The sequence below is a fragment of the Phragmites australis genome, chromosome 13, assembly GCF_958298935.1.
Source record: "Phragmites australis chromosome 13, lpPhrAust1.1, whole genome shotgun sequence".
NCBI classification, from domain to species: domain Eukaryota; kingdom Viridiplantae; phylum Streptophyta; class Magnoliopsida; order Poales; family Poaceae; genus Phragmites; species Phragmites australis.
Window position 1 is genome coordinate 12005235 of NC_084933.1, and position 60948 is coordinate 12066182.

General features: G+C 46.3%; 3 protein-coding genes across 8 annotated transcripts; all 3 read left to right on the plus strand.

Annotated features, from left to right (window-relative positions):
* The first annotated feature begins 32286 nt into the window (after positions 1 to 32286).
* Positions 32287 to 46439, plus strand: LOC133887932 (importin beta-like SAD2). The gene is made up of 22 exons (XM_062327955.1): positions 32287 to 32667; positions 34105 to 34240; positions 34317 to 34404; positions 35160 to 35312; positions 35700 to 35862; positions 35950 to 36134; positions 36211 to 36384; positions 36903 to 37048; positions 37154 to 37277; positions 37358 to 37538; positions 38981 to 39140; positions 39227 to 39268; positions 39344 to 39462; positions 39538 to 39736; positions 39980 to 40111; positions 41596 to 41699; positions 41788 to 41967; positions 43877 to 44016; positions 44108 to 44247; positions 44485 to 44642; positions 45604 to 45727; positions 45819 to 46439. The coding sequence occupies exons 1-22, from the start codon at positions 32578 to 32580 to the stop codon at positions 45968 to 45970; spliced, it is 3090 nt and encodes a 1029-aa protein (XP_062183939.1). The 5' UTR covers positions 32287 to 32577; the 3' UTR covers positions 45971 to 46439.
* Positions 46440 to 49264: 2825 nt separating this feature from the next.
* On the plus strand, positions 49265 to 56573 carry LOC133888909 (uncharacterized). 6 transcript variants are annotated; one of them, XM_062329300.1, is made up of 11 exons: positions 49265 to 49713; positions 50459 to 50969; positions 51068 to 51293; positions 51381 to 51450; positions 51953 to 52302; positions 52672 to 53239; positions 53740 to 53822; positions 53920 to 54079; positions 55236 to 55404; positions 55486 to 55587; positions 55993 to 56573. In XM_062329300.1, exons 3-7 carry the CDS (start codon positions 51234 to 51236, stop codon positions 53757 to 53759), a joined length of 1068 nt encoding a protein of 355 aa, XP_062185284.1. In that variant the 5' UTR covers positions 49265 to 49713; positions 50459 to 50969; positions 51068 to 51233; the 3' UTR covers positions 53760 to 53822; positions 53920 to 54079; positions 55236 to 55404; positions 55486 to 55587; positions 55993 to 56573. The 6 variants fall into 6 exon arrangements, with proteins under 6 accessions (XP_062185284.1, XP_062185286.1, XP_062185282.1 ...); XM_062329302.1 differs by having other exon boundaries at positions 51381 to 51870; positions 53740 to 54079; XM_062329298.1 differs by having other exon boundaries at positions 53740 to 54079.
* LOC133889414 (probable aldo-keto reductase 2) lies at positions 54834 to 56332 on the plus strand. The gene is made up of 5 exons (XM_062329944.1): positions 54834 to 54845; positions 55236 to 55375; positions 55486 to 55587; positions 56004 to 56049; positions 56123 to 56332. The coding sequence occupies exons 1-5, from the start codon at positions 54834 to 54836 to the stop codon at positions 56330 to 56332; spliced, it is 510 nt and encodes a 169-aa protein (XP_062185928.1).
* Positions 56574 to 60948: the final 4375 nt, after the last annotated feature.

The window sequence follows — 60948 nt, forward strand, 5'->3', positions numbered from 1 at the left end:
TCCTCGACCGATTCGACTCACATGTTAAATCTATACTACATAAACATACATATAAACTATACAAAGGGTTCTAGACTCAGCTTGCTATAGAGAAAATGACTCTATTAGGCCATGATTTTAATTTTGGTGATTAATGACAACATAGTCATTAAGACTAACATGTTTGCCAAGAATATATGTTAGTAGGTCCCATGGATGCAATAAATCAAGAAGCCACCACAGTCGGTACAAAGTTTGATTGAATTGGAAAAGTCACAAGAAGATTTGTCCCACTGGAAGGTCTGGTGCAGAGGAGTTTACACTCACTGGAGCATTGTGTTCAGAGGCTGATAGCCTCACTGGATAGTCTGGTGAATAGGACATAAGACCACCGGAGTGTTTCTGACAAGGGAGGAGAAGGCTGAGGACCTCATCGGATATTCTGGTGATCCGCACTAGGTAACACCAGAGTATTTCTTGCAGAGAAAAATGCAAGTGTAGAAGACTAAAGATCAACCAACTGGATGGTCCGGTGCTTAGTTTGTGCACATCGGATTATAGTACCGGAGCATTTCTTGTAGAGGCGACTGCAAGTGTTGAAAAATGAAGAACAACCCAGCGGAAGGTCCGGTGTTTTGAAGATGAATGCACTGGAGCATTTTACACAGAGACTACAAAATCTCGTATGACTCAACATAATTCACCGGAAGGTCTGGTGATAGATTTAAAGGTACACTCGAGTGTCTGTTGTTCACATAGGCATTACGTGGAGTTCCAACGTCTAGTTTCTAATGTTGTACTCACCGGATGATCCAGTGTTAGTACTACTGTTCTCACCGGATTATCCGATGTTAACAGCTTTTCTGAGCCATTGGGAAAATGGCTAGTTGGCGGGTCTGAGACTATATATACCCCTCCACTCAGTCATTTGAAGGTATGGCATGTTGCTAGAGTCTAGAGGAAGCTCATACACACTTAAGAAGACATACAAGCCAGCAAAGTGCTTAAAGTGATCATCCAAGGTGATAACACACAAGAATAGAGAGTGTTTAGTGCTTATAGGCCTAGATTGAGTTGTAGCTAGACGCTGCAACTTGAAGAAGGGATAAAAGCGTGATCCTAGCTTATACCGAGAGGTACGCGGCACCTTGGAGTCTTGGTGACTCGGTGGCATCTTGGGCCTTGGGGCTCAAGCTTGTTGACACTTCGAATTGGTGTGGAGCGGCGGCAAGACATGTGTATGGGGACGTAGAGACCTTTGCCTTAGTGACTCAAGCTCCGAAATGATCATGACGGCAAGTGACCGGAAAAGAGCCTGCTGGTGAGACATTGCCTTGGTGGCTTAAGAGTTATGACCGGGTGCTGATCAAGATTATATCCTTGGTGGAGCTCCAACTTGGACCAGGGGTGGTATTCATGTCATCGATACTACAGGATAAAAATCCCTTATGTCGAGTTTGACTCTCTACCTTATTTGCGTTTCTGCATTTACATACTGGGAATTTACCTTGCTAGAATCGGTTACAATCCTCTTGAGTGGTAGAGTAGACACACTAGATAAACCTAGAGCACGTTTAGATAGAAATTGAGATAGGTTTATCTTGTGAAGTTTTGGGAGCCATTTTTGTTTAGGTTTCTAAATGTCCTTATTCAACCCCCCCCTCTTAGGACGTCACCGTTCCTCACACTTGCACCCTGAACCGTAACGAATTTTGAGCACAAATTGTCGGGGTTTTCACTGGGCTACTCGAACTATCCGAGTTCTACCCGGACTAACCGGGTTGTATAGAGAGGTTGCTTCAAAGGGGAATACTCGGTCGATTAGATTTGCGAACCTATCCAAACCAAAGGGAAACATGTTTGAGATAGTTCATAGAGTTTAGAACTCACTCACCAACCTAGCAACATGATTCCTAGCACAAATCTCATCCGAATCCTCTCTTTTTGCTCCAAAGCTCAAGAACTCGAGAACTTCACAAACTTAGCTCCAAACTCAAAATTGAGCCACTAATTCACGCATTCTTGCCGAGAAAAGCCTAAGGGACTTACCCATGGTGCTTGTGGAGATTGGTGACAACTGGGCGATGAAGGAAATGAAGAAATCGTCCGGGAAGAGGAGTCCAGCCGCGGTTCCTCGTACTTCAAGCAAAACACCAAGATGTCTAGAATAGCTCGAATCTTCCGGGAAAACACAAATGAATTGGATGGATGGGAAGCTTATGAGCTAGTGATCACGTGAATACCACATGCGTACCTCGATTCGACTTCTAGAGAGAGGAATTGAGAGAGAAAGAGAGAAGGCTTGAGAGGGAGGGGGCTGCTCTTCTCCTTGGCTGGTTGGAAACGGAAGGGGAGAGAGCACGGTGGGAGTGAGGGAGTGGGTGGCTGCATGTGGGGGAGAGGGAAATGGAGTGGTTGGCCACTCAAATGGGTCCCACATGGTAGAGAAAGAAGCCCGTTTCAACTGCGAATTCATTTCTTTCTCTCCTGAATTTTTTTCTCGTATCTAATTGATTTAAAACCAAGTGCTCTAATGCTCCACAATTAAATTTCCTCAAAATTAAACCTAATGCTTATGAAGCATGATTCGACTTAATTATGTAATTATGGCTTTGGGACATGACATTCGGCGGTGACCGGAGGTGGAGTCGACGAGTCGACTGGAGGTGAAGTCGACGTCAGAGTGGAGGGGCAACAAGGCTCGATAGAGACGGTGTGGTACGGAGCCACGTGAAGGTGGCTAGAGGCAGAGTCGATGGGTCCACCGAAGGTGAAGTCGATGTCTAAACTGAGTGGCATCGAGGCTCGATAGAGACGGTGTGGTCCAGAGCCCCGCGGCTCCATCGGAGATGGAGTTGAGGGGAAGTGTGGCACCATGATCCCCTCGGTAGTTACCACGAGTGGCAACAACGAGGCTCAACGAAGACGGTGTGGTTCGGAGGCCCATGGCTCCACCAGAGGCAGAGTCGAGGGGCAGTGTAGCGGCACGATGTGGTGCCACGACCCCCTCGGTGGTTGTCGCATGAGGCTGCGGTGAGGTTCGACGGAGATGGTGTGGTCCAAAGCCTTGTGGCTTCACTGGAGGCAGAATCGAGGGGCAGTGTGGTGCCGCGACCCCCTTGACGGTTGCCACAAGCGGCGATAATGAGGCTCCATGGAGATAGTGTGGTCTGGAGCCGCACGGGGGTGGCCAGAGGCAGAGTCGACATCGGAGCAGAGAGGCGGCGAGGCTTGACGAAGACGGTGTGGTTCGGAGCCCCGTGGAGGTGGCCGGAGGCAGAGTTGACGGGTCCACTGGAGGTGAAGTTGATGTTAGCGCCGAGGGGCGCCGAGCCTTGATGGAGATAGTGTGGTGTGGAGCCCTGGGGCAGTGGCCGGAGGTGGAGTTTATGGCTCCACCAAAGGTGGAGTCGATATTGGAGCCGAGGGGAGGTGAGGCTCAATGGAGACGGTGTGATCTGAGGCCTCGCAGAGGTGCCCGAAGGCAGAGTTGATGGGTCCACCGAAGGTGAAGTCGATGTCGGAGCTGAGGGGCAGTGAGGCTCGATGAAGACAGTGTGGTTCGGAGCCCCATGGAGGTGGCTAGAGGCAGAGTCGATGAGTCCACCAGAGGTGAAGTCGATGTTAGAGCCGAGAGGCAACGAGGCTCGATGATACGATGTGGTTCAAAGCCCCGTGGCTCCACTGGAGGTAGATTCGATGGGTGGCGTGGCATCGCGGCCCCCTCGATGGCTACCGTGAGCAGCGACGACAGAGACTGTGTGGTCCAAAGCCCCACGGTAGTGAGGTGGTCAGAGCAGGCTCTCTGACAACAAGTCTTTCGAAGTTTGAACCATTACAGCAGAGATTGCATGTGTTGTTGAGATATTCTCCTTTTTTCTGGTGCAAGTACACAACAACGCATGGTACTGGCAACACGTCTAACAGGGTAATGTGCCTATTCTCCTGGGGTCTTGTGCCAACTGCCCTTGCATGCGCTGAAAGGAATTCAAACATTAAATGCGACAAGACATGTGTGCAAAAAAACTAGGGCAATGAGCGGAACTCGAAAACATCACGGGCTAACCGGAGTGTCACCATGTGCCCAAGAGTGGTAATCCAGAAAAGTCACTGAACTGGCAAAGCTATATAAATAGAGGTTTACCTTGCTAGCCATCTATTGTTGAGCAAGAGAGAGAAATCATCCCTCATTGATCATGGCATCTTCTCCCACTCCAGGCGACTCTGACACCGGTGCTGATTCCGTTGGCTGTAGAGCCACTAGGGACAAACGATCCAAGGGGGTCGCATCCAGGGCTAGAGCTGGTTCCAAAGCTGGAGCCAATTCCACCGTCGGGCTCCCACCATCGCCGAAAGGGCTGTCGCCAGCCGCCTTATCCCCTTCTCTAGCCCGATCGAGCTCCCCGATCGAAGTCATTGATGCTTCCTCCGATGACGAGGGGGAAATCGATAGGACCTCCTCAAGAAGGAGATCGAGGAGGAGGAGGCCGAGGCGGCGAAAAGGAATGCCATGGAGTCCCCTAGCTCCTCTTCGTCCGATGGCTATGGCAGCTTGATGCCGGCTTCTACCTCGGCCCTCGTGGTGGAATACACCTGAAGCATAGGCACCGCCATTAGGGACTTTTAGCGTTATTTTTCTTTGCGCTTTCTTCTTCCAAATTGCTCAAAAAAGGTAGGAACTCAGAGAGGCGACCTATGCATGTAACCATCTTTTGGATGTAATAAAAACCATTGGCTTGATGATTTTTATGAATCCTTGGCCATCTCCTTTAGATCATTTTTTATATGCTCACAATGCTTTTTCCTTAATTGAAACATTGGCGAGTCTCCGGGTAGGACTTCCATCCAACCGAGGTCCTGGTAGCCCCTAGGTCACAAGACTGGGGTATCGAGTCTTCTCTGAGTAGCTCTGTGGGCCACCTGAGAAGTACTCTCTTCCGAGTATGACTTCCTGGTTTACTGGGAAAAATATTATCCAAAATCCTTAGGATGGGGAAGGTTGGCTCTCCGAAGGCAAAGTCGATGTCGAAACTGAGGGGTGGCACGAGGACGGTGAGGGCCTAGAGCCAATCACACTCCCATGTGCCATTCAAGTTCATCGAGATCTCAACCCTTCCACTGGTCCTTTTTGGTTCTTGTAACTGTTTTGAAGCTAACACGCTTTTATAAGAATTAAATGTGGCGAGCTATGACTAGCTGGCTTAGCATGCAACCTCATTCAACGTTGCACAGTGCCTGCCACCATGGGCTCCCTAACCCCACAATCCCCCTCACATCCTTCGGGTCGCGATCAAGCGGTGGGTGTGTCCTACATCCTACGTGCAGTGCGTCTTGCACAGAGCATCATCCCCTGACCCCCTCACATCTTTCGGTTGTGAGCGAGCAGAGAGTGCATCCCGCGCCCTATATGTTGGTGTGGTCTCTTGCCAAGGATTGGAGCCTTTATGCCGTACATTACGCGATCAAAATCTTGACACTTCGAAGTACCTAACAGGGCCGCATGATGGGCTTATCGATGCCAACACTATGGGCTCCATCGAGGCGCAGGGACGCCGAGGCAGTGCGCCACGCAACCGAGGCTAATAGCCTACGAGGTGTGGTGCAAGTGCCACTGTGATGGGATTACTCACACCATCGTCGTAGGTTTTTACCGAGGCATGGGACCATTGAGGCAGGGCATCATGCGACTGAGGCTTATAGCCTGCGAGGTGCAGAGCAAGTGCCACTGTAATGGGATTACCCACACCATCGTCATAGGATTTTGCCATGGTACGGGCATCGAGGCAGGGCGTCATGCGACTGTGGCTTATAGCCTACGAGGTGTGGAGCAAGTGCCACTATGATGGGATTACCCACGCCATCATCGTGGGTTTTTGCTGAGGCATGGGGCCGTCAAGGTAGGGTGTCACGCGATCGAGGCTTATAGCCCATGAGGTGTGGAGCAAGTGCCACAAGGATGGGATGACTCATGCTATCATCATGGGTTTTTGCCGAGGCATGGGGCCATCGAGATAGGGCGTCACACGACTGAGGCTTATAGCTTATGAGGTGTGGAGCAAGTGCCACTGTGATGGGATAACTCACGCCATCGTCGTGGGTTTTTGCTGAGGCACGGGGCCTCGAGGCAACGCATCGTGCGACCGAGGCCCATAGCCTATGAGGTTAGGATCTAGTGCCACTTTGATGAGTTTATACCATTGTCGTGGGCTTTTCCCCAAGCCCAGAGCCATTGAGGTAGAGCATTGGGTGAGTAGCGCACCTCACAGTTAGTGGGAGGAAGTTAGCTTCATGTGAGCCAGGAGGTCGGGGGTTCGACTCCCCCTATCCGAAGAATATTTTTGCACGGCCAAAAGGCACTCGGGGTGCTGTGAGCTCTCGACTGGGCTTCGAGGCGGCCTGAGGGAGGCACCAGAGCATGGCAAGACTTCGGCTAGGCTTCAAGGCAGCCCGACGTGAGCCAGCCCAAGGGAGGCACTGGAGCGTGGCAAGCCTTCGGCTGGGCTTCAAGGTGGCCTTGTGCGAGTCGGCCAGAGGTGCGGAGGGCCCTCTGTCCCTGTAGCAGAGGTGGGTTGGAGCCTACCTCCGGCGTGAGGAGGCAGTCCAAGGCGTGGAGGTGGAGGGCCCTCCACCCTATAGCGAAGCATGCTGGTCCAGCTTGGTCCATGCTGATGGACCGGAGATTAGAGCCTGGAGGCAAAGCACACGGTCGAGGTCACTCCCGAAGTGATGTGTGCACCCAAACGAGTAATTGCCTGCATGTTTAGTGCAGAAAAGCGGCAAACTAGAATAGAATAATCTATAGGACCTTGTAAGTTGAATGACCTCTGTACGCATGCCAGCAGGGGTTGCTCTACCAGTGCATGCTAGGACACATCTAGTCGACAGAGGTGCAGTGAGCGGACTCTGCTGAGTAGCGCCATGCCATAATACATGTAGCAGGCTTTTTGACCTACAGCCTGTATCACTCTACTCTAGTAGCAATGTCTCATCATATGTGTGCCTCACGACTAATAAGGGGCAGCTAACACCCTTGTAGTATTGAATATAATGTGTCGCGGGCACAACTCAACTGCTAGACACATCACAAAGAGCATCGCTACAGGCTAGCGCTCGCGTAGGCAACCAGATAGATTGGATTATAGAAAAATAAAGAATAATTACTCACATGTTGTGAGGAACCGTCAAAATTGTATTCCAATTAATCATCAGGAGGATCATTTGCTTAGTCACAACCTCAATGATTAACTAGAATACCATCCCAGTAGTCCCGACATGTGTTTTGTGCCTAAGATCAAAACACGTGCCTTTCTAACATATAACATCACAACAAAGCTTAAGAAAGAGTGAGTAATTAACCTTATATTACAAGTTCTTAAGCATTCAACTATTACAATAATTTACACAAAAGATTAGATCAACTACGGAGAGGAAACAAAACTATAAACAACAAAAGAAGAGTGGAGCCACATGCCCTTAGGCTCCACCCCAAAAGCTTCGCCACTTGAGAGTAGTTGTCTACTCAGACCTGCCACCAACATCGGCGGGCAGAACCAAAAAAAGTAGCCTGAGTATGGAGGTGCTCGCAAGACTTAATCCATATAGGGCATGATGCGCATTTGCCCGATCTTCCGAAGGTAATATGATAAGTCGATTGGTGGAGTTTCGACGTCGATGATCCAAAGGCTATGACCATGATAGATCGAGAACCCTCGCAACCACTACACTACTACTCCTTGGTCATCAACAGTGTCAATACGCGGTTGACCTTGCTAAGATGGCTTTTCCCGTAAGTGAATTGGGAACACAAGCAAGAACAAGTAGATGCAATCTGAATATTACTAATTACCAATGAAGTGCTCGAGTTGGGGTTCCACAAACCGGACAAGCGGTGAAACTGTATAAAACAGAATAATCTAAGTAAAACCCGATCCTAAACTATGACAGCTACTGTTGTATATATAGGGGGGACGTGAGGAGGTCGACCTAGGATTGTGCAACTATGGAAAGAGGTGTGCACAACCTGGACTCCGACCCCGACACGATTACAAGACTCAACTAGGTCCAAAACGGTGGCGCAACACCTTATTTCTTCGACTCTGACTATACTATAAGGAATATTTAGTCGAGCTCATATCCATTGGAAAGGGCTCATCGTAAGCTTTCCAAAATATCCAAGATTGCCTGAGAGAGTTATGCTTGTTTTACTGACGTGTTGTCCTGCGACTCGACCACGACCACGACTAGAGCTCAGCCTCGAGTCTGAGTAGACTTGGCCTTCGAGGGGTGACGTCCGGGTAAAGTTGTGGTGCTTCTTCCACGTTCCTAAGCAATAAAATATCACAAGAATTTAGCAGAAATCCATCCAATGAAGCATGAACAACGAAAAACAAGTTCACCTGGTGGTCTAATTGTCGTGCGCGTGCTCTTATAATTGGACCTTGTATGATTTGAGAATTATTGACGGTATTGATAATATCCGATGGAGCCATGGGCTCATCATCCTCCCCCTCTTGAATTGGAGTCGTCCTCGACTTAAGCTCTTCTTCTTCTTCTAAGTAGGGCTTCAGATCTAAAATGTTAAATATGGGAGTATCCCAAAATCTACAGGTAGGTCCAATTTGTATTCATTGTCATTTATTTTCTCAATTATCTTAAATGGTCCATCAGCTCTAGATATCAATTTTGACATTCTTAGTTCTAGAAACCTATCCTTCCTCAAATGCAATCAAACTAATCACCTAGTTCAAATTTTATTTCCTTCCTAACTTTACTTCCAGCAATCCTATACTTTTCAGTCATGCTCTCTGTATTCTTTTTAGTGGTTTCATTCAACTTATGAATAAATTCAGCACGTTTCTTAGCATCTAAATTAATTCTTTCAAAAGTATGCCAATGTAGTAAATAAATAGGAGCATGTGGATTCAATCCATACACTACCTGAAACAGACTTACCTTGGTGGTGGAGTGTATCGATCTATTGTAAGTAAATTCAATATGTGGTAAACACTCTTCCTACATCCTCAAATTCGTCTTTAGAACTGCCCGTAACATGGTCAATAATATACAGTTGACACCCTATGTTTGACCATCGGTTTGGGGATGACACATAGTAGAAAACAGCAGTTTCATCCCCAATTTATTCCAAAGTGATATCCAAAAGTGACTCAGAAAATTTGTATCATGATCCAAGATGATAGTATTAGACACTCCATGTAGTCGAACGATTTCCCTAAAAAATAAATCAGATATGTTTGTAATATCATCGCTCTTATAGCAAGGTATAAAATGTGCTATTTTAGAAAAACGATCTGCAATTACAAATATGCTATTCCTCCCCCTCTTTATCCTAGGCAATCCTAAAATAAAATCCATGAAAATATCCTCCCAAGATGCATTAGGAACTGGAAGAGGCATGTAAAGACCATGTGGATTTAAGCGAGACTTAGCTTTATTACAAGTGGTGTAACATGACACGTAGAGCTCGACGTCATGTCTCATCTTTGACCAAAAGAAATGAGCAGCTAACACATCTTTAGTCTTCTTTGCTCCAAAATGTTCCATCAATCCTCCTCCATGTGCCTCCTGCAGCAACAAAAGACGAACGGAGCTAGCTGGAATGCATAGCTTGTTAGCACGATAGAGCAATCCGTATTCAGCACATCTTTATTTCATGTTTTTTCCTTCTTTACAATGTTCAAGCACTTCTTTGAAGTCTAAATTAGCAACATGTAAGTACTTAATGGTCTCTAAACTAAAAATTTTATGATCAAGTTGAGATAACATGGTATAACGCCTAGAAAGCGCATCAGCAATCACATTGTTCTTTCCTTTCTTATATTTTATGACATATGAAAAAGACTCAATAAATTCTACCCATTTGGTATGTCATTTATTTAGTTTAGCTTCACTTCTAATATGTTTCAGCGATTCATGATCAAATTCTTTGGGCCATAGATAATGTTACCAAGTTGAAGCACTCGAACTAAAGCATACAATTCCTTATCATAGGTAGAATAATTCATACTTGGCCCACTTAATTTCTCACTAAAATAAGCAACAGGGTTACCTTCTTGAATTAGCACACCTCCAATTCCAATCACACTAGCATCACATTCTAGTTTAAAGGTCTTACCAAAATCAGGGAGTTGGAGCAATGCGGCATGGGTGAGCTTTTCTTTCAACAACTTGAATGCTTGTTCTTGTATAGGTCCTCATTTGAAAACTACTCATTTCTTTGTCAACTCATTTAATGGAGCAACAATAGTGCTGAAATCCCGCACAAATCGCCGATAGAAACCCGCAAGACCATGAAAGTTTCTCACTTGTGTAATAGTCTCAAGAGTTGGCTAGCTCTTTCTGGCTTCGATTTTTATTTCATCCACCTCTATTCTCTATATAGTAACAACATAGCCAAGAAAAGAGACTCGATCTGTGCAAAAGGTGTACTTTTCAAGGTAACCAAACAAACGTGCATCTCTCAAAACATTAAACACATCATGTAAGTGATCAAAGTGTAGTTCATATGACTTATTGTAAATCAAGATATCATCAAAGTAAACCACCACAAATCTTCCAATGAAAGTACATAAAACTTCGTTCATCAATCGCATGAAAGTAATATGTACATTAGTTAACCCAAAAGGAATCACTAACCACTCATACAAATCAAACTTAGTTTTAAATGCAGTCTTCCATTCATCTCCAAGTTTCATTCTAATCTGGTGGTATCCACTTCACAAGTCAATTTTAGTGAAAATTATAGAACCACTTAACTCATCAAGCATATTATCTAACCTAAAAATAGGGTGACGAATATCTTATAATAATATTATTGATAGCTCTACAATAAACACGCATACGCCAACTACCGTCTTTCTTAGGAACCAAAAGAATAGGAACAGTACAAGGGCTAAGACTTTATCGTGCATAGCCATAGTCTAAAAGGTCTTGGACTTGTCACTGAATTTCCTTAGTTTCTTCCGGGTTGGTCCTATATGCATCATCGTTTGGCAAAGTTGCTTCCGGAATCAAATCAATTTGATGTTCAATCCCTCGAATATTTGCTAATCCTAGGGGTACCTCAGCCAGAAATACATCCACAAACTCTTGCAAAATGTTGGCAACAACAGGAGACAAAGAGCCAGATATATTCTCGAGTGAAACTAAAGTATCTTTGCATACCAAAGTATAGCATGACAACTCATTATCACAAATTTTAGTAAGGTCAGATTTAGTAGCAAGCATAACACACCATTTTAGTCTAATTCCATCTGAACTTACCAAGTTGTTGCAGCTTCCTCCATCAATAATGATTCGAACATGATAGTCCTTAACTATGAGGAACATCTGAAACAAATTGTGATGTTGTAACTGTTCCTCTTGCTCCGTTTGAGTGCTTAACACTCGCTGCACAATGAGGGTCCAATAATCCTCCGTGGCAGTGGCATCGAACACTTCCTCATGGTCGATATCCATCTCAAGATCATCCTCATCACCTGCATGGTTAGCTGTAAGAGAATATTCATAATCAACATCACTAGCACTTACATATCCACAGTCTTCTGTTATAATGTACGCTCGCTGACTTGGGCAATCCTTCATAACATGGTCCATTCCCTTGCATCGGTGTCATACAATCCCGGTCGATCGGCCTGTAGAAGCAACCGAAGATGAGCTCTTGGCTGGACCCTACACACTTTCGGATTTGCTTACCTCAGGACCGTGTGACGATGTTGAAGGTACTGCAGAACGCGCCCTACTCGAGAAGGGGGCAACAAACCATGTAGCTAAACATGAGGCTATTTTGACTTGACCCGGTGTTGATTTTGAAGTGGTCGTGCTTCCAAAATTGCTCCTTGACCTCTGTTGTCATTCCTACAATTCTTTTTCTGCCAGACATATAAGTTAGAACAATCTATGAACACTATTATATTCTATGTAATCAACTATGTCCCGAATTTCACGTCTTAACCCTCCATAAAAGCGTGTCATTACAGCCTTTTCATCCTCAATAATATCACAACACAACATACTAATTTGTAGCTCCTGATAATATTTTTCTACGGATCTATCACCTTGGTTTAAGAATTGCAATTTCTTACGTAAATCACGTTTAAAAGAGGGTGGAACAAATCTGTTATGCGTAGCAACCTTTAAAGCATTCAATGTGGTAGGCGCTAATCCATCGATGCATACTTTATTCCACCAAATAATTGCAAATTCTTTAAATTCACTAGTGGCTTGCCTAACCCTATGCACTTCAGGAACTAAATGAGTATTAAACTTTTGTTCATGCGTCATATCCCAATCTAAATATTTTTCAGCATCATAAGCACCCGCAAAAGATGGTATGATAAACTTAACCTTAGCAAATGGATCATCATTAACACGTAGGTTATCTTGCTGAAAATTATTATCTCTGATACCTTGACGGTTGAAGTTTAATCGGTCCCGTTATCGCATATCAAAGGCGTCTTGTTCTTGCCTCAAAATTTTATCATCTGCGACGGACTCCTCTTGCTCATGGTCTACGCCACGAGGATCCACACGCTCATGGTTTGGTGGCTGATTAACCACTCGATCAAAGCATGTATTGAGCATGACAATACTATCATTAAGTCATTATAATGTAGTGTTTGTCTCCGCAAGCTTCTTATCGAAGTCGTCAGTAATAGCTTGTCGATGATCATTCAACACCATTGTGAGTTCTTGCCTCAAAACACACTCCTGTGCATCCGATGCTTCTCCTGCCATGGTTAGTCAAAGATAGAAAACAACGAAAGATAAATTATCCCTATCGACTACTAGGTGGTGGAGGTGGAGTCACTCACTCTCAAGCATCTTACCACGCTCTTGCAAGTATTCTTACCAATCACCACAGTTGGCACAACTGGTGGCTTGTTCGTGATACCTTATCGGGTGCAAGTGAGGTAGTTGCAAGGGGAGAAACCATTCTGATTGAGAGAATATGTAGCTTGGACAGACAATATTTAGTAGGAATGAATAGCAATAATTGAAATCATATTAGCAAAACTGAGTAAAAGTTTACATTACTGGTCAGAATTGTTGGCCCGACCACGTTCCTAGAACTAGCTCAAGCAAGCCGAAAACTATAACAGACACATGCACAATGGAACAAATTTTGCAATGCAAACTTATTCTCTCTCTTTTTTAATTCTCTCTCTCTCTGTGCACTCTTTGCTTCTTTTTTTGCACTCTTTGCTTCTTACTTGCTTTTTTTTTTGAATGTGACACAAACTCAAAAACTCTTCTATTGTCTTTTCTAAGACCAGTGAGGTACGTGAGTCATAAACTTTTTTCGAAAAGCAGGGGTATAAAGGTAATAAAAAGATTCTCTCTCTCTCTCTCTCTGAACTTTGCTACCTCTGTTTGGGCTATCGAGTGATACTCAAACTTTGTCGAACAATGCTCGATATGATGAGTTCGTAGGATGTCTGAGAGCAAACATAAACAGATAGACTCTGACTAGGTTGTGGAGGCAAAAACGAGTGGGTAGTTGAATCCAACTAGGTAGTCAAACCCGAAAGGATAGTTGGATTTGAGAAGGTGGGTGATTTCGACTAGGTGGTTGGAGTGACTGGTTGGGACCCTGAGTGGGTGGTTGTCGGAGGATGAACTCCTGTCGCATGGATCCCGAGAGACCCCTTTTTAGAGATTCGGCCGGGGGGATGATCCTGAACGAGCTTGTCGGGGAAATAAATAGGAACGGAAATAAATGCAGTGGCTGGTGGTGGGAGATGATCGACCTAGTGCAAGAAAGATGGGTGCACCGGGGTTTAGACAGGTTCGGGCCGCACGGAGGCGTAACACCCTACTCCTGTGTGAGTGTTATATCTCTTCTTGAAGGGAATTCTTCAAGGATGTATCTGGTTACAGGGGTGAGCTGCCTACAGAGAGCTTGAGGCTCTCTGTTCTAGCTTGGCTTGAGCTTGTTTGTGATGTTCTTCGCCTTTTGATCTGGGCTTCCTTGCCTTGTTCACCTTGTTTTCCCGTCTGTCTCCTCTGAGCTTCCTGAGTTCTCCATCCTTTCCTTTTATAGGCGCGCCGACCTCGACTTATCCAGAATGGGAAAGAGGGGGCGCAAATACCAAGGCGCCACGGAGAAAGGCGTCATCATTCCATCTTGGCGAAGTGACAGGGGCGGTGGGAAAATGCGGTGTGCATCCGACCACCCGCCACTGCGGAGGTCCTCCGGCGCCATTAAGAGGGCCCACCGGGCAGCCGCAGAGGTGTCCGGTGCGCCCACCCTGTCTTGTCCTTCTGCCGGGGCAGGGTGGCAGGCGGAGTGCTTCGATTCTGGCAATGTTATCCCGAGGCACCCGGGTGAAACCGGACGGGACTCGTGCATTTAATGGACGCACGCCCCCCTACCAGAGCATGGCAGGGTCTGTCACTAGAGCGTGGGCAGCTGAGATTGTCAGGACGTCAGAATGTCAGGCCGCGCGTGCCTATTAAATGCGGCATTGGGCCTTTGACTGGTTGACACCCCGACGACGGGACCCTTCGGGTCGTCGGACGATCTTGCGTGAACCTTCGGGGAATCGAGTCCTCGGGGGCTGCCACGTGCAGCCCCGAGCACTCTCTCCCGAGCACTGGGGAAAACCTTCGGGGAACCGAGTCCTCGGGGGCTGCCACGTGCAGCCCCGAGCACTCTCTCCCGAGCACTGGGGGAAAACTTCGGGGAACCGAGTCCTCGGGGGCGGCCACGTGCAGCCCCGAGCACTCTCTCCCGAGCACTGGGGGAAACCTTCGAGGAACCGAGTCCTCGGGGGCTGCCACGTGCAGCCCCGAGCACTCTCTCCCGAGCACTTCCTTCCCGGTACTTGGACTCCGCGGATCATCGGGGAACTGGGGTGCTCGGGAACCAGAGGCGGCGGCCCCAAGCACCTTCTCCCGGGACTTAGCTTCTTCTTATCTCGCAGGGCGGACCTCGCGGGATGGTGACGCGTGGCGGATGGCCGGTCCGGTCTCGGGACTCAGGGACCCCTGGTTCCTGATACACCGACAGTAGCCCCCGGGCCCATTGGTAGGCGACAGGACGGAGACGGCGGATGGACCCTTCGTCACAGCCGAGGCCGAGGCTAGTGCAGACGCCATGTGGCAGGCTTTCGAGAGGTGGTTTTTACGGACCCAGACCTCAAGTACCTCCCAACGGAAAAATGAATGGATGCGTGCCCACACAACTTCCGAAGGGTATGATGACCGTATGGACGGCACGCGCGGTCGCCGCGCGGATCGAGGAAAATACGCCTGGCAACCGCTGACATCGCGCGATCGGCGGGAGATTCGCCTGGCGGTTGCGCCGAACGAGGCGACGCTTCGCCGAGCGAACCGTTTCGGCGGCAGTTTTTGAACTTTCGAGATATAAAAGGGGGATATGATCGGTCTGTCCCCCTCTTTACGCTTTCTTGCTCTTGCGCTCTTGCCTTCTGTGTGCTCCGAAGCCCTTAGAAAATTCTCAGGCGACCGGAGCACTCTTCCTTCCCTCTCTTTCCACCGCCAAAACACCTTTCATTCTTGTCGAGATGACGAGGGTTGGAGGAGGACGCCGGGACAAGGCTTCGGACAGCATTTTGCCGGAGTCTCGTCTGAGGAACGAGGAGGCGGCGGACAAGATCAGGAAACTGCTGGTGCCGGAGGGGCAAGAAGGTGCCGTGGTGGTGACACCGGCGAGCCTGACACCGGCGACGACCGTCCCGGGGTGGATCGTCCTCTTCACCTCCTTTGTGGCGGCGGGGTTGGTGCCGCCGTTCTCCACCTTCTTCCTGCAAGTGCTGGAGACATACGGCATTCAACTGGTGCACATAAGCCCCAACTCCGTGGTGGTGTTGGCGGTCTTCGCGCATCTCTGCAAAATGTTCGTGGGGGTGGCGCCGTCGGCGTCGCTGCTTCGCCATTTCTTCGTCCTTCGGCCGGTGGGGAAGAAGAGGGGGCACTCCACGGCGGACGTCGCGGGGTGCTGCAACCTTCGGCTCCGGGACGGCCTGGGGGATCATTACATTCCCCAGGTGCTGCGCAGCAAGTGGGAGGAGTGGCGACGGGACTGGTTCTTCATCGACGTCGACCCCCACGAGCGCCTCGAGCTGCCAGAGGCGGCGGCGGAACCTCGGCGATCGACGTGGGAGGCACCGCTGCCGGAAGACGCGAGGCTGAAGCCGGTGTTGGAGCGCATCCTGGAGCTGCGCGAGTCCTGGCTGACCTCCGTCATGGTGGTCGTGGACTTCCTGCGCCGTCGACTGGCGCCTCTGCGAGAGCGGGCCCGGCCGAGCTGGTTCTATACTGGGCCGGAGGACATCACCAGGACCCAGATTGGCGCGAGCTGGGATCTGGGGCCGTCGGAACTGCGGGGGATGACAAGGGTGATCACCGAAACGGAGGACATGGGCCGGACGGAGCTCCCGTGGCCGGAGATGGCGCTCTGCGCCAACCCCAACCGGGTGGCCATTATGGCGGGGCTGCCGGAGTTCGATGCCCAGGGGCCCGTGGACCAGCCAAGAAGCCGGAGTCCCGAGGCCTCCGAACTCCCCGGGCTGGAGGAGCTACTTGGCGAGGAGGTCGCTGGCAGCTCGGCACGGGCTGGCAAAGGGGTCGCCGCAGGCAGCAACCGCCGTGCCAGGGAGGAGGTCGCCGCTGAAATCGTCGAGGAGGTGGCGCCGGGAGACCGGGGAAAGCGTCCCCGGGCCCTGATCCTAGTGCCGAACTCTCCGCCGTCGCCAACGGCAGTGGTGGCATTCCCAGTGCTGGAGCCGCGGCTGGTGCGGATGGGGCCTGCGCCCGCGCCCGCGACCCGCATGGTGGAACCCGAGACCCGCGCGGCGGCACCCGAGGCCCGCACGGTGGCACCCGAGGCCCCAGCAGAAGAGGCGGCGGGAGGAGTCCAGACCGACGGCACCGGACCCGGACATCAGGCTCCCAGCGGCCAAATGGCAGTATCGGTGAGTCTCCTTTCTTGCTTTTCCCTGGGCATTTCTGTCCCGAACTAAGCTTTGACATTTTTCATCTGTCTCCCGTAGGCCGGCCGCAGGCGCCACTGCGACGGAGAAGGTGCGGGCGCTGCGGCCAGAGCTGAGCCCGCTGGCTGCGCCGACGGAGGCGGGCACAGGAACGGCGGAGGCGCCAATTGTCGTGGCGGCCACTGGGAGAGAGGCGGAGGCGGCGGCCGAGAGGAGGACGGAGCAAACGTCCGGATCCTTGGCGCCGGCGGAACCTACCCCGGGCGCGGAGAGCCTGGGGCGGATGTCGGTGGAGGTGGATGTTTTGCCGGGGCCGGCGGACAGGGCGGCCGATGCGGGAACGCGGCCGCCGTCCGAGTCTTCGGCACCGACGGAGCCTACCCCGGGCAGGCAGAGCCCGGGGCGGATGGCGGTGCAGGGCCCTGCAGAGAGCTCGGACCCCCTGGAGGCACTCTGCGGAGAGGCCTGGGCCCCACCGACGCCCGGCCAGCCCGCTGACCCCTTCCTGGCCGCCATTGAAGGCGTCCAGGTAGCGGTTGGGCGGCTGGGCGCAGCGGTGAATGCCAAGGAGGGGGAGCTCGAGGCTGAGCGTGCCCGCCTGGTAATGGAGAAGGCGCAGCTGGCGGGCGCCCAGGAGGAGGCCCGTGCGGCGGCCGCGCGGGAGCAGAAGCTCCTAGAGGACATCCGCGCGGAAGCCGCGCGGGAACAAGAAATTTTGAAGACCGCGCGGGCAGAAGCCGCGCGGGAACGAGAAGACGCCGCCCGCCTGGCTGAGGCGTCGAAGCAGCAAGCTGCCGAGGCCCTTGCCAGGATGGGGCAGGCGCAGGAGAGGGAGGTAGCAGTCGCAGCTCGGGAGCAGGCGGTGGAGGAGCGGCAAGCCTAGCTGACCCACCGGGAGGGCGCGGCCGAGAAGACGCGCGCCGACCTCCAGTGCTGGGAAGACGACCTACGGAAAATCAGAGAAGAGATCTGCCGCTGGGAGGAGGACGTCTCCCTTCGAGAGGTGGATAATGAGTTGTCGGCGTCGGATCTCGGCGCTCGGGAGGATTCGGTGGCCCAACAGGAGGATGTGCTGGCCCGGCGGGAGGGCGAGCTGAGTCGCCGAGAAGACGAACTGAGTCGTCAAGAGGGCGAGGCTGCTGCGGCAGCAGCAGCCATTGCTACCAGGGCGGAGGAGAACGCGAAGCACGAGGCGGAACTAACCACCCGTGAACGCACCTTATCCGAGATGATGGCCAAGACGAAGCAGGCTGCCGGCTCCACAGCAGTCGGCGGTTCTTCCGGTCCGGTCGGGGACCATGGACTTGAGGCGCAGCTGCGGGCCGCCAAGGAGAAGCTCGAGACCGCCTTTGTCTCGCGGGTCAACCTAGAGCATATGCTGGAAGACATACTCCGGCGGATGCGGCGGGCCGTAGAGAAGGGTGGTCTCGGACGGCTCGTTGAAGACAAGAAGGGCGACGGCCCCGCACGACAAGTGTTGGGGCTGCAGCAGGTCTGCGAGGGCCTCGAGGCCCTGCCTTGGGCAGTCCAGGAACTTGCCGCCCGGGAGGGACGTGGCTTGGCACATGCAGTGGCCGAGCACGTCCTGGCCTGCTACCGAAGCAGGGACCCGAACTTTCCGCTGGAGCCGTCGCTGGAGGGAGTGGTCGAGGCTGAGGGAGAGGCCGCCCGGGTAGCGATCCGGAGTACCGCCGCTGTGGTGGCGGCCGGCTTCAGGCGAGAGGTGCCGCCGCCGCCAACCCCCGGGGACAACTCAGAGGATTCAGCCGACGCCTCCGCCGCCGACTAGGTTTTTTGTAGCTTTTTTCTTTCTTTTGTCGTCTTGATGAATGTAAATATAGGAGTGAACCCTTAGGAAATGCCTTGTATATGTCTTGTGAACATAATGACAGCTTTTCCTTGGGCTCGCAACTCCAATTTCTCTGAGTGCTTGATGTTTCTTCTGATGTTTTGCCTAGAAGTCCCGGGGAGTACTCAGTCGGGCCGTTCCCGACCTTCCCGTCCCCGAGAACGAAGTTGTCCTGATCGCTGTTGCCGGCGTGGTCGGCCTTCGAGCTCTCGCGAGTCCGCATTGCCTAAGTTAAGAAACAAAGACACAGACTTCCTTGCCCGGGAGATAGATCGATCCCGCTCGGAACACGCCGTGCCTAGTGAACACTTTTTCACTTTGCGACCACTCAGTTAGTAGAAGGGAGACGCGTGCGGGCGAGAATGTGACCAAGAGTCCTCGTGGTCCGGTGGTGCCCGGGCTTAAAACGGGCCGGACCGAGCACTGACAGCCCGCCCCCGAGGTCTGAGCTCCGGACTACTCGAGCAGCTCGAGCGATAGGATCACCCAGGGCACCCGAGGACTCGGTAGTGCTCGGGGTCCTTAAAAGTGGACCGAACACCACGACCACCACGAAGGGCTTCGGTTAGACATTACCGCACGCGCGGTACTCCTTTCTACAAACCGCTCTGTCGTTTTCGGAAAAAGTAGACACGCGGCAGGGTTTTTGCGTGCGAGGAGACCACCTCGCCGAACAGATTAAAGCGCGAGAGCCCCCGAGAATGACTCGGGAACATAAATTTACTGAAAGCAGACTTGTCTGAATATAACCACTCACCGGACAGCTGTCGGCCTTCCGGCCAACCGATCCAGGAGGGGTGTGCTTCCGAGCTCGGGTGCCCGGGGACTTGATTCTTTCAACGGAGTGCCCGAGTGCCCAGAGGCATACGAGGCTCCTAGGGTCGGGTGATCTCGACCACCCATGCCTAAATGGTATGATCACCCGAGGACCCTTGGGGCCGACCAGAGACCGGGGCAGTGAAGCCCTCGCGGCCGAACTGCTCGTGATTGCCAGCCTGTGACTTAAGAGAGAATATAGAATTTCTTTTGTCTGGTGCGCTCTGTTAGTGCGGTACTTGCTATAGACTGCTCTCGTTTTCGACCCGAGACCTCTTGAATACCCGAACCGGCGGACAAGAGCGGACAGAGGCATAACCCAGAGGTCCTATGGTTCGGTGGCGCCCGGGTATGACAGACCAGACCGAGCACCGATAGCCCGCTCCGGGGGCCCGAGCTCCGGACTACTCGAGCAGCTCGAGCGATGGGATTACCCAGAGCACCCCAAAACTTGGTAGTGCCCGGGAGCCTGTCACGACACCGAACACCACAGCCTACCATGCCGGACGTAAGTCAGCGGCGACTGCTCGCATGCATACCGATTGGGATTCTTTTATCAGCGGGGAAAAAGAGAGAGCGAACTTTTTCTCGCACAACCGAGCACCTCATCAGACAGATTAAACACACGGAATCCAGAAAAAATATTTTGACATAGCGATTGTTTATTGAAATACCGAATGTAGAACATTTACAAGGTGGGGCGACAGTGACTTACCCAAGGGGCAGAGCCCTCGGACTGCTTGGGCGAGGAGAAGCCCCCGGCCTTGCTGACCTGAGCCGCGAGCACGACCATCTACGGGTAGAAGCGTCGGAGATGCTCGATGTTCCACGGATTCGGGAGTGGCTGTCCTTCCTCCGTCGCCAACCTGAAAGAACCTGCCCGCGGGACCGCGATCACGGTGAAGGGACCTTCCCACACAGGGGACAACTTATTCATTCCTTCGCGCGACTGGACGCATCGGAGAACTAGGTCCCCCACCTCGAGAGACCGGGCCCGGACATGGCGCAGATGATAACGCCGCAGACTATGCTGGTACCGAGCCGCCCGGACAGCGGCACGCCGCCGATGCTCTTCCAGGTAGTCCACGTCGTCACGCCTTTGCTGTTCCTGCTCACCCTCAGAATACGCATGCACTCGAGGGGAGCCCAGAGTGAGCTCGGAGGGGAGGACTGCCTCGGCGCCATAGACGAGGAAGAACGGAGTCTCCCCGGTGGCGCGGCTTGGCGTAGTCCGATTAGCCCACAGCACGGCTGGCAGCTCGTCTACCCATCCCTTCCCGTGCCTAGCGAGCACGTTATAGGTCCGGGTTTTGAGGCCCTTCAGTATCTCCACGTTGGCGCGCTCGACCTGCCCGTTACTCCGAGGATGAGCGACGGAAGCGAAGCAAAGCTTGATGCCGAGATCTTTGCAATAGTCCCCGAACAGGGCACTTGTGAACTGGGTGCCGTTGTCGGTGATGATCCGGTTCGGAACGCCAAAGCGGCTGGTGATGCCGCGGATAAACTGGAGCGCCGTGTTTTTCGTCACCTTGATGACTGGGACCACCTCCGGCCACTTGGTAAACTTGTCGATGGCGACATATAGGTATGCATAGCCCCCGATTGCTCGGGGGAACGGACCCAGAATGTCCAAACCCCAGACCGCGAAAGGCCATGACAGGGGAATGGTATGAAGAACCTGAGCTGGCTGGTGAATCTGCTTTGCATGGAACTGGCACGCCCTGCAGCGCCGAACCAGCTCGAAAGCATCCTGGAGAGCTGTAGGCCAGTAGAAACCTTGCCGGAAGGCCTTCCCGACCAGCGTGCGGAACGATGAATAGCCACCGCACTCGCCCTCGTGGACCTCAGCGAGAAGATCGCCGCCTTCTGCCCGGGAGATGCATTTCAGGAGTACACCTCCTGCGCTACGCCGGTAGAAATCCCCATCTACTATGGCATAGCGTCTGGACTGCCGAGCAACTCTTTCGGCAAACGCCTCATCCCCGGGTAGGAACTTTTCTTTCAAGTACCCTTGGATGTCAGACATCCACGAGGCATCTTGAGAACATTCGGCGAGCGCAGCGCACTCACCGGGCGGCGGCGCCCTGACGGGGCTTCCCACTGAGGGCACCGCCGGGGTCCCCTGAATTAAGCTCGAGGTTTCCCCTTCATCCTGTTCGGCAGGCAGGACGGAAGGCCGTGCGAGTCTTTCTTCAAAGACTCCGGCAGGGACGTGCGCACGTGAGGAGGCCAGGCGGGAGAGCTCGTCGGCCAAAGCGTTGTCGCGGCGAGGGATATGTCACAACTCGAGGCCATCAAAGCGTCTCTCGAGCTACCTGACCGCAGCCACGTACGCCGCCATTTGAGGATCCGTGCACTGGTACTCCTTAGACACCTGGTTGACGACCAGTTGGGAGTCCCCTTTGACCAGGAGGCGACGAATCCCGAGCCCCACCGCGGCCCGGAGGCCGGCGATGAGACCTTCATACTCCAGCATGTTGTTGGATGAGCGGAACTACAACTGCACGACGTACCGGAGCTCTTCACCTGTTGGGGAGGTGAGAACCACTCCGGCCCCTGCGCCTTTCAGCGAGAGGGAGCCGTCGAAGTGCATGACCCAGTACCCGGGCGCGTCGTGCCCGGGATAGGCAGAGATCTCTTCTGGGATGATGCAGGGGACGAGCGTCCATTCTGCCAAGAAGTCGGAGAGCGCCTGGCTTTTGATTGCCTGGCGACTGACGAAGTGTAGGTCGAACTCCGCCAGCTCTACCGCCCATTTGACAACGCGCCCGGTGCCTTCCCGGTTCCGGAGAATGGGCCCCAGTGGACCACCGAGACCTTGTGCGCCTGGAAGTAGTGGCGCAGCTTCCGGGAAGCGACGAGCATGGCATAGAGTAGCTTCTGCGCCTGGGGTTATCTTGTCTTGGCTTCCCGGAGGACTTCGCTGACGAAGTACACCGGTCGCTGCACCCGGCGAGCCCGGACGGCGGCTCCACCCGGGGGGCTGCCGCAGCCCCCAAGCTTGGCGGCACGGTCGGGGCTGGCCGGGCACTCGGGCTCGACTCCCTGGTTGGGAGGAGTCGCGAGGATAGGTGAGTGGTCGGGGGCCTCTGGGAGCTGGGACCCAGCATCCGGCCCTGAACACTCGTCGCGCTCCACCACTAGCACTACGCTCACGACCTGAGGTGTGGCCGAAACGTAGAGCAGTAGGGGCTCACCTTGAGAGGGAGCCACTAGCACGGGTGGCGAAGTGAGGTACTTCTTTAGATCGCGGAAGGCCTGCTCGGCCTCCGGCGTCCAGTCGAAACGACCGGATTTCTTCAGAAGCTTGAAGAGGGGGAGCCCTCGCTCCCCGAGCTTGGAGATAAAGCGCCCGAGGGCTGCCATGCAGCCGGCGAGACGCTGGACCTCCTTGAGTCGAACCGGGGGTCGCATCTGCTCGATGGCCCGGATCTTCTCTGGATTGACCTCGATTCCTCGGCCAGAAACCAAGAACCCAAGGAGCTTGCCCGTCGGTACCCCGAAGACACACTTCTCCGGGTTGAGCTTGAGGCGGGTAGAGCGGAGACTGTTGAAAGTCTCGGCAAGGTCCTCGAGCAGGGTGGCGCGGTCTCGGGTTTTGACCACGAGGTCGTCGATGTAAGCTTCGACGTTGCGGCCAACCTGCGAGTCAAGAGTAATACGAATAGCGCGCTGGAAGGAGGATCCAGCGTTACGCAGGCCGAAAGGCATTGACATGTAGCAATAAGTCCCCACCGGAGTGGTAAAAGCAGTTTTTTCCTCGTCCCCTATGGCCATGCGAATCTGGTGATACCCAGAGTTTGCATCTAAAAAGCATAAAAGATCGCATCCCGCAGTTGAATCTATAATTTGATCAATGCGAGGTAAGGGAAAGGGATCTTTAGGGTAAGCCTTATTTAGGTCGGTGTAGTCCACGCACATGCGGAGCTTGCCGTTGGCCTTCGGGACGATGACTGGGTTTGCTAGCCAGTCGGGGTGGAGGACTTCTCGGATAAATCCGGCGTCGAGGAGCTTGCTGACCTGCTCGCGGATAAACTCCTGGCGCTCTGGCGCCTGCCGCCGGACCTTCTGCTTCACCGGGCGGGCGTCCGGACGCACCGCCAAGTGATGCTCGATCACCTCCCTAGGGATCCCGGGCATGTCGGACGGTTGCCAGGCAAACACGTCTGCGTTAGCCCGGAGGAAGGCGACGAGCGCGCTTTCCTATTTGCTGCCCAGGTCACCGCCGATCCGGATGACCTGGGTAGCATCTTCGCCCACCACGACCTCCTTCGTTGGAACAGAGGCGTCGGCAGCGAGTCGGGGTTTGGATGAAGAGGGTCCCGAGCCCCCTGTAGAGCCATCGACCTCGGCCTGCGTTGAGACCAGAGCCATGTATGACTGCTCAGCGCAGGAGACGGCGTCGCCGGAGTCAGCGATCACGGAGATGGGGCCCTTGGGGCCCGGCAACTTAACCGTGAGGTATGCGTAGTGCACGGCCATCATAAACTTAGCGAGCGCCGGACGCCCGAGGATGGCGTTGTAGGGGAGAGGGAGTTCCACGACGTCGAAGAGGAGGCACTCCGTGCGGAAGTTGTCCCGGCTCCCGAACGTCACAGGCAACTCAACCTGCCCGAGGGGCAGGGAGTGCCCAGGGGTCACTCCACAGAAGGGGAGCGACGGCTTTAGGCATCGGGAGGACACCTGCAGCTTCTCAAAAGCCTCCTTGGAAAGGAGGTTGAGGCCGGCACCACCGTCGATCTGCACCCTGCCAACCTTAACATTGCAGATAGTGGGAGACACTACCAGAGGTAGCCGCCCCACGGCTGCAGTACTGGCGGGGTGGTCAGCTATGCTGAACGTGATCGGAGCATCCGACCACCTCAGGGGCCTCGCGGCCTCCTCACTCGGGGTTGCTGAGCACACCTCGCGTCGCATGACCTTGATGCCACGGCGCGAGGAAGGCGTGTACGCGCCTCCGTCGATGAAGGCGACGGTGTGCTCGGGCTCCTGGAAGCCGAGCTCGGCGTTGTCAGGGGTGACCTCAGCATCGCCTCCTCCGCGGGACTCGTCGCGCTCCCTCTGGCGCTGCTCCACGAGTCCTTTGACCGTACGACACTCCGTGAGGTCGTGCCATCTGGTCTGGTGTATGGGACACCATTTACCTGGCTCGGGCCCCGCGGGAGTGGGGGCCCTTGCTGGAGCAGGAGCTCGGCCGGGGGCCGGGGCTCTTGCGGGAGCCGGTGCCCTAGCTGGTGCCGGGGTCCTTGTGGGCACGGAGGCCCGAGGAGGAGCCCTAGCAGGGGTCCTTGCCGGGCGTCGGTCGACGCCTGGCCGGCGCTCTTGCCGGCGGTCGGGCGCTTGCGGCGCCATATGGGTGGAGCCTTGGGTCGGCTCGATGGGAGCGGCCTCGCGCTTCCTTCTTCTCTTCTTTTTTCGCTTGTCGGAGCGGGAAGAACTTGGCTGGTCGGAGGCGGGGCGAGGAGCATGCCACGCCCTGGCCTCCGCAGCCTTAGCGCACTTATCGGCCAATGCGAAGAGCTCCGCAGTGGTCTCGATCTCGTGCGTACCTAGCTTTTCGAGCATCCGCTCGTCACGGACGCCCTGCCGGAAAGCGACAATAACAGCATGGAGGGCCACTCGCGGAATAGTGTTGCGGACCTGGCTGAAGCGCTGTATAAAGCGCCGTAGCGTCTCCCCTTCCTGCTGTTGGATGGCGTGGGCAGCTGAGATTGTCAGGATGTCAGGATGTCGGGCCGCGCGTGCCTATTAAATGCGGCATTGGGCCTTTGACTGGTTGACACCCCGACGACGGGACCCTTCGGGTCGTCGGACGATCTTGCGCGAACCTTCGGGGAACCGAGTCCTCGGGGGCTGCCACGTGCAGCCCCGAGCACTCTCTCCCGAGCACTGGGGGAAACCTTCGGGGAACCGAGTCCTCGGGGGCTGCCACGTGCAGCCCCGAGCACTCTCTCCCGAGCACTGGGGGAAAACTTCGGGGAACCGAGTCCTCGGGGGCTGCCACGTGCAGCCCCGAGCACTCTCTCCCGAGCACTGGGGGAAACCTTCGGGGAACCGAGTCCTCGGGGGCTGCCACGTGCAGCCCCGAGCACTCTCTCCCGAGCACTTCCTTCCCGGTACTTGGACTCCGCGGATCATCGGGGAACTGGGGTGCTCGGGAACCAGAGGCGGCGGCCCCGAGCACCTTCTCCCGAGACTTAGCTTCTTCTTATCTCGCAGGGCGGACCTCGCGGGATGGTGACGCGTGGCGGATGGCCGGTCCAGTCTCGGGACTCAGGGACCCCTGGTTCCTGATACACCGACAGTGGTCGAAGTGGCCCATCGGACCCAGAGTGGGTGGTCAAAATAACTTATTGGGACCCCGAGTGGGTGGTCGGAACGACTAGTGGTCGAACCCGAGTAGATGGTAGACTCGACTAGTGGTCGAACTCGAGTAGATGGTTTAAGCAACTAGTGGTCGAACACGACTTGATGGTCGACTCGACTAGTGGTCGAACTCGAGTAGATACACAATCTCGGCTATAGCAAACAAGGCCAGACCGAGATACACGATAACTAAACAACAAGACTCGACACTAGAAAGTAGAACATGATAACTCGACCAGCAACAAAAGGATACTCTCTCTTTCTCTCTCTCTGAACTTTGGCTACCTCCGTTTCGGCTATGGTGGTTCGATCCGAGAAGGTGAGCGATTTCGACTAGGTGGTCAGAGTGACTGGTCGGGACCTCGAGTGGGTGGTCGGAGCGTTTGGTCGGATCCCGAGTGGGTGGTCGGATTGACTGGTCAGGACCCCGAGTGGGTGGTCGGAGTGACTGGTCGGACCCCAAGTAGGTGGTCGAAGTGACTGGTCGGGACCCTGAGTGGGTGGTCGGAGTGCCTAGTCGAACCCCGAGTGGGTGGTCAGAACGACTAGTGATCAAACCCGAGTAGATGGTTGAAGCAACTAGTGGTCGAACCCGTGTAGATGGTCGACTCTACTAGTGGTCGAACTCGAGTAGATGGTTGAAGTGACTAGTTGTCGAACACGACTTGTTGGTCGACTCGACTAGTGGTCGACCTTGAGTAGATGGTTAAAGCGACTAGTGGTTGAACACGACTTGATGGTCGACTCGACTAGTGGTCGAGCTCAAGTAGATGGTTAAGTGACTAGTGGTCGAACTTGAGTAGATGGTTGAAATGACTAGTGGTCGAACACGACTTGATGGTCGAACTCGATTAGATGGTTAAAACGACTAGTGGTCGAACACGACTTGATGGTTGACTCGACTAGTGGTCGAGCTCGAGTAGATGGTTAAGCGACTAGCGGTCGAACACGAATTAATGATTGACTTGACTAGATACACAATCTCGACTATAGCAAACAAGGGCAGGCCGAGATACACGATGACTAAACATCAAGACTCGACACTAGAAACTATATCACGATAACTCGACCAGCAACAAATACACCGACGATGGACTCAAACTCAACAACGCGAATACTGAAAACAAAATTGCGAAGGCACAAAGTGGTTTGGACAGCAAAAAAACTAAGGTATAAATATTTTTGGTGGGGTAATTTTCTGGACTCTAGGTAATGGAAAACGATGAAACAAAGGGGATAACTGAGATTACCTAATGGGCAACCAAGGCTCTGATACCACTTGATGCGTGTTTGACCAATCTTTCGAAGGTAATATGATAAGTCGATTGGTGGAGTTTCGATGTTGATGATCCAAAGGCTCTTACCAAGACAGATCGAGAACCATCGCAACCACTACACCACTACTCCGTGGTTATCAACCGTGCCAATACACAGTTGACCTCGCCAAGAACAAGTAGATGCAATATGAATATTGCTAATTACCAATAAAGTGCTCGAGATGGCACTTGTTATACATTGATACTATTGTGGTTACAATTTCATATGATCAGTTGGTAGTTGCAAGGTAATTTCATATATGTTGGTTAAGTTAGTTGCTCACACATATGTCTAGATTGTTTACCGCTTTAATTAACTTAACCGCATGTTTATATTCTTGCTAACAGCTCAATGCATAATCCTTGGAGTCGAGATATTATATACCCATATTATGTAAGTCTTGCGAGTACCTTCGTACTCAGGGTGCTGCCCTTAAGCTGATGCAGGTACTCCGACTGCTGAGGATGGGTCATGTTCGGCTACTTTGTGCTGCCGATTATGGTGGTGGGCAAGAGTAGTGCATCCTACTACGAAGCTCGAGCTTTTGGAGTGGAGCCTAAGGGTATGTGGCTCCACTCTCTTTTGTTGTCTAGTTTATTCTTTCCGCTACGTAGATCTTTGGATAGTTAGGAGTTGAGGGGTTTTTGTCTCCTCCTAGCTCGCTTTTGTTATAAATTGTTGAAATCAGTTGCATGCTTAATTTTTGTAATATAAATGTTTATTACTTACTCTTTATTAAGCTATGTTGTGATGTACTATGTTGGAGGCATGTGTTCTGATCCTTGGACACAAAACACGTGCCGGGACTACCAGAACATGATTCTGGTTAATCGTCGAGGTTGGATTATGAATAATGATCCTCCTGATAATTAATTAGAATACTGTTTGGATAGTTTCTCACAACTCGAGCCCCTTGCGGCAGGAGATACTGGAGGCTGAGAAGGAGACCTTCACTACGACCATTCACAAGTTTGAGGCAGTGGTGAAGAACTGGAGTGATAAGATGGACAAGAAGGGGATGTGTTACTGGATTTGGAGAAGTAGCTCGAGGTGAAGGTGATGGACGGGCAACGCATTACAACTGAAAATCAGGCCCTGTTGAAGAAAGTGAGTTTGTAGAGGAGGAGGAGATAAGGGAGATTATAATAATCAATAGTTGTTTGTTTTGATATTGCACAATTCAAATTGTAACCATCTAGAATCAAAATCTGGATTAATAGAATCATGATAAAAACAAACATGCCCTTAATTAGTGCCATGAACAAATTCCATCTTTCTGTAAGGAATTGCGCCCTATGAAAAATATAGATAGTCCAATCACTGTTATATAAAGGTGAAAAATGAAACGAGCCAGCGAAATTACATAATATGTTACACCATGCCAATAGACAACGAAGCGATTGTGGCTATCAGTTGTGTACCTAGTGCCCCATCGATGAGGATGGAGAAACACAAAAGCAACGAATGGGGATGCACCGACGTCAGGGAGTGTGAGGACAACGACACCTACAGAGCACATGACTTGTGCACCTAAAGGACACTTGAGTGCAGACTACAACCGGGTGGGAGACGACGGCCAGTGCCATCAGGGACAGGAGGAAGATGACACCGAGCAAGGAGGGTCTGGGGAAGGGGAGATTCTGTCAGATGGAGACTAAAGCCGGGTGGGAGATGGCGGTAGGCGGCGACGCAGACTGGAGGAAAATGACGCCGCTAGGAGGAGGCCTGGGATGAGAGAGGTCACCAGACGGAGACTGCAGTCGGGTGGTTGATGGTGGTAGATGGTGGCGCGGATGGGAGGAAGATGATGCCGCCAAGAGGAGCTACGGGATGGGAGACCGAGGGATGGCTACTAGTTTCACCACTCAGAGCAAGACATTGTTTACTGGAAACAATTTGTGCAAGGGGAATCAAGTTAAGAATTCCTAGTGCTAATGCCCAATTTGGCATGCTGTATTTACCGGCGCCGCAGTGGAGGCCTTCGTCAACCAGGGGCCGCCAGCAGCGCGGTGGAGGTCATCACAGAGCAAGGAAGGCCGTCGTGGTGGAGGACTTCGCCGAGCAGGGGACGCCGGCGGCCGCGGTGGAGGTCGTCGCCGAGCAGGGGGTGTCGGCTCGTGGTGGAGTCCTAAAATGCGTTCAATCATAAGATCAGTTGCTCCATGTAGTTGTCGATGACCGAAACAACATGCATTGAAAATCACCAGACTTTGATATGAGGATGGCGTGACTTGAATTCGCTCAATAATGGTCGAATGCACTCAAGCACGTATACCACACTCACACACACGTAGTTCATGCTAGCACATGTCTAAATAAAATGAGAGGTATAAGTTCGCATAGCACGGGCACGTACTTTAGCTACTAAACCTACCCACATGTGCATATACTAATTCTCTCGAGATTTAATTATAAGAAAATACGAACACCCGTACCGAGTCTAGAACTTAAACTCAAGTGAATATGTTCCACCACAAGTACCCTTACCAATTGAGCTATACTCAATTTACAGGAGCGTACCTTAATAGATTGAACTTCTATGACCACTTGATAAAGACCCGGCTGGTTAGCATCACTTCACCACAATTAATACAGTGATCAACTTTGACTAGGATGAATAGATTTCATAGTGTCCCGATAGAAATCATGCCTCTATATGATCTTATTTATGTTGAGAATCACTATACTTTTGAATTAGCGAGAGTGGAGAGGATCGTATCAAGAGGACTCATCTCATGTGCGAGAGATTTCTATTGTTTACTGAATAAACTATGGGTTAGTGAACATCTACGCCGATTGTTAACTGTGTTTGCTATCTGGAGGCTATATAGCAAGTACTAACTCATTATGGTTTCTCATTTTCTTTAATTTGATGAAATGTCTACTTATTTATACCGAGCTAACATTGACTAGATTGCATATCACCAAGGGTAAATAGAAATTTTTACAACTGTCAAGAGCTTATTTGATTAAACATCCTAATGTATAGTCACGATGCCCTAATAAAATGCTTAATAGCAGAGAAGGGGAGCCAAGTGGCTCAACCACATGGAGGAGATAGCAGATATAAAGCTAGTTTTACCCGTTCATTTATATGTAGTCAAGCCACTTTTAACAGTCTACGCTAATTTTCACCTCTCTACCACCTTACGGTTTGTCCAACACTCAACAAAGCAATACGTATTAATCTAAAAAACAAAGCAATACACATGAATATGGCCTTTTGAGATACATCTTAGATCATAATGCACGAGACGAAAAACTGGACAAAATGATTCTACTCCCTTCAAATGTTTTGCCTCGTATCTAAAATTCTGAATCGTGTCAACACAAATCGGAATGAACGAGTTTAGTTGTTTGAAAATTAAGTACATTTGAAACAAATATTAAGAAGAATTTATTCTTCTGGGTGGGACTATTGATTAGCTAGAGGTGTGTCAAGTACATATAATTTATTGGATGCTATGTACACCGCCAAGATGTATGGATGTACTAGCCTTTTCTTATTTCTCTTTCCTACCTCATTGCCAAAATCTCCATTAGAAACAATTAAATTTGAGCCTTTATTATAGCCCCCTCAATCTTTAGGATCAAAACTTGATCATACAGTTTGTTACAAGTCACCAGTTCTCTAGATGTTAATTTTAATGCGCAGTGCTGATGAAACTACCGATGGTTATAATTTCATAGGATCTTCCTCTCATGTTATGCTTCCATCTTCGACCGGTCATCTAACCTTGTCATGTGTTGGCTTTAAAAAAAAACCTTGTCATGTGTGGTGTTATTAAATATACAGTAGAATGCACTATATATCCTTAAATTTGTCTCACGGTGTCATCTAGATCTCTAAAACTTTTAAATTGCATATCTAGATCTCTATTTGTTAAGTATACCACTCGAGCTATAAATCACCCAAATTAGCATAAAACCTACATATGTGGCACAACGTCGGTTAGATTTGAACTACGCATTCATGTTGATTATAGTGATTGGATCTCGAGTTATGCACTTAACAAGTTTAGAGATCTCAATCTGCATTTTTTAAGTTTAAGAACTTAGATGACACTGTGAGATAAGTTAAAGGACGAGTGTATTTTACTCATATATACATGCAAGCTTAATCTACAATCTTGTATGGTTTACATAAATTCTTGTGTGTTAATCTTAGATCTTTCATGTTAATCTGATGATTTCTAGTATGGAGAATTTCATAGCGCAACTGCTGTTTGATATGCGAATGCATTTAGTGCCTTGGCTATAGAGGCGATGGCCTTCAGAGATAATTTATTGTTTGCTATTCAGATGAGGTAACAAAAGTGTTAATAGAGATAGATAGCAAAATACCTGCTGGCCTTTAAAACAATTCTTAGAAACAGAGATCTAAAATTTCACTAATCATGGATGATATCAAGGAGCTTAGTAGGAGGGTTTTGAATTTTTCTATTTCTTAGAGTCTGTTTGTTTCAGTTGGAGATTGTAAAAAACAGGTTATAGATTGTAGATTGGAAGAAGTTGAATTGTAAAATCTAGATCGTAAATTATTACAATCTGGTGAAAGAGAATTGCTGGATTGTTATAATCTGGGTGTTAGATTGTAACAATCCAGCTTTTACAACCAGTTGTTTGTTTCAGCTTTTGAATTATGATCATAATTCAGCTTTTATAATCCAAATGTTTGTTTCAGTTTTTGGATTATGATCACAATTCGATTTTTACGATCTGAAACAAACAGACCTTATACTAATTATGTTTATATAAAGCTATATATTTGTGCATAAAAGAAGTATAAGGGTAACTTACCTTGTTACCGTTACCGGTACCAGAGTGCTATTGTGTAAAGAAAAAACGCCGCGCCGTGCCCGTGCGTCAGTCAGTCAGACCTGACTCCTGAGAACCGCTCGCCTGCGCTGCGCCGCCTGGGCTCGGCCGAGCGAAATCCCTGGACCTGGCTGGAGTAACCAAACCCTAGTCGCGCTAAAACACCACTTGACCTGCGCCGCCCCGGGCTCGGCCGAGCAAAAGCGCCTCCTTTCGCTGCCTCGCGCACGGGCGCACGCGTCTCGCCTCCCGAAGTCTCCGCGAGGGCAGGAGGATTCCCCCACCCCCACCCCCACCCCCACCCCCTACTCCCACTCCACCCCCACCGCCGCCTCAGCCGCGGCGGACGAGATCGAGGAGCCCTAGCTCGGGTTCCCGGCCTGCCCCTCCGCCCCCCCCCGCCCGCCGCCGCCGTCGGCGCCCCCGGTCCTCCCGCTAGCCGCCGCCGCCGCCGCCGCGATGGATCTGCCGAGCCTGGCGGTCGTGCTGCGCGCAGGGCTCAGCCACGTCCCGGAGGAGCGCAAGGCCGCCGAGGCCAGCCTCGATCAGGTGAGCCCTCCACCCCCCCTCCCGGATCGCCCGCCACCCCGACTGCTCTGTCGCTGTTGTCGCTGCTGCTCCTGTTTGATCGCGATCGCCTCCGTCACGGTGTGCTGCTCTAGTTGGGGCGTTATCTGGGCCTCGGACGGACCGTTGGATTGGATTGCGGTGGTGACTCGTTTTTGCGTAGCTGGATTTAGCCGCCGAACTCCGCTCAATGGAATTATGGCAAATTGCCGTTGTCTCAATTGGGGCGTGCTTGTGTGTATCCTGTCGACTGCTTTCTGCCTATTTCGATGCTTGGTGTGATCTGCGGCTAGTTTACTATGTCAAATTTGATCGTTTTGAATCAATTAAGGGTTTTTATGCTTGCTTCTCAATCCCACATCTTCATCTAGTTGGATTCAGTTGTGTCTATGCTCGGAGGAATGGTTGCAAATTGCATGTGCTCCTAGCTCTTGCAGGTGTAGTAGCATTATTGGTCTCCAGGTCATGGAACACCTCAGAGGTTGGGGCTTACCTGCCTGTTCAATGATATGGACTGGCCTTTCGACTGTTAATGCTAATATAAGAATTTATTTGTACTAGTGGCCTATAACAATGTCGAATTAGAATACTTGTGGCGCAGAGCTGCTTATTTGTTCCCTTTCTGTATAACATGCTAGGTTTTCCTGGAAGGGAGCAATCCAATCATTTTCAGAAGTTTCTTTTTTTCTTTTTGACATTCCAAAGGTGTGATGTTATCCTTTCCTTTTAGCTTTTTCTTTGCGGATCCAAACAGAGGGGACTTTTTCTTAGAGTTTTTATGGAGCCAACTTTAGTGCATCAAAAGAACGCTCATTTAAATATTATGATATCGAAATGAAAATTTTAGGCGAACCCTTCAATGTCTTGACCATTGTTGTGGAGGTTGTGACTTACGCCTCGCTTATATGAAATAGCCAATGCCTCGACCATTGCTGTGGAGGTTGTGACTTGCTACACCTCGCCTATATGAAATAGACACCTTTACCTGGTTATCTTCATTACTTTGTATTTCAGTTGTAAGTTTGTTTGCATGGTTTATTGTCATATAGGCCTGTATGGAGCCAGTATTACGGCTGGAATTCAATGTGTTCTGTAGTTCCTTTTTTTGGGCTGTACTATAACCTCAACATTATAATTTGTTAAAAAGAATTCACGCTAAACCAGCAAGTGGATAAGTTTATGTAGTTTCAAATAGAAATAATAGAGAGTTCTAAAGATTGTAAGGTTATTTTGATGTGTTGTTCATCCTTTAACTTTGAACTGCCCTCAGGGTTCGTTAAGAAGGCTAAGTAGCTTGCTGTGTATTTGATACTTATTCCCTCTCTTTATCTGTCCTGTTTATTCAAAAATTCATGTTGGTACCATGCTTTAGTTATCTTATTTCAGAATCTTGTATTGACATTTCTACAATTCCTGCAGCTTCAGTACACTCCACAACATTTGGTGAGATTATTACAAATCATTGTGGATGGAAACTGTGATATGACTGTGAGACAGGTTGCAAGTATTCATTTCAAGAATTTTGTTGCCAAAAATTGGTCCCCTACTGATCCTGGTATGTGAAGGTCAGTAATTGAGCACCAATTGTCTTATGTATCTTGTTAACTTACATTTTGATTCTCTATCTTCAGAAGAAAAGCAAAAAATACTAGAAAGTGACAAGTCCATGGTCCGTGAGAATATATTGGGCTTTGTTACACAACTGCCTCCACTGCTAAGGTATATAACTGTCTCGCAATTCACCTATCCTTTTTTTTATTGAGTAATTTTTTGTTGTGATCCTTTGGTAGCTTTGTGTTAGTAAACTAGTGCCAAAGAATTTTGTATATTGGCATTTCATTTTATCAGATAAACCAACAGGACCATAGGTTTTAAACAATGTTTTGCTGTGCTTATTATTATGTAAATCCGTAATTGTTTTTAACCTATTCAGGCCAACCAATGGTTACCATATTTTAGTAATTACTTATATTAGTATATTGAACAACGTTCTTCAGATTGCTCTTAAGAGGAAAGTAGATGTCTTTCATTTGTTGTGCTGCTGGAAGTGACACTTCGATATGTGAAATAAAATCTAGTTAAAGAATATTTGAGTGTGCCTTCGCAGAACACATCGAATGCAGCCTGCAGTAACTTATAACTGCAGTTACAGCTTGGGAGATCGTGCAATTTTGTAACCTTCATTATGGACTCAGTTTGTACATAGTCAGTTTGGAGAAATTCTTGTGTGGAAGCATCATATGAAGTGTTCCTTCAATCTGTAGTATGATAGGGTTTCTATTGTTCTATATCTTTTTGTGGTTTCAAGGCCTACTCTGTATATCAACTTGCATTATTTTTATCTAACAATATCTTAGCGAAGTTACAGTGTGCTATGTTTACTTTATGATGAAAATGCTGCAATTCTGCATCCTTGGTGTTTTTGACCAGTACTTTTATGGAATATTGACTCATCTTTCATGGTTATATTTTAGAGCACAGCTTGGAGAAAGTATCAAGACCTTGATCCTTGCGGATTACCCTGAGCAGTGGCCTAACCTTCTACATTGGGTTACACATAACCTAGATTCACAAGATCAAATTTTTGGGGCTCTGTACGTACTAAGGATTCTTGCCCGGAAATATGAGTAAGTATACGATCACACCTTTCCTTTTGTCTATGTAACATATAATATGTGCATTTCTATTTTTGAAATATATCTTGGTCATCCGTATCCCACATAACTTTATATCTACTTATTTCTGTCGCTTTTGTTGTGAAATTATTTAGATCCTACTTTAGTTGATTTATTATTTTCTGGTTGACTTGTGTGAAGCTCTCTGGATATTGCTTGAAGCAATATTGTGAATCCTCATTCTGGATTTCTGAGAAGATAAAGGATATTCAGCATAATTCTTCTCCCAAATGAAATTTGGGTGTATACTCTACATCTTTGCAGTATAATGTTTGCAGATTGTCCTTTTGTTTATATGAGCTAATACACTATCTTATCCCCCTGCCCCTCATGGTTTAGGTTCAAGTCTGAGGAAGAAAGGATACCCTTGTATCAAATTGTTGAAGAATGTTTCCCTCGTTTGTTAACTATCTTCAGCAAACTTGTCCAGATTGCCAATCCTCCAATTGAAGTAGCTGACTTGATCAAGCTGATATGCAAAATATTCTGGTCATCAATTTATGTGCGTTCTTGGCCTTATTAAGTTTCAGTTATTTTTTCCAGTTTTTCTTCATTACTTATTACTGCTCCTATCGTGTACTTTATGCAGTTAGAAATTCCTAAGCAACTATTTGATCCAAATGTCTTCAATGCGTGGATGCTTTTATTCTTGAACTTATTGGAGAGGCCAGTTCCAGTGGAAGGACAACCGTTAGATCCTGATGCTAGAAAATCTTGGGGGTGGTGGAAAGTCAAGAAATGGATTGCCCATATCTTAAACCGTCTATATACTCGGTCAGTATTCAATTAAACTTGTTAGGTTAGGTAATCTGTATTTTTACTTAGTTTTCTGTTTTTTTTTTCCCGACAGGTTTGCTGATCTGAAGATTCAGAAACCAGAGAGCAAAGCTTTTGCTCAAATGTTTCAAAAGAACTATGCCGGAAAAATTTTGGGATGCCACTTACAATTACTCAATGCAATCCGTACAGGTGGCTATTTGCCTGATAGAGTCGTCAATCTTATTCTTCAATATCTTACCAACAGGTTCGTGCACAAAAAGAAAACCCCACAGCTGCATATTCTAATACAATGTAGTTTTACTGGTGTTTGTATTGCTCTGCTTGCCACTGTGCTTTTGGTATCTGGCTTAGTATATTTGTCTCACAAGTCCCCTGTTTCTTTGGGTCTGTTAGACAATTTCAACAAGTCACTTGCTCTATTAAGCTTTCCAATGGCAAAAATTCTGATCCACTGTTCATACAATGAATAATTTTGCTTGATTTCTAGTTCCCTAGTGTGCGTTATACTGGCAGGGTCGTTATATCGAACACATGCGAAATGTGGCTCTCAAAATGAGCTTTTGATTAACTATATGTCTCTTTTTGGGAAACTGGTTTAAGTTTGATCTCTACCAGCTCGCATATTGCATCTTTTTGACGAAATTTTTACATGTAGGTACTTGCGGAAAATCTGTACTTTTTTTCCTCCACATGATAATTAGTTTAGTGATTTTCGAAATTCATGTGGACTGTATATAAAAGGGGATATGTTGTTTCTTGCAGTATTACGAAGAACAGCATGTATCAACTGATGCAACCACAGATCGACATCATTATGTTTGAGATAATATTTCCACTACTGTGCTTCAATGACAATGACCAAATATTATGGGATGAAGACCCTCATGAATATGTTCGGAAAGGCTATGGTGAATTTTCATGATCTCTTTAGTTGTCTCAGTTCTGTATGGCAGTTTGTTTTATGTTCATACTTTGATTCTCTTTACCTACAATGTTCATTTTTCTTTGTACAGATATCATTGAAGATCTGTATAGTCCCCGAACAGCTGCTATGGACTTTGTGAATGAACTTGTTCGAAAACGGGGAAAGGGTAACCTACAAAAGTTTATCCATTTTATCGTGGGGATATTTATGAGGTATGACTTGGTCATTCTTGTTCCATATACTGTGTGCAGAGGCCATCTATGAGCTATCTAATTCAAGAAATTTTTTGCAGGTATGGCGAGGCATCTATTGAATTGAAGCCATATCGCCAGAAAGATGGTGCACTTCTTGCCATTGGGACATTATGTGATAGGCTAAAACAAACTGATCCATATAAGGGTGAGCTGGAGCGGATGTTGGTTCAGCATGTTTTCCCAGAGTTCAGTAGTCATGTTGGACACTTGCGTGCAAAGGTAGTGTCCTCATCCTGGCTTTCAGCTCCACCTTTTTTCTTTGTTATAGCTGGAGGTTGGAGCACTTTTCAAATTGTGATCCATTTTTATGAAGCATCTTCATTTCATTGATGAGACTATAGATTATCATTTATATATTACATCTATTATTATCCTTTTCTGTGGGAAAATTTGAGTGCATGTCTAGTATTATGGGCTTTGGGCACATTGGTAGCAGCATGCACATGCAGCAGCAGTTCGCGTGGCCTCAAGATAGAGGTAAGGAAAGAGATTAGTTAGTTTAGGCAAGTTATCTAGTCGGTTAGTATTAGGCAAAGTTAGAGAGTCTTAGTTGGCTGCCTGTTTCCTAGTTTCCTAAGTTAGCTAAATGGCACCTCTTATATAAAGGTAGCCTAGTCAATGTTTAGGGGATCAAGCAATAATATAGAAAGGGCGTTGCCCAAATCTGTTAGATCAGAGCCTCTAGTCAACGGGAGAAACCTGACGACCGACGACTCAAGGGTGATCTGCCCTTGGCATCGATCAGAGCCTCTGTTCTCCTCGCTTCTCCCGTGCAACAAGAGGCTCTGATCGATGCTAAGGGCAGATTGCTATAATACTTAGCAAAAAATATACCACCTCAAGTCCAAAATAGGAAATAATTTACAAAAACATAATACTGTGAGCATTTGATATACCCTTCAAATTTGACTGTACCAACGATGCCAGTCCATTGAATAAGCACACTGCATTTGATTAGTTTGCTTCTGTTCTCTATTTCAGTACTTGTGTTTGTCATTGACTTGTTTTTGTCAGTGTTCCATATTGATTCGAATATTAACGTGAATGATGTGTGTTTATCAGTTCGCCCTTTTGTCCATTTCACTGTTTTGTGCTGAAGTGGGCGAGCTTGTGAATTGTGATTGACATAGTTGCTTGCTGTATTGTATTCCGTTCTGTTTTTCAATGAAGAAGTTTATTTGTAGCTTGCCTAATGAAACCATGGATGTTAAGTAGTGGTAAATGCATTTACATAGTTTTCTGGATATGAGACCTAACTCCTAACTCCTAAGGTTAGGAATTAAGGATTAGCCAGTTGCCATATAATTTAGGAACTACTGGCTTCGTCCAGTACGCTACACGAGTTTGTTCATGTTCATCGAATGTAAGATTCAATGCTAATCGAAATGTGCAGTTTTGCATGAGGTGTAGGATAAGCAGAATCCCATAGAGCACTGGAACCTTTGTACTGTAAAATTTAAGTTACTTGTTACTGTAGGAGTCCTCTTTACTTATACATTCTATTTTACTTTCATAGTTTGAGTCCTGTGTACTGATGAATACATTTTCTTACCATCTTTCTTTTTTAGTAATTGTATCTAGTTTAACTCTTCAATACTTATTTTCCTAGAATTTCCTTGATATACTTGATGTCTTCAAACTGACTATTATATGGGTACTAGGCAGCATGGGTTGCTGGACAGTATGCACACATCAAGTTCTCTGACCAGAATAACTTTCGCAAAGCTATGCATTGTGTTATATCTGGTATGCGTGATGCTGAACTTCCTGTCCGAGTTGATTCAGTCTTTGCCCTCCGTTCTTTCGTTGAATCATGCACAGGCAAGCTCTATTTGATTTTGTAGCTACGTACTCAATTATTGATTTGGTGTTTTAGTTCATTAACTACAATTAATTTTGTTCTGCAGATCTTGATGAGATCCGACCAATACTTCCTCAACTTCTTGACGGTATTCACAGCAAGCACTTTCCTCAAACTTGTTTCTGATGCTGGTTTAATATTGGTTTGCTTGTTTATATCACAGAGTTTTTTAAGCTTATGAGCGAAGTTGAGAATGAGGACCTTGTCTTCACCCTTGAAACAATTATCGACAGATTTGGTGAAGAGATGGCACCATATGCACTTGGATTATGCCAGAGTTTGGTACGTTGCCCTACATGGAATATATGGTTATATGCTGCTAGCTTCCATAAAACTTTTTGCTTACTATTTTGATAGGCCGCCGCCTTCTGGCGATGCATGGCTAGTTCAGAAGCTGATGAGGAAGCCGAGGATACTGGTGCTTTAGCTGCTGTTGGCTGCTTACGTGCCCTAAGCACAATCCTTGAGTCTATTAGCAGTCTTCCTCATCTTTATATTCAAATAGAACCCACTTTGTTGCCTATATTGCGCAAGATGTTGACTTCAGATGGTCAAGGTATTGTATTTTCTGATCATAATTATGGAGATATTTACACTTGCAATAATATATAGTGGTCCATTTGCATTGTTTGCAAATAAATTTGAATCTACCCCCTTAAACCTGGAGAGATGTAGGCCTGAAATGATTATCAGAAGTTAACAGGGGATAAAATATTTGCGCCAATACCAGTTTTGATTGAATCAATTTTTGGATATCTTTCCTGCCTTTCCCCTTCATGCGTTTGAGTTTATTTCACAGATGTCTATGAAGAAGTTCTGGAAATAGTCTCCTATATGACCTTTTACTCACCGTCAATTTCATTGGACATGTGGAGCTTATGGCCATTGATAATGGAGGCTCTTAATGATTGGGCCATTGACTTCTTTGAGAGTAAGTCTAGTTTTAAATGCCAATCTGTTAAGTTTGGTTTATGATGAAAATTTGTTTTAGATCATGCATATTTCTGCTTGTGCTGTGAGGTCTCCATTTGACTGTTGTCTGTACATATGATTGGTAACTGGGTAGTTGTTTATTGGTTAAAATATCTGAACCAATTAATTATCATTACTTATTATCAGATCATTTCACCATTTTTGTTCATGTTTGCAAGTTCATTTGTTTTGTGCTGGATCTTTGCCCGATGCCATTTAACTATTTGCACAATTATGTTGTGCTCATTTAGTGAGCTCTAAGAAGCCTCACTTGAAATCTTCATCGGTTTGTTTAGTGTTGGGTGCTTTGGTTTTCTGCTTGGTAACAACAGCTGGTATTCCATATCCGGTGTCCTACATACAGGCTGTATGATTAATTTGATTATATTCCGGAACTTTTTTGGAAAGTATATTGTTTCTTCGAGTTACCATATTCAAGCTAGTAAGGAATCACATTAAATATTGAATAGAAGTATTCTTGAATTTGTTTTGAGCTACTGAAACTATCTTGAACTATTTGTGATGAGAATAAGCCAAAAGTTGTTAGTTAACTGCAAATGGTTGAACTGAAATTATGATGGCCAATGTAGTAATTTAGCATTCTTATGACACGGGTTAGTACTTAGTACTCCCTCCGTTTCGCAATGTTTGTCCATGGCCTCGGGAGTATCTGTCTCAAATTGTTTGTCCATTGCGGTAACCAATGATGCTTTATGGTCTATTTTCCTGTTATGCCCTTGAGTGCATGCATGCATTTACTCCAACACTGATGAATTACTTGCTCTCATCGTTGTATTGATTAGGGGTAGCATAGTCATCTCTATGCATTTTTTCACTTGATTTCAGTATTCCTTGGTTTGTACGTAATGGTGGGCGTGGACAAACATTACGAAACGGAGGGAGTATGCACTAAGATCCATTTTTTGGATATAAAAATATCATTTCGTGAATCTTTGTCTTCTTTTGCTTAGTTCTGTGGAAGCGCTGATAGCGCGATGGCATGACCGTCCGTTGAGACGGTGCCCACCCAGGCACAATCCCGGGTGCCGCATGGTCGTGTGCGCACCTCCTGTGTTAAGGTGCGGATGAGTCCCAGGCTGCCTCGAAGCAGTGCCGGCCAGGTTCCCGCCCCGGCCAGGTTCCGCGGGCCCTGATCTTTAAAGCTCATTCAGGGCGGATGTCTTTCCCCTCTGATTTTGAGTTTTTTTTTGCTTCGCTCTACGAAGTTGGTGCAATACTCTGTAGTGCTGTTATTTCAGTGGTAAACTAACCACTTGCTTTGTTTGTGGCAAACTGGCTGGTATTGGCCAATAGATGTAACTAATGTCCCATTGTTTTTTGGAATGATGGTTAAGAATTTGAGACTTTCAGAAGCACTCATTTAATGCAGTATTTTTGGCATCTTTTTGCAGCTCAATTTTAAATGTTCTTGTTGCCCTGCAGATATTCTTGTCCCATTAGACAACTACGTTTCCCGTGGCACTGAACATTTTCTTACGTGCAAAGACCCTGACTATCAACATAGCCTATGGAAAGCACTATCATCTGTGAGTTTGCACTAGATTCATAGTGTAATTAAATTCTAGTAAATTTCTAGTACCTTTGGTTCTTACAGTTGAATGTCAATACTTTTAGATTATGACAAACCAAAACATGGAAGATTCTGATGTTGTGCCTGCACCTAAGCTCATTGAAGTGTTTTTCCAAAACTGCAAAGGCCAAGTCGATCATTGGGTTGAGCCGTATCTCAGGCTTACGATTGATCGGTTGCGTCGAACAGAGAAGCCATATCTGAAATGTCTCCTTCTACAAGTGGTAAGAAGCACCACTCTTGTTCTTCTTGATTTGTTCTAAACATGCTAATCCTAATCAGCTAACATGCATGATTGTTGTAAACCTGTTGGCACACTTTTATTACTTTCTTTCAATGTTTTTATCTTTTTGGTATCAGTTGCTGGTTTACTGTGTACAGAAATAGTTTTTTTGTTTTTGGAAAATTGTCTAGTAGCACTTCTGTTCTCTGTGTTGCTGAACACACCATTCAAAATTTCAAGGCCACCTGCATTTTGGAAAACACGCCACTCAAAATTTTAAGGTCACCCAAATAGAAGAGTATTTCCTCAGTTAGCTCCATCGTGAACTCTGCCTTCATCTCATTAGTCTTGGGCATTTCCTGGGTGTTACAAATGTATTTTCTGAGGATGCTTCCACTTTCTTCTTCAATCCCCAGCCTCCCATCTTCTTCGCTTTCCCCTCATTACACAGAACCAAGGACCTCCTGAAGGCCTGAACAGAGCTTTTCTACCCGTTGATGCCAACACATCCAAATTCACAGTTTTCCTCCGATTCAAGGAGCCTTGTCTCAGTCGATCTGGGGTGGCAATTATCCTTCTCACAAGCTCCATAGCCTCCGAGCTCATTCTCCATACTCAAAGATTTGCAGTGGTGGTGCCAGGGCAAAAAATTAATGTGAACCTGAAACAGAACCAAGTTTTCTTTGTAACTTTATTTGCATCGGACATTGCACTCACTTTGTACTCGCCCCTCTATTGTCACAGGTTTTGTAATGCTTGTAAATTAAGCTCATTGTTCTAACAAAAATTAGTAAAAGTATTGATATCATAATTGAAGTGTATAGAGCAAGAGACCAGTACACCACTATACATTTAGTGAGGCAACAGAAAAGAAAAGAGCCTGCGGGCTGATGTAGTGCACTGGTGTTTCTGGTCATTGGAGATTGCCTGGGGCACGCTGGCCTGCCATCTTACTGTGCTTTGTTGCACTACTTCATGCTTCTATCTCGTCCCAAGCCTCTGCACCCTCAGCTCGGCTTCTAACTCGCTCTCTGGACATCGTCGCTGCTAACAGTGCTCTACGAGATGAAGACAGGCAGCGAGAGTTCCTTCCAGGTGTTAAGGAGCTCCTCCCAAGTTTCAACCGGCCTTCCCCGGGGCATATACCTTGCCTTGCCTGGGGGTAGATGCAGTAAACCTGGAAAGTATCTGGTGCTATATAGTTAAGCAGAAAAAAAAGAGTTGTATGTTTGCCAACTGATGAAGAAAAACAAGTGCCATACTGCCATGACAGCAGTTGCCCCTAGATTTTTTTATTGCTAGTTCTTGCATCACTTGAGACATTGGGAAACTGTCAGTTATGCAAGATGGAGTTGTTTTGTTTTTAGGACATTGAATAAAATCTAGTTGTTCCACTTCACATATTATGATCACCTGACATTTTACCTGGGTGATATTTTTGGTTAACTTTTTTTTGTCATAGTCAGCGTTGGAAATTATCATTAGTTATGCCTATGCTATGTATCATATTCTATTTTATGTCATAACACTAGTCAGTATGTACCTGGAAATATAATTTTCCAATTGACAAGGGTCTTCTTCTTTAAAGATAAACCAGAGATGGTTTCTTATGATTACAGTGGAATATCTAGCTTGCACTAAGCAATATAACCATGAATACTAGTGTCATCATTGGGCATATCTTATCTTTCATATTGCATGATGAAACTCATGTCCTAGGCCAGCTCATGTTCCTTCTGATGTCTGTATCTGAATCAATACTACCAGTTCCATAATCTGATGATTCTCGTGTTGAGTCATATCTCATAAGTGAAGTGATAATCTGAATTCATGTATGTTCTAACAGTGTAACATGCAGCTTTCATTGTTTAACCATCACATACACCTAAGATTGTCCATGCCAATCGCAGATAGCTAACGTGCTGTACTACAATCCTTCGCTGGCACTTGAAAAGTTGCATATGCTTGGAGTTGCAACAGAAATTTTCAATCTTTGGTTTGTAATGTTACAACAAGTAAAAAAGAGTGGCCAGCGGGCTAACTTCAAGAGGTAAGTTTTACTAGCTCATGTAATGTTTGCAATGTTACGCCTTTTGTATTTATGTAGTAACTCACAAAAAGGTGTTTTGCTTTATTTGCAGAGAGTACGCTAAGAAAGTCTGCTGCTTAGGACTGACTTCACTTATTGACCTTCCAGCTAGTCACATTCCAGGAGAAGCTCTAGAACGGATTTTCAAATCAACACTAGAGCTGCTTGTTGCTTACAAGGATCAAGTTGCAGGTGCAGTTTTGTCTCTATTTTATTGTGATGATCTGGCAACCCTTCAAAAAGTAACATGGGCTCCTGGCACTTTAAACTGCTGGCTGGTTAATCACTCTCCTTAGATTGTTATCCCCCTTTTGCTAATCTTGATGTTACCATGCTTTTGCCAGTAATTTTTAGCTGTGAGATTGTAGTGGTGGAGTGTTTACACTAAATTCCTTATGTTAAATCTTGATCTTTTGCATTAATAAGCAGAATCTAAGAGGCAAAATGATGCCACCGCTGATGATTTGGATGGCTTTGATGCTGATGAAGAAGAGGACGAGGACGAGGAAGTTGAGTCTGACAAGGAGATGGGTGATGATGAAGATGTTGATGGAGTAAATAATTTCAATCCTCAGAGATTTGCAGAGGTTTGTGTAGTGATCTTGACGTTGGATTTTCATTTCAATTCCTTTTGTCTTCGTGCTCTCTTTTTCACTTAGATGCGCACCATAGTATCCTTCAAAAAGTTTATCATGGGGAAGTTGTTAATATAAAGAGCCAATCCAGGAATAGGAGGAAAACATACTTCATTTGTCATTGAAAGAAAGTTGTATCACTAATATTACAGTAAAGTCTTTTTAACATAACTTAAAAGAAAGTTGTATTACTAATATAATATTAAGGACAGTTACAGCTGACAACTAGTAGTTCACTATAAATATGAATAGGATTTCAGGTGATCTTTTATGTCACATATTGCAACTTTTGTGACATATATTGCACATGATATCCAAAAAATATGACGCTTTACCAAAGGTTCCTAAAGTACTAATGTTACTATGTTAGTGAATATATAGTGGCTAATAAAGATTCACTAGCTTTATTTGGGTTGCTTGGTCCATTGACCTATTTACTTTTTGTTTGTTTAGTTTTAAAACCATACACTATGTTGTGTTTGAGAGAGGTGCTCATGGGATCCTTGCTAAAATTGTGAACACTATGTAGGTGTGCGCTTTGTGTGCCTTGCTTGCATTGAATTTAAATAGAACCTCTGAGGATCCTACAAGCAGATTTCTGGCAGGAAGAACTTGAAAGGCCTTATGGCAAATGAGTAATGGTATATGCACGAAAATAAAAAGTTACGAAGGTGCTACGACACAGCCATGCGATGATTTTGGCCAGCAGTTACTGATGCACTTATCTGCTTAATCCCATGTAAACCAGTGAACACTTGACACCTGGCGTTAGTAGTGAATTAGTAAAACAAAATTTCGTACACATAACAGTGATCACGGCAAATATGCCACATTGTTATTTTGGTTTTAGTCCTCATGGTTTAGTTTCACCCTTTGCTCACCTTCTGTTTGTTCCCACCTTTTGGTGATTCAGGTAAGAGGTTTCCATCATGATGATTCAGAAGAAGATTCTGATGATGATTTTAGCGATGACGAAGAGCTACAAACACCAATAGATGAGGTGGATCCATGTATCTTCTTTGTCGAAACCATCCATGGTAAAGCTAATTTTTCTGTACGAGTTCATTCTTATGAAGATGTTCCTGAGTCCACAGTTACCTGACAAAAGGTAGTAATCACCTATTACAGCTATGCAAGCATCCGATCCAGCTAGGTTCCAGAACCTTATGCAGACTCTGGATTTCCGCTACCAGGCGCTTGCTAATGGTGTAGCTCAACATGCTGAGGAAAGAAAAATTGAAATTGCGAAAGAGAAGTTAGAAAAGGCCAATGCACAGTGAGGACTCGTAGCATGGTTGGTCGTGTCTTAAGTTTTGGCAGTGTTTTGGAGTGGCATGGGGTCAGTATCTTGTGATTTGGCGATAGCAGGTGAGGAATTTTTGCGGCCTTGTCCTACCTGTTTGGAGGCCAGTTTTGAGGCACACTGTTCTTTGGGGAGACGTGGGTGACAGAACTGTCATCGGGCATCTGTTGGCGGAAGTCATTCTTGAGTGGGTCACCGTGCGCTATCTCAGTGAACATTTGCTACAGCGCTGTTTTGGTTCCTGAGTCCTTATATATCCTTTTGGTTGATGAAGCCCTTTTGGTGGGTGATACCATGGGCGCGTCCCAAGTGTAGAGTGTATATGATTGGGCAATTGTTGATGGATTATCATTATGATGGTTCAGATATATGTACTTTGTTGAGACATACCGAATCAAATTTTGGTTATCGGTTTGTTAAAGTTTCTGAAACAATCGTTCCTGGAACTGCATCTGGTGAAACAACATTGCATGGCTCCAACTCAGGGAGCTTGTAAATTGTATCTGGTTACTGTTGCTATGTAATACAGCAGGAGTTCACATTTTAAATGTTTGCTAGTGAGGATGCGGTAGGCAGATGCTCGTTCGTTGGAAGCGTGCCACGCTGCTGTGCTGGGTTACCAGAAACAAACAAGCCAACGAATCATCTAACCCTTTTGGGCTTCTCGACTCTAGTTGCTCTTCCTGCTTTGCCCTTGCACCACCAATCCGTGTCCCACGTTGGAAGGCCGAGATCGCCGTTGAAGTTGCGTGCTGATGCTTCGAGTGGAAATGTGGAATGCTTTCTGAGATGCCGATTGACCATCTCTTTAGCTTCAGAAGCGGCATGCGGATACGAAATGGCATTTCTTAGGGCCCTTTAAGCGGCACAAATTGGGTAGCTGACTGCAGAGTTCTCAGGAAATGCTTTGCGATGCAGTTGAAATCGTTTTCTTTTTTCGCTAAGAGGTCTTATATAAGTGAGCCTTGGTTAAAACTAGGGGCTGTCTATACGTCACTCCGGCAATTTAATCCAACTTTTCACCTGAATTTTTCGGCTGTAAGATCGGGATCCAATGGTGTTGGCTCGTTTTCTACCTCTCGTCCTTCCTCCTCCTTCCGACGTGCATCCGTTTCGCCAGTGAGCAATTCCACCATCTAACGCCCCTGGCCACCCTCCTCCTGTCTTCGGCGGCTCCTGTCGTCGAATCCGCCTCCGCCAACCATCGCCGCACAAACCCGGCTCCGCCGGGCTGTTGTTGTGACATCCTCGCCCTGACACCACCCAACCGGCGGTCCTTCACTTCCCGCGGTCAATGGCGTCCCCGCCACCTCCCTGCTCTGCCCCTATGTCCGCCACCACCGCCAAGCCGACTTGCCATCAACGGCCTTACCCCTAATCCTGCCAAACTCCGATAAAACCCCAGCCCGAAACCTGAAACTCTAACCTCTTGGCCTCATCAGAGCTCGTCGGAGAGGGAGTAGATCGGGATGGATCTCGTGGGAGATGGAGAAGCTAGGGGCGGACTTGGTCAGAATCAAAGAAGAGAGGAAGAGAAAAAATCAAGTGAGAGAGAGAGAGAGAGAGGAAAGAATCACCCGATTAAGGTATAGCTATTGTCCTACTCTAAAGAGAGAATTTTGTGGTGCATGGTTGTAGCACTTGGACCTGTCAACCTGCATTTTACTTTTGCAAGTCCTTCAACCTTGCACGGTTTGCACGAATAGAAATGGGTCTATCTATAGCCCGCTCAAGTGTTTTAGGGCCTAATACACTCGAAGTTTTGGCCATCACATCTGCTTCTCTTTTTTCCTCATGCTGATTATCTTCTTTCTCCTCTTGATGAGAGAGCTTCTCCACCAAGGTTGCCCTTGCCCTGCCCTCCCGCTCCCGTTTCTGGTGGCTCTTACCACCGGATCCGTCATGGCCACCCGCCGCGGCACTAATCGGTCTTGTTTTGACTGCTTTGCCTCAACCCTGCCCTTTGCCTTGCCGCCCCCGCCCACAAACCGCCACAATCGCTAGGCCTACCTACCGCCTCAAGCTACCCTCAAACTCATTAGACTACGGTGAACCTGCACTCGAACCCGAACCCCAAACCCTAACCTTGTTGGAGTCAGAGAAGAAGGTTGAGAGCACAAATCAAGGTTCAATCAAGTGCAGATCGGATGGCCACAAAATCAAGTGAGGTGAGGTCCTGAACAACCGAGTGGGATAATATAAATTTGTCTTTGCTACATAACAGAGGAGGTCGAGGTGGCATATGACAAGGCTAGGCAGACCGGTTCCATAGAGAAATAAAAAAGTTGGAGCCCACCACCACTCCCTACTCAACTCAGACTATTTCTCCACCACCTTTCCTATTGATTACGACTAAAACCTCTAATGATTCAGTTGATGGCAATTCTAGCAACCACCGACAAGGTTAGTGTTTCAAGGATTAGGATTTGGGGTCCCCAGTGGGGACCGAGCTTAGAGGAACGTTTTGGACGGTAGACCGACCCGGCGGTGGTGGCGGGTGGCAGACGAGGTGTCGTTGGTCACAGTGGTGGAGGACTAGCGACAGGGGAGTTAGAACAATGGTGGGGGTAGCGGTTGCGGATCCGGCAGCTCTGTCGCCATAGACGGGAAGGTGGTGGCCGGGGCGGGTGAGTTCAGCGCATCTTTGCTAGGAGAGAGGGCAGCAGTCATACGGCCAGAGGTTGAAAGTGTCTTGTCCATGGGATTGGAATTGAACGATTACTAGGCGTCGATTGAAGCTTTCCTCAATTTCCATCAGCTGACGATTAGCATCTCCTTTTCACCACTGCTTTGACTCAACCCAAGCTAGAGCCAGCAGGAGACGGCGAGCGGAAGGGCGACGGAGAACGGGGGCGGTGGTGGATCAACCCAGTGGTCTTCGCCGTCAAGATCTAAGGAGGTAAGGAATTTTTGCCTCCCCGTTCCCGGCACACTCCTCCCACGCCGCCACGGTCTCCTCCTCGACCATGCCATTGTACCCCATCCTGACAACCCAGCGCGCGAGACCACCCGGCGCATACACGCCGCTGAGGGATGACATTGGCTCCAAAGACCATTGGCCGGTAGCCGCACTTGAGCTGTTGCTTGCCCTCTCTTTTTTTGCCGGTACAGTTTAGATGAAGATGCGATTTAGGTGGTGTTTGGTTTGCAGAAATGTAATGTAATCCCATTACGTATGGTAAGTAATACCGTTACAGCTGTTTGTTTGTAGCAGTCCGTAATCAATTAACAACGTAATCAGATCCCACGCTAGACAAGCCCGATACCCCTCCACCATAATCAGAAAACGATACAGCACCGCCCCCACCTTGAGACGCGAACACGCCACCTCTCAGCCGCACAGCCGCCACCGCCATCGACGACGAAGGCTCTGGGATTTTTAGATCCGTGTGGTTCCTAGACGGAGCCTCCTGGATGAGCAGCTGTCGCCACCGCCGTCGCCGATGAAGCCTCTGGTATTTGCAGATCCGCGCGGTTCCTGGACGAAGCCTCGACAAGCAGCTACCGCCCCCGTTGGCGAAGCCTCTGGGATTTGCAGATCCGCACGGTTCTTGGACGAAGCCTCGATGAGCAGCTACCGCCGCCGCTGACGAAGCCTCCGGGATTTGCAAATCTGTGCAGTTCCTAGATGAAGCCTCCTCGACGAGCAGCTGACGCTGCCGACGAAGTCTCCGGGGATTTGCAGATCTGTGCGGTTCCTGGACGAAGCCTCCTCGACGAGTACGTGCGGTTCCTTTCCCATCTCTTTCTCAAATCCCCTATCCTCTGCTCCATGCATCAAATATTTTTGCTGCTCCATGCATCAATTATTTTTGCTTCTCATCTTGCATGACGGTGCAATGGTTATTTACCCTTCACAGTTTCAATGTTCATACCAGATGTTGTAGCTCGTTAGTTCTGATGAGCTTCTTTCGATGGCGTATTCTTTCGATTGCATTTCATCTAGAAGCCATGGATCGGTTAAAAAAAATCCTTAGATTGAGTTCTTGACTTGTCAGATTTGGTTTAGAGGAGCGATTGGTTTTTGTTCAATTTGATGTATTGCATGTAATGCTCTGTGAGTAAGGTTATGTCGCAGGACAAATGGTGCTATTTTAGCTAGGATAAATTAAGCAATTTGATGGCAATGCACTGTGTATAAGGTTACATCAAATTATTAGTATGACATCTTGAGAAGGATTGACACACTCTTGATGCTCAATCCTCCTTATGTGCAGTTGCACTTTTAGGACCAAGAATACACTTTCATGATAATGGGTTTGGTTAATATATCCTTCCTTGTTCCTATAAATTGAAGAACTTTGTGTGCCTGTCTCTGTGCAAATAGAAAACTATAGCAAAAACGATAGACTAGCTTCTGTGTTCTAGCTACATCCACATGAATTGCTTGTGTGTCTCTATCTCTCCGATTTTTCCCTTTTCTGAATTTTCTCTGAGAATTTTTGTTGACTAAATTTTTGTACAGCATTATGGCTCGTCTTCCATTAAGAACACGGAGGAGAAATTTGGCTCTCATGATGACTACTATCATGCTTATGTACTATTATATTTGGGTATTATTTGCACTAGCATATAAGCGGAAGTGTTGGAAAATAGAACGAAGGATAAAAAAAAATAGAGAACTTAGAAGTGAACGTTTGTACCAACTCATTCGTGACAGCGACACAACATGTATTAGTGAGCTTCGCATGGACAAAAGAACTTTCTATATTTTGTGTGAGATACTTAGAGACATTGGTGGGTTCAAGGCCACACGGAATATAACCCTAGATGAAATAGTGGCTCAATTCCTATACACATTGTCTCATCATTTGCAGAATCGAACAATAGGAAAGTTTTTCTTCCGAAGTGATGAGACAGTTAGTAGATAGCTCAACTCATGTCTTCTAGCTGTTCTAAAATTGCACCATTTGCTGCTTAAGACCCCAGAGCCTATACCGGAGAATAGCACCGATGATAAATGGAAATATTTTAAGGTGAATGGATTCTCAAGCAATTTTGTTCTTTAAAAAAATCATAGTTACAAAATAGGTGTGTGATATTCTTTTCCTTTTGTTTTGGCTTGAATTTGTAGAACTGTTTAGGTGCTTTGGATGGAACCCATATAAAGGTAACTGTTCCAACTAAGCTAAAAGGAAGGTATAGGTCAAGAAAAGCAGATATTGTGACAAATGTACTAGATGTTTGTGCACTTGACATGCAATTTATCTACACACTACCTGGCTGGGAGGGCTTAGCATATGATGGTCGTGTGCTTCGAGATGCCATTTCGAGGCCAAATGGGTTGTGTGTCCCTCAAGGTGAGTTTCGTTTCAGTAACTTTTAGTGTGGTTTCGTAATAAGTTGTCCAATGCAAATATTGATTTTTTTTGTTTTTCTATCTTTAGGTTGCTGTTACCTTGTTGATGCTGGTTATACAAATGCAAATGGGTTTTTATCTCCATACCGAGGTCAAAGGTACCATTTAGTCGGTTGGACTGCACAAAATCCACCAAATAGTGTGGAGGAATATTTTAATATGCAGCATGCTAGAGCAAGAAATATTATTCAGGTGTTTCGGAAGGCTAAAAGATCGGTGGGGGATTTTGAGGGCTCCATCATATTTTCCTATAAAAATGCAATGCCGAATAATAATGGCATGTGCCCTTTTGCACAATTTAATTTTACAAAAGATGTCTAGAGATCCAATGGAAAGTGAGGAATCATCGGTGGCAACTTCAATGGAAATTACTGAGGGGGAAGTCAATGAACCGGAATATATCATGGGTGTCTCAACATCTAACGAGTGGACTAGTTTTCGAGATGTTCTTGCTCAGGGGATGTATAATAATTATAGGGCTTCTAGTTCTCATTGAGGTGTGCTTTCTAGTTTCTTAGGTACTTCTAAAATTGTTGTATAATAATTCTAGAGCTTCTAGTTTTCACGGTGTATTTCTAACATGGTATCAATGTTATGCAGCTATGGACTTTTCAGAGAGTTCAACAAGTGTGCGTGGAAGGGGCAAGAACAAAAGAAAATGGACTGTAGCTGAAGATGATGAATTGGTTAAAGCATTGTATGAGATATCTTTGGATCCAAGGTGGAAGGGGGAAGGAGGTTTTAAGAATGGGTATTGTTCACTACTTGAGACCCGTCTTGCTGAGAAGTTACCAAATTGTGGACTATCTGCGCACATTGAGTCTAGAGTAAGGTATTTTAGGACAAAGTATGGTGCATTGGAGCATATGCTAAAACAAAGTGGCTTCTCCTGGGATGAGAATAGGAAGATGCTTCAGTGTGAGAAGCAACAATATGATGCACATTGCAAGGTTACTTCTGAAATCTGAAATATGTGACTTGAAAAGGATTATTATTGGTTCAATACTAGCCCAGCACTGTCTTGTAATATGTGACTTGAAATCTTAAATCTGAAATTTGTGACTTGAAATCTGAAATCTGTGACTTGAAAACTGAAATATGTAACTTGAAATCTTTGATACTGGAAAGCTGAAATCTGTGACTTGAAATCTGTATACTGAAAGCTGAAATCTGAAGCTGTTATAACATATATAAATCAGTTTATATGTGTAACTTTAGATTTTAATCCCATATAAGTGAAAGTTACACATACAACATGTATACTAAAATCAGTTTGTGTATACTGAAAATGAACTCTATGTTTGTGCATTTGTGTGCAGAATCATAGTGATGCCAAGGGCCTATATGGCATTGCGTTCCCTTACTATGAAACATTAGCTAGCATATATGGGAGGGATATAGCCACTGGTGAAGGTGCCGAAGGGCTTGGTGAAGCTGTCACAAACATGGAGCGAGAAATTACAACTAAATATGGTATTGACCAAGAGGAAGAAGAGGAGAGGATGTCTAGAGAAACACCTAGACGGTCTACTGACTCAACATCATCAAGCTCCAAGAAATGGAAGAAAGATGGGAAAGGAAAGGAGAGTGACCCTCTTGTGGACATGTTCAATGAAGTAAGTGGCGATCTAAAGCTTGTGACTATGACTGTTGGAAAAATGGCAGCAGCAATGGAGTGTGAGGCTGCCCTTCAAGAGAAGGCAAAGAATGAGGACCCCCAACAAAAATTGAGAGAGAAGGCAATAGGAGAGTTACGCAGGCTTCAATATACTGGAGGTGAAATTATCAAGGCTGCTAGTGTGTTTGTGAAAATACCAGATCAAATGGGCATGATGTTTGCACTTCCAGAATCATTCAGGAGGGAATTTATTTTAAACATGCTCGAAGGTACCCGAAAGTTCAATCATCAATTCATCCCTTCCATTGCCTTTTCCCTGTCATGTTCATTTGTTTAATCACGTCACACAAAAATGACTTTAGATATGCATGTACCTTTGATTGTTCTCTTATTTACTCACTGCATAGCTAGATTTGGCCTTAGATCAGAAATAGATCCTAGCTAGCTCCTGCATAGTTATTCTCATGACCGAAAATTCTCAGCTTTTGTTCTTGGCACTATAAATATGTATGTTATGTATGCCTCTATTTATGTTAAGTGATCATGTGGTGCATTGGTGGAAGTTAAAGTGTTAAACCATCTCTAGTTGTTGTGCTGCTGCTCGATTCAGGGCATATCTGTCAGGCATTAAGGCTGCATAGTTGTTCCAGGCATTCAGCCTTACTTGTCAACTTTGACTCTGTTTGCATCTACCTGTATAAATCGTTTCAGTTGTTTGTACAAAAGCCTGACAACTCGTATATTTGATAATTTATTTTTCTTTTTGCAGAAGAAGCTAATAAAAAGTGATGAGAAGTTTGGAAGAGATAAAAGATGAAATAATTCAGTCCTTCATTGTTATCTACTCATGAAGTCCTCTAAGACTATACTACTCATAAATTTAGAGACCATGTTATCTGGTATTTGATTTGTAAAAGCCTATTCAATCTTTCATTGTCCGTAATTGCAGATTAACATGTCCAGCAAGAGACCTTAAACCTCCTTGCGAAAACTGCTATGGAATCTGATATTGTTATCTGCTATGGAATGTGCCTATTCAGTCTTTCATTGTCCGTAATTGCAGATTAACATCTCCTCCTTGTAATGAATGTTTTGGTTAGCACATTCAAGTGAGCAAAAACTGCTATGGAATTTCTGTAATGTTTATGTTCTGTTTAGCATTGATTCTTGCACATTCAAATGGAACTTCCTATGAATTTCTGCATTGTTTTGTTTAGCTTCTGAAAAAAAAAATTCATGCGTGCGTGCGTGCAATAGCTCCTACCAGATTAATTCTTGCACATTCAAGTGAAACTTCCTATGAATTTCTGCATTGTTCTGTTTAGCTTCTGAAAAAAAAATTTCATGTGGACGCAAAAGCATAAAAAGGTCGTTTGCTCTGTTTTCTACTTTTCATATGGAAAATTCCTTTGTCGCAGCATATATTATTGTACTTGTTAGACTGGTGAAGTATTCATGCAGTCTCTTCAGATTTTGCAGCCATGCCAGTAATTAGATCAAAAAGGATGCTTGGTGAAATAACTGAAAAAATCAATCATGACGGCTAGTTTTGAGCCAAAGATTAGTGAAGTCAACTTGAGAAATGCTACGCATCGATAAATCTTAGTTTTGTGTTTCTATTTAAGGAATTCCTATTTGTTCTTAAAACAATGATAAATCTTTTATCCCGTTCATGGCAACCATGATGCCAAAAGTTTGATCATGCAGCCAGCTTATTTGGCCAATTTATTCATTTTTTAGATGAAACCTTTGTTTATTTTGTCTTTATTAGCAATTTCGAGATGAAGCATGATTAGAGTTCCTACCGTAAGCAATGCGCAAAGTAAAATATTGAATTCCTAAACAAGTGTAAAACTAAGCGGAATGGAGTTTTCTGTAACCACAAAATAAGAGCCTAGCATAAAGTTTTGCATAGAACGCATGGTGGTATAATTTCTCTTTTATAATTAGTAGGAAACTAGAATTCCCACCACCATCATTAATTTACCAACAAAAAGAAAAACGCTTCATGGACCCATGTTGTAAGAAGAGTTCTTAAAGTTGTTGGTGGTAAAAAGGATTTAGCGTCAAAGAAATCTTTTGTTACACTAGCTATTAGGATTTAGCGTCAAAGAAATAGTTGAATAAGTGCCCTAGCAAACATTATACTGTAATTTGCAAATAAATTCTGTTCAGAGTGTTTTTTCTTTCATTTTGAATCCTACTGCGCCTTATGAGCCATGAACTTCTCTTTTTTAGATTACGGAGTTTACTTTTGAGTTGCAGATTGGTGAACTCAAGAAGCTCGTTGTAGAAGGAAAGATGAAATATATCGGGTTATCTGAAGCATCTGCATCAACAATTAGAAGCATGCAGTCCATCCTATCACTGCAGTTCAGCTGGAGTGGTCATTATGGTCTAGAGATGTGGAAGGAGATATAATTCCTACTTGCAGGTATTTTACGAACACAACTTATCCATTCAAAAATTAGGAATATTTATTTTCTGAATAATCTTGTTCCTGTGACAATTTCAGAGAGCTTGCGACTGGAATTGTTGCTTACAGTCCACTAGGCAGAGGGTTCTTCTCTAGTTGGGCAAAATTGATGGACTCGCTCTCAGAGAAGACGTTCGCAAGGTAAATTCCCACGACAGCTATGGAACTTTTTTTTGTAGCAAGTTAATTCATCATTACCCTTTTGTCTGTAAATTTCGTAGGACTAGGAGGAATTTCATTTTTTTTTAAACTATCCTGCAAAATTCTTGCATTAAAAACATGGACTAAATATGCATGGATACATAGTTGTGCTCTTATCCTTGATGTGCATTTGTACCATTTCATTGATCGTAGAGACCTGTTTGGATCATGCTTATCTATTTTCTTCATATAATTGTCTCATCCATCTATTAGGAGAAAACAGAATTATATTGGAATTAGCTAATCTATTTGCTCTAATTATGGTCTCATCCATCTACTCGGAGAATACAGAATTAGGAACGCAATCAATTGCCTCTTTTTAATGAGAACTTTATACTCTTGCAGAATATTCCTAGATTTCAACCAGAGAATCTCGACAAGAACGTCCAGATATTCGAGCGTGTAAACGAAATGGCGAAAAGAAAAGGATGCACACGGTCACAGCTTGCATTAACTGGCCTGGGTTCACCATCAGGGAAGCGATGTTCGCCCCATACCTGGAACAACAAAATTGGAGAACTTCATCCAGAATGTGGGAGCTCTGTTTGTGAAGCTCACAGCAGATGAGATGACCGAACTTCACTCCTACTACACTGCTGCAGTCCTAGGTGACCGGCATCCTCAAATGGGTTACACCTGGAAGAATTCTGAGACTCCTCCATTGCCTTCTTGGAAATCTGAGTAGGTATATATGTTCAGCAGTGTTTGATGTCCCAGTTCGAAGTAATAAGACAGCTCAAGATGCTCAGGTACACTTGCGAAGACTGTCCTTAAGATGTTCTTGCGGCTGTTCTTCTTGTGTTGCCCTTAAGAGCTCTAACCCTAGTCATTGAGGTGGCCTCAGGTCAGGGCATGGTAAGAAGGGGTGGCGGCGTTGCTACAACAAATTTGGCATTATATGATGAATCATAATCATCACAAAAATGTTATTTTTTGTCACTGATAATTTTCAATAACATAAATAGGTCATCACAGCTATCGTCACAGAAGCTATCATATAATGTATTTAATGATGACATTTTGAAGGATCGTCACAAAGTTAGCAGTAGCTCATCATCTGTGACGAAATGCAATTGTCAATGTATAAACTCATTTTATGACAAAAACTTTGGTTCATTCTTCAATTTTTGTCACGGTTGAGAGGCATACATACTATATGAAATCACATGTCCTCAACTTTCAATACTGGACAGATTACCCTGCCACATTCCAAAGCGGTTTAGCTGTGATATGGTGCTGTCGTGGAAGCAGTTTTGACACATGGAAGTGACATGGCACACATGTCAGCAACATACTTTATGAAGCAGCAAATAAATTTTTTAAAAAGAAAACGGGCCCATAAGTCAGCCTCGCGTGCCTCTTCTCCTATCTTACTCTTCTTTGTTCTCCATGGCTGACACACCTCTCTCTCTCTCAATCTAGCGGCTCCTGCTATCCGGCGAGCACCGCACTATGCATCACCTCTCCATCGGTGTGCTACTGCTGCTCACCGTCGGATCCGTGCAACGCATCCGCGGTCGCCTGATGCAGGGAGCCCGTCGAGGGGGCCCATGATGGCCATGGAAATAGAAGGATGATGCCGACGACCTCGCAGTTTCCCGCAGGGCTCCTGCGCGCATGCGGCTCGGTCTTCACGGCATCATGGGCGGCGGCACTCCTACAGGCTAGCAAGATCCACGGCATCTCCCTCTCGCAGGCCAGCTTGCTATACTGCTCGGCGCCCTCCTGCAAGCTAGCTTGCTGATGCCTTGCCGTTGGCCCGGTCCTCATCGCCCTTGCGGCCTACAGCATCGTCGCCAGTCCAATCAGCGTCGCGGAATCATGCAGGCAGCGGTGCGCTCAAGCGGCGACCAACAGCATCGCCAGCTAGCCACGCTGAACCTGTAGCCTGGTAAGCCGGTGGCTCTGCAGCCCGACAGCCACTCGCAGTAGCTTCCTCGGCCGCCACTGGGGTAGGAGGTGGGGATGACTACAGTTGGGAGAGAGAAAAGAGCAGAGGAACCGGGGTGGGCCTGATTTGGGTGACGTGGCACGAAAACCAGGTGACGTGCGGCAAAACCGGGGTGAGAGTTTTTTTTTTAGATTATGATTCTAATTTTTCGAGTTCACGGTGGTAAATCAGATTCCGTGACAAGTTCAGGGGACAAATTGAACTTGTTCCAAATAAAATAATACATGTCGAGTTGGGAGAAATTTTCAGAAAAGTAGTAATCTGGTAATGGATCAAGTGAACATTGCGGCTAAAAATCGCATGGAATCAGATTTACCGGTGGACTCCACTAAAAAAGCAAACCGATCAAAAATTTGGCCAAATACATTTTGGCCCCATTTGGCATCAAAGACCTATTCTAACTTCAAATCATGTATTGCTGTCTCAACCCAAGCATAAATTGCTTTTGTATTTTTCTTCACTTGTCAAATTATGTGCAATTGTGACTGATTTGTAATATGTACTTTACCAGAAAATTCTTCTGAAAGTTGCCATATTTGAAATGTTGTACGGAAATTCGTTGGAGAAAGTCGCGAGATATTTCCAATATTTTGTATATTATTTAGATAATCCAATTTTCCAATTTACGTCCTGGCCTTTTTTAGGTCTGTCTAGTTGTTTGAAGACTACTGATTTTGTGAAAAAAAATCTATCAAATTTTGAACCAATAAGAAGCTGCCATATCAGAGACAAAACTGACATATAGGAAACATAAAAATCTGTCAGATTTGTCAAACGCCAAAAAGAAGGCTAACGAGTACAGAAATAACATGTTACCCAATAAGAAACTCAAAACTGTATAGAATATGACCCAAATCGAAAAAAAGAAATACAGAATAGAAAAAAAAACTATAAAGAATACTGCCACACATGGCTGAATCTTTGTATCTACTACATGAACATGAATATTAACAGTCGTTAAATCCTTGTTAAGCTTGCGACACAGGGTCAACCTTGCGAAACCTATTGATTCACTCTAGCCAATGGGACACAGTGGTGTTCCTTAAACATATATGAACAAAAGCAAAAAAGAAACCAAAACCTAGTCAGAAGAGAAGGAAAAAGAACACAAACACCATAACCAAAAAGAAAACAGACAATGCTCTAAGAGGAAAAAAAAAAAGAACATACTTTCAATTTGTATGCCATCAAGCTCAAGAATTCAGGAAATTCAATGGTTCTGTTTCCATCAGCATCAACCACCTTGATCATATCCTGCAGTTCAGATTCAGTGAGGTTTTGACCCAAGGAGCTCATCACGGTTCCCAGTTCTTCTCTGGTAATGCAGCCTGTATACATTAAGTTCAAAGCAACATTAGATCCTCTAGTGTCAGTTCAGTTTGCTGAAACATCTGTTAAGTAACAAGGGTGCCGGCAAGCCATATATCACCCAAGATCAATAGCATATAATCAACACCATGAGAATAGGATTCACTGTAATGCATAGATTTCATTACATTTCTTCTTGGTTCTACAGAACAATAACAATTTCCGGCTTCAGCTAAAACTCACCATTCATCTGAAGAGAAGAGCACTGAAACTACACACGTACCCCTCAACTGATGGAACAATCTCGCATACACAAGCAAAACACGTTGAATGTAATCAAACTCATATGCATGGCAATGATAGCAGAACCAACCGATTTGTATGTTTAAGAACAATACCACATAACACAGCAATCATGCAAAAAAGCATCCATGAAAATCTGTTCAGCAATTAGGCTTCATCGCAAACATGCATGCAAAAAAAAAAACTCAACTAGACAGACCAACATAACAAAAAAACACAAACACACACGTACAGGTAGACCAATCATACCTTGAGCTCAAAAAGAGTACACCTCTTTGTTGATCATCTAAGCTCAACGAGGTTACCTATTGATTTAGATTGTCCTGGCTCTTCAAGCAAATGGGTTCCTGCAATAAAAAAGTGAATTGACATTATACATTTCAATAAGATTTCAGAGAAAAATGAAATTACACAGAGAGAAAGAGAAGGACAGAAACGAAATTGGCCATCAAAAAATAGAGAAAGAAAGGCATAGGGAGAGAGATACAGATAGAGAAGGAAAAAGAGAGGGGGTATAGAAATAGAGAGAGAAATGCAGAGAGAAAGATAAAGATAGATACAGAGAAGGATATATGGAGAGAGATATAGATACAAATACAAAGATAAAATACAAGCATAGACATATATATATATATATATATATATTTCTAGAAATAGGGAAATATATAGAAATATACAGAAATAGATATATACAATTATAGAAATAGAGACACACAAAGAGACAGAAAGATATACACACAAAGAGATAGAAAGATAGAGAGAGGAATAGAGTGAGAGAGGAATAGAGAGAGGAAGAGAGAGACAACTAGAAAGAGAGAGGGATAGAGGTAGAGACACAAAGAAATAGTAGAAATATAGATAGAAACAAAAATAGATAGAGATACACACAGAGAGGGAATGAAAGAGAAATATATAGAGAGAGACAAAGGTATATAAATTGGCGTGCATAGAGAGAGAAAGTGAACACACATATATATAGAGAGAGCACACATATAGAGAGAGACAAAAACACACACAGAGAGAGAAATAAATAGAAATAAAAAAGAGAGAAAGAGCGGTAGAAAGACAAGACAGAAAAGAGAGAAATAGAGGTAAAGATAGATAGACACCTAGAGAGAGGGGGAGGGAGGGAGAGAGAGTGTGCTACAAATAAATAGGGAGATAGAAACATAGATAGAGTTAGAGAAATAAATAGCAGTCATACACAGAGATAGAGAGAGACATACAGAGAAATTAATACCTATATACAGAGAGAGAGGGAGGGAGAGAGATACAAAGAAAGATTTTAAACATCAGAAAAATAGACAGAGAAAGAGAGATAAAAAATAAATAGATGAGAGAAAGAAATATACATAGAAAATACCAACATGCAAAATATAGATATAAAGAAATAGCTACATACATAAATACCTACATACATAAATATACATATAGAGAAATAGATAGAAACATACATCCAACATACAAAAACAAATATATATGTATAGATACATATATGAATAGATACAAAGAGAAAGAGATATATGAATAGATACAACATACAAAGCACGCACATGTACCTCTCTCTTGTATAGCTCAAAACCAGTGTCATCAAGATCAGTGTCATCCACATGTTTGTTTCCTTGTAACAAAAATAAAATAAATTAGAGCTAAGCAATGAAGTAAAATATAAAACATAAAAAAATTAAAAACAATATGGATACATACAATGAACAAATCAAAAGGCTTGCAGATATCAT

Bases quoted from the DNA above. Each gene is read 5' to 3' on its own strand.
- LOC133887932 (XM_062327955.1), top strand. From the start codon at position 32,578: ATGGATCTGCCGAGCCTGGCGGTCGTGCTGCGCGCAGGGCTCAGCCAC. The intron at 36,385-36,902 runs GTTCGTGCACAA...TGTTTCTTGCAG, and splicing joins CTTCAATATCTTACCAACAG to TATTACGAAGAACAGCATGT. The intron at 39,141-39,226 runs GCAAGCTCTATT...TTTGTTCTGCAG, and splicing joins TTTCGTTGAATCATGCACAG to ATCTTGATGAGATCCGACCA.
- LOC133888909 (XM_062329298.1), top strand. From the start codon at position 51,234: ATGATGGTCGTGTGCTTCGAGATGCCATTTCGAGGCCAAATGGGTTGT. The intron at 51,451-51,952 runs GTACCATTTAGT...AATGTTATGCAG, and splicing joins TCTCCATACCGAGGTCAAAG to CTATGGACTTTTCAGAGAGT. The intron at 53,240-53,739 runs GTACCCGAAAGT...TTCTTTTTGCAG, and splicing joins TATTTTAAACATGCTCGAAG to AAGAAGCTAATAAAAAGTGA.
- LOC133889414 (XM_062329944.1), top strand. The intron at 55,588-56,003 runs GTAAATTCCCAC...GAATATTCCTAG, and splicing joins TCAGAGAAGACGTTCGCAAG to ATTTCAACCAGAGAATCTCG. The intron at 56,050-56,122 runs GTAAACGAAATG...GTTCACCATCAG, and splicing joins ACGTCCAGATATTCGAGCGT to GGAAGCGATGTTCGCCCCAT.